The following is a 72089-nucleotide window of genomic DNA, read 5'->3' as shown; positions in this document are numbered from 1 at the left end:
TATTTAATACCTACGTAATTTTTAAAATGCTTCCTTACAAAGTGACTATAAATGGATCTTTAGGCTGCAGAATCCCTGATAAAAACATCTCTCACTACCACCAATAGGGATAGAGGGGGTGGAGTGGGTAGACTTTTAAATTTGCTTTTACAAGTGCAAATCCTCAGGCAAAATAAACAATATTATTTCAGATTAAAAAAAAATACACAGAGAGATGATAAGAAAAAATCTAATGTCTGTAGAAGGCTGTGCTTCAGCAAACTACGTATATGTTGATATGTTTGCTTATTTTTTAAGTTTTCCAGTACCAAAATGCATGTTTAAATGATTGCATTTGACAAAGGAAAGACAAGGAAAAATGGTGCAGCATCTTTAATTTATCAGTTTACATGAGATGCAGGCAATAGCCTGTGGGTACCAGATTGTGATTTTTCTACTCAAGTACATTCTCATGTTTTACTGATGAGCTATATGCCAGACCCTTGTGTTCTGTATAGTAAGAGTTTCATGGAACATCTGCTTCAATTGCTCTATCTCTTGTTTTGTTTTGTCACTAAACTCACTTACGCTACAGAAGCACTGACTATAAAAGAAGCTACTTTAATTCAATAGCGTATCAAGAAGGTAGATTCTCTAATGCTCGTAATACAGATATTTATGTCTAATGCTTTCCATTGCACCAAAAGTGGTATGACAATTGACACAATATTCTGTCACACTTCATAGGATACATAGTTTTCTGACCTACTGATATGTTTTTTCACTAGAAAAGCTGCATATGCATATATGTATGTGTATCTGTGTGCAGCTGTAGACAGAATGCCATATAGGGAGGTACATCTGTATACCTGTATCTACAACTGTATGTACAAGGCACTGATGAGAAAACCCATAATTACCAGAAGAGCAACATTTTCCCCATTCCCAAAGTCATGTATCACAAAAGCAGCCAACAGAAAAAGTAAGTCAATAAAGCAAGAATAGTTTTGGCTTGTTACTAACTGTGTGCTTTTGCATTTATATAGTAAATGGCACTATTTAAACTGGAGCTTTAAAAAAAAAAGACAAATAGGATAAACATACTTCCCACAAACCTTTCTTATATCCTTTCTCGTATTTTTGGTCTGAACAAAGGCTGAAGATTATGGTGTTGTAACTGATCCTTTTTAAGGCTCTAATCGTTTTCTTTGGGGGTTGTTTTGGTTTTTATGTGGGTTTTTTTTGTGTGTGTTTGTTTTTTTGTTTTCTGGTTGTTTTTTTCCCCTTAATTTTAATCTCACCTGTGCTGACATCCACCCTGAAAAATGCTGTTGGGAACAAAGAAGCTATGAGCAGAGGCTGAAACCGTCTTTAGTTTCAGTGTCATTATTACTGAAAGGATGTGTGGCTTAATTTTACTTTTTTTTTTTTTTTTTTTTTTTAGAAATACGGTTTATCATTGTATGTGAATTGCCATTGACAAGGCTGGTAATTAGCCTTATATTATTTTCAGCATAGTTCACATCCACACATCACAGGATAGAAAATGGGAGCCTTAGACAAACAGAATCCTTGTAGAAGATCATTAGGAATCCCACTGTGACATGCCACGTGCAACCTCGTTGATTCAAATTAGTCATCTGCATTGTTCTATATTTTAGACTGCAGGAGGTTTCAACTTATTTTACAAAACCGCAATTGTTATACGTTTATGGTCAGAGTAACAAGTAATGTTCTGCACTCTCAGAAGACACCAAAGACATTTTAATATGTACTCATTATACAGCTCTGCCTGCAACGCTATTTAGAGTTTCATCAGTGTCTAGGTAACAAAGCTCTATTTTCTCACCTTTTTACAACTGAGCTGTAAACATGAACTCTCAGTTAAACACAGCACTGTATAGAAAGTATTATCTAGGACTCAGGGTTTTGATTTTCCATTTTTTTTTTTTTAACTAAAAAGAAATCTTTGGTGATACACACCTTTGAAATGCATGTATCCTATTCCTGATTTTTGTGTGTGTAGATGTAATACAGGCTCAAACACTGCTAAACCCGCTGTGGTTTAGCTGATAAATTATAACAGCAGAAATGCTGTTTGTCACAGTCCCAATTTACTGTAAGGTCAAATATGTACCTTTAAAACAGAGTTTAGAGCAGAGTTATAAAATAGTCCTTTATGATGGCTATTTGACCCCATTCATGTCTTTATGCAAAATCTTTGCTGGTATTGCTGATGGCAATATGTATATTTTTAACAAATATACCTCCCCCAACTAATATGTCTCAACAATTTATGTTCTTTGCTCCTTGCTGATATTTACTGGTGCAAATCCATCTATTTCAGAAGATGATTTACTCCAACAGAGTGTTTAGTCCCACTCAGTATCCTGTCATGAAACCCAGTTATCTTGCAAATACTTGGGTCTGCACTATGTATGCTGCAGATGCAAATAATCCAAACATAAACTTGTCCTTGGTAGGGCCAGGGGCTTTCCGAAAGATCCTAGCCTGAGAAGGGTATATTTGATTTTTATTTTCTAGGAAGTCGTCAGAATTTTAATGTTCTTAAAATAGATGGGTTTTATGTTATATGTTTTTGGATACAAACCCACATACACTGAAAAATTATTCATATGAATTCTCATTCCTTTGTGCACAGAATCAGGAATCTGATATATTACTTCAAGAGTACATAACACAGCATCAGAGAAAAAAATTCAAGGGTAGTGAGCAGCTCAGGGGACCAGTAATAGAATATGAAGCCTAGGTTGTTGGGTCAAATCTAATCCAGGTTGGAAGTAACAGCAATTATTGCCATCTAATGTCTTTTCAGTGATCTGTATGAAATGAGTTTGTGGTCTCAGTGTAGTTCCTAATAGACAGGAGTCTAGATCACAGCTGACACAGTTGGCAGACACAATGTAGGGACCAAAGTCCAAACGGGTCTGCAGATTGAACTGTTCTTTGGTGTCAGGGCAAAACTCAAGCATTTCAGCAGGAGAATGAGTCAGCCACTGAGTTTTTAGAACCTGTTCTATCGATGAAAAGCATGTCAGTCTTCAGGCTCTTCCCCAGGATTCCTCTCAAGATCCAACAACTTTTTACAGTTAAACAATAAAGATGAAATCACTCTCATAACACCCATACTAAAAATTAGCAGCCAGAAGCACAAGGAGACAGACATAAAAGGAGCAGTCACAGTAGTTTCAATTCTCTTGCTGAAACTCATGTGCTTAAATTTATTCAAGTGCTTCACAATAGAATAATTCCTTTAATGGCTTGCAAATCTCTCCTGCATACTGCGCCATGACATGCATATACAACATGGCAAGTTTCGCAAATCACTGACGGTAGTAGCATCATTTATTCCCTTCTACTTGCAAGAGCACTAGGAGAAATCTTTACCAGCGAGGGATACCGCTCAGATGACCCCCTTGATGTGAACGTTCACGCCACTTGTATTACAAAGCCCTCTCCCCTCCCATCCTGTTTGGGTGTGTTAGATCAGAAAGGATGTGCAGAGCAGCTCAGTGGTGACCGTTTGCTAGACATGGCTTTGCTGGTGTCAGGCAACCCAAAGGATCTGCAGAATCCCCCGTACCGCTCTTGCTACTACAGCGAGCTGCTAAATAACGTGTAGGTTGCAGAGCTGCACCCTGGGTCAAATCCTCTCCAGTTCAAATTCACGTGCAAAATCCTGTGGATAAACACTGTGGTCTAAACAGAAAAAGTGCCACAAAGACTGGTAGAAAACATCCATTTTTATGTATCATCCAGTCAGAAAAACGAGAGTTCTGAAAAATCATGTTATTTATGGACCTTCCCAAGGGTAACCATGCTATAAAGGGACTGGGACTTTAATATAATAAACACAAATCAGTGTGCTTAAGGCAACTAACTGGCAATTATGTACAGTTTCGATTATGGGAATTTACATTTCCACAAAGGAATATAATTACAAGGAAAGTAACTTTATTTTTAATGCTAGCCTTGTACTTTTTGACCTGGGTTTCAATTTAGCAGAGATCCAGGAAATTTTGATCAACGTAGATACATATATAAATGTTTGTATAGTAAGTATCTGGCAGCCAACAACACTTCTGCTGAGGATTATCTGGATCTGGATTCCACATGACACTAATTACTAGGTAGTAAAGCCAGTAGAGAAGAAAGAAGTCCAAAGAGAAAAGCTACCATATTTTTCCTACTACAGGTGATAGATATTATTTGCTCTATTATTATCTCATATTATTTATGGATCGTTCTAAGAGTGGCATATGTGAATTTAATATATTCATGTAAGATATTATATACATGGGGAGAAAGACAGAAAACATTTGGGTCTAATTCTTACATATTTTTATCATGAAAATTGAATCTCAAGAGACTTGAAAAGTAGAAGGAAAATAAAGGAAAGAAGGAAAGGAAAGAACCCAAAAGCAATAATAGAAAAGAGAAAGAGTGATATTGTTAATAAATGAAGGATTAGGAGACTCAAACAAAAGGAGACTTTAATATATGATAGAGAAGAAAGAAATGGAAGGACTTTTAAATTTAATAGACAGTTCATAAATTAGAAAATCTGTCATATAGTATTAAAAATCACACTTAGCATTTCACTGAGTAATATATTATTAATTTATGTTATGATATATGATTCACTGTAGTGCTAATAATTTATATTTTGTGTAGAATTCTAAGTCTAGATTTCCAGCTTTAGTAAGCCTGAGAGTTTTGTCTGGCTTTCCTGCCTCTGGGTTTCACGTTCTGATCAGACATTTCTAAAAGAAGCATGAACCCCGTGTGAGAGAATTACAGCAAACGGGCAGGAGAGTTCCTTGGTTAACACAGCGTTTGAGGTCACAACTATATTGCTGGGTTCACCAAATTATTACCAAGTAGTTATTTGTAGGGACAGGAGAGCCCTGTAAGTTCTCAGAGCTTACATACTCTGAAGCATTTTATCTTTAAATTTCTAAAGCTCTGAGCAGGGTTTTAGCCACAAGAGTGTGGCTAAATTCCCACACAACACTTTGAAAAGGTAGAGACTAAGGTGTGGGGTCTTTTTGTGTTTTATTTAAAAAAAGCCAAAGAGCTTGAAAGTGTCCTGTCCTGCAAGGCCAGCCTAATATTTTTCACTTCCTAAGTCAGTCTCCCCGTTTCTCCTGAGGTCTGCACCAAAAACCTGGCCTTGACTTTTCTTCCAAACTCCTCTTTCCATTTCTGCCTTACTTGCTTCCCTCAACACCTCTCTCCGTTTCAGGCATGTCTGTCACAGATACTGGGCTGATGGTGAGAAGCTACTCTTATCTTCAATCTGAACTGCTGCTGCATCATGTACTGTTCCCCTTTCCCTTTCAGGCGGTGCAAGCCATTACAATCCCCTCTTATTCCACGTCTTCTCCTATAGGTCACTGGTATCCAATAATCCAGGGATCAGTAACCATTAACTTTAAGATAAAACTCTACCCAGCTCCCAACTATTGCGTGGTTACTCAGTCGTAATGGTTACCTGTGTAAGAGAGAGCACAGATCTTTAGTTTGGTATAGTGTATGCATGTGTTTCTAAAGAGAAATTGCATTTACAGCTAGAAACTAGCAAAACAAACCCCACACTGAAACAGTCTGTTAGGGGAGCTGAAAATCCTCTTGTGAGTAGAAGCAACATGGTACATAAGTGGGCAGTGTGTTTGAAGGGCAGACAACAGACCGTTCTAGAAAAATGGGCAATTAAATGGAAATGGTTTTTTTGACTCAGTGTAATGTGATTGAGGAGAGAGACTGATTAGAGGTACACAGTGAGGAATCTCATAATCACAGCAGGACGAGGGAACCCTGTTATCCCCACCACAGCCCAACCTCAGGGTAGCAACAGAGAGTTTCACAGCTGCTAGGGGGGAACCCAGCCAAGAGAGAAACCCTTGAGCTGTCAATAAATCCAGACGTCGCTGCTGCCGCTATTGGAAAGAGATACACCAGAGATTGTCATCTGGGTACTGCAACTGCCAAACTTGACTGCTTTTGGCCACAGCTGTTGACTTTGTTGCTGCAAGACTATTGAGTAGGAAGAAGAGTAAAACCAGTGCCAGCACAGTGGGGAGGCAGCTACCAAGTTAATGCTCAAGTGGTATCCTGGCAGTTCTCAATTTGCTGTGTAATTGTTTTGCTCGGTGGGAAAATAGATGCACCAATAAAAATTTAATTTATAACTGTAACTTTAAGTGCGTGCATGCAGTATGGTAGTTGTGCATTTGTAGATTTATGATGAGTGACAACTGGATGTCTGTGTTAGAGAGTACTCAACACATGGAAAAGCAAATATTATCCCAATAAACTTCTTTTGTCTGCTTTAAGTGGTTAATCAAACTCCATAACCACAGCTCATACTTTTCCTGGATATCATTAAAAGGAGAAATAAGAGAATGACAAAGAAAAGGAATGACATCTTGGCTGGGCAAAGTGCTAGCAAATGTCTGGTTTATGCCTTTTTTTTTTTTAATTTTCTTTTTTTTCTTTTTTTTTTTTTAATATTTACCAGGGTAAGGCATTATTTGAAAGCCAAAATTAGAACATTTTGAAATGTTACCACAACTTTTGGGTATGATGTAAAACACAGGATTTAAGATTGCAAGGGTTCCCATTGCTAAGTGGGACCAGTGCTTTGTTATACTAGTCATTTTGATGGTTTACTTTCATTTGGAGGCACTTTATATGTGTATCTTCTAACACCAACATTTTCCTTCCACTAGTAGGTTTCATTCTAACAAGTCACACTCCTCAAAGCCCAATCTGCTGTACAGAAATTTTGTCAGTATAGATGTTTCTTTTAATACTGTGAAAAAAGGATTGTAACCCCAAGTGAGCATAGTTTATAAAATAGGATCCCTATTCCCCTAATCAGTCCAAATCCTGCCATGTGTAGCTGTTACAATTTAAATTAATCTTTTCTTAACATGGGTTATTACAAACACATATTCCACATGAGAAGACACAATTACTTAGACAATAGTAAGAACGCTTCCTTGTTTTGATTAGAAATATATACTAGCATCTTAAACATCTACTTCTGCTCACTTTCACAAACAGAATCTGGTCTTTACATGGCTTTTCCTGAATTTCTAGGTGTCTTTCTTCATGGCTGCATCACTCCATGGCTTATGAAGTGATGGACCCTCGGACAAAATAATATTGTAAGACTTAGTCCAGACAGAACGCAATGGTACAAATCTCAAGAAAAAGCTAGAAGAAAAATACCTTTCAAAGACCTTTGAATGTCTTTTCTATCCTGAATTCCACTGCTGGGACATAACAGAATCTTCTCCCAAAGCTTCTTATTAAAAGGCAGATACCTGAGGTACTGCCAGCAAGAAATTCATTGTTTATGTTTCACGCTTCCTGGCCAGTCTACCATTATAAGTTCCCTGGTTTGGGTCGTCTCAGGCAGCTATTTTGGATTTTAGCCTTTAAATGTCCCCCAGATATCCTCAGAAGGTACAAAGCAGCTCAGTAAGGGAATACTGACCTTCGATAATAGAGGTAGTAATGCTAATTGTCCAGAATAGACTTTTATGTTTTTCAATACCAGGTATGGAACAATTACTGTAGTGTTCACTATCCGAACAGTGAAAAATAAATAATAATGAAAAATCACTATGGAGCATGACAGTGGTTTTGCAAAATGTGCTTCATTTCTACATTCATTAGAGCACATCACTTATTATTCTAATAACAGTTGCAAAATGACATCAAAAAGAACAATAACAACAGCTTAAAGAACAGACCAATCAGATCTGTTCTAGGTGACCATGAGCATTCAATTTAATTTTTATGTGGATGTAGAGTTCGCGTTTTTATGCAGCCATAGAGTTGTCTATATATAGAGATACAGAGCTCTTTTATGCAGATATAAAGATCTTTTACATATCCTAAGTGAAAATTACTGTGAGGAGAGCTTTTCAGTGGAAATAAACTGTAACTTCAGGAATCATACTGATTTGAACGCTCCTGGTGAAAGACAAGGTTGTTGGAAGTTGAAGGCTGTTAGCAGAAGAGGCAAGGCAGAAAGAAGGAAAAGAAATTCCAAGGAAATGTAAGAAAATTTGAAACGTGCATTTCTCTGTGGTATCCCCTTGATGCTAAATTACTTAACTCAAGGTAGACGTCCTCATTCATTTTGGGGATATAAACGTCTTTCTTGACGGACCAACTGATGGACCAACTTGTCCTCCACTGCTTATTACGCAAATGTAAGGAAGGGGGATAGAACATATAGAACAATAAGTTAATAGTAGTTAATACAGTTAATAGAAGTAGCTAATATAGTTAATAGGAGAAACATGAGAGAAGCAATCTTCAAGACCCGAAAGCTAAAGATGCCAAGGTATGACAGGAGACAGTATGATGAGCACAAATTTTGATTCCAGAATCTGGAGGAGAAATGCAAGAATAGACATGGTCAAAGCACCTGCACTTATTAAAGTTATATAAGGAGAAAAGTGATATTGCCAAAACAGACAAAGAGGCTTTGATGAAAACTAAAGAGGTTAAATTTGTCCATGCTTAACTTTAGTGGTTATTTTAACTTGTGACTCGGCATCCACAGGAAGAGGAAGAAAAAGAGAAAAAAACCAAAGGATCAACTTATTTGAGCTAACACAATGGTAGGCTTTATATTGAAACATAATACAAACTTATCCAAATGTGTGCTTTAGAACAGGTGTACTGGCCTCTAGTAAAATGATATAGTATATAGTCACGCAGAAAAGTGACTACAATAAAAACTTAACTTCATTTAAAATAGACTGATGGTCTTTTAAAAATTGTTTTAAAGTGCCAATTCATACCTACAATATATAGGGAAGTGTGCATAATATGTACAGAGCAATTTTAAATTTTTGCAGAATTTTTCCCTTTTACTTTGGGTGGGAAAGAGGAAAGATATGTGACTGAGATTTCTTACTTTCAGAAATCTTAACGACTACATGTTGGAATTTTGAGTATCCTCAGTGCTGTATCAGTCGTGAGCTTGAATGCTTTGAAATATTAGAGTGGAGTGTATCTTTTTGTGCTTACGTTGGAAATCTGAAACCCTCATTATTTCTGCATTTGTTAAAATACAACTCTCTGTTCAACATACAGACAAAGCAAAAGGCTTTGATAAAACCTGATCTACATTCAGAGATCTGCTATGATCTCAGCTTTTCTAAAGTGGCACATTGCAAAAGGCACAGTACTAGTAGAAAGTACTAAAAGAGGCTAGTTTTAACAGCTTCTCTTTACTTTTTCTTCCCAGCAGTGTTTTCATTTACATACCTGAATCATGTCATTATTGTTGCCTTTGCTCTGTCTCTTTCTGGCACTTCAGTGGCTTATCACCTTTTCTTTTTTTTTTTTTTTTTTAATAAACAGTGTGCTCTGTACATCTCTTGTGTTGATTTCCTGAATTAATATTCATGATTCTCCTTTTTCAAGCCACAAGATCCTCTGTTGATGTTTGCTTTACAATACTTCTATCAAACATACTTTTACAAAATAAAAGGTCTTTTTCCTCTCAGAGGCTTAGGTTGGAAAGCAGACAGTTATCTTCCACATGGCATGTAATATGATCCTGGTTTTATTATCTAGATGGATACAGTTTTCTTGCTCTCCTAAGTTTTGCTATCTATATTTTTAAAGAAACACTGCATCATCCTTATCTAAAGTGATCCACAAAGCCAGCTCACTGTTCAAAAATACATGTATGTGCTGGGTTTTTTTAGTATGTTTTTCTACATTGCAGTTTATTATTTTAGCTGAATTTTTCTGTTTTGAATAAATAATGCCACAAATGGAGTGCTAAATTTTAAGTGCAGTGAACAGTGGACATTTCTTTTTTTAAAGGGTTCTCATCTACACATTTCCAACAGAAATGAAACAAAAAGCGAAGCTCCTTTTTAAGATATATCCAGAAGAGATGACTATTTCCTTCTTCTCCATCTCCATCTCAAAAAGAAAAAGAAATCTACAGTATATATCTCATTCTCGGAATGCTCCACTTCACCTTTGTTTTTCTATATTATGTCTATCTTTGTTTTGTGTTACTTCCTACACAGGACTTTGTTGCCCTTCTCTAAAATGGTAATAGCAATAATTAAACAACAATCACTGTACATCTGCATCTCACAAATACACTTTCACCTCAATCACGAGAGTCTTTTGACTCGCTGATAATTAACCACTGCATCCATCACAGTTCCTTTTTTCTTTTTTTTCTTTTTTTTCAGTCAGCTGGTCCATCTGTCAACCAGAGCACTAATATGACTGTTTACAGCAGCAGCCGTCTTCCCTTTTTATGCATAAGACTACCACCTTCAGCTCCTTTGAAAGGCATCTACGTGTTTCAAGTTAAGTTGAACATAAAACTCAATTTCTACCAACAGTTACTCAATGTATATTAAAAAAAACCCTACAACAAGAAATCAAAAAAGCGATTTTTATTTTTTTTTTTCCATTTCCCTTAGTCTTCATTTACTTGCTTACTTACACGTAGACCGTGAACTTTTGGTGCCATGAGTTTTCCCTCGACTGTATGGACGTGGTGAACAGCAACACTTACAGAGAAGACGGAGCTTTCTGCTGTATGAATGTGAAAGAAAGGAGGCCTTTATGCACTGGTTATGTTACAGAGATAAAAACAAAATGGGCTTCCTCTTTTTATATTCCCTGCCCTGATCCCCGGCTCCATCACCTCCCCTACATACACCTCCCCATGCCATTAGGCCCTGTCTCCTAGCAACATATGGCCCCTTACCAGAGCTTTATCTGACTGCTGCCTGTATGCAATCAGGCTGTCAGTCATTTAAGAGAGAAAGTGATTGAGCTCTGTCCTGGATGCATATATTTGCGGCATTTAGACTCTCTGCATAGGTATGATGAGAGGATATGTAGCAATGTAGCTTTGCAATATACTCAGAATAAAGCCTCGCCAAATGAACCCTATTCTAAGTAAAACAGAAGCGCTTTTGAATTTGTGTCCATCAGGAATGATCCTTTCTACCTCTTCTTTATCTGTGGCACTGACTTTACAACTGTCTTACTTACAAAAAGGGTAAATTCTGTCTTCCTTTTAAAGGTTCTTTTGAAGCTGCTTAAGCTGAGTTCATTAATTGGTTCCCTGGCATGCTAGCATCCCCATTCACTCTGAATCAGAACAGGAGGGCGCACTGGCAAAATTTGCATCCCTCTTTCATTATGTACAGTGGTAAAGCACAAACATGCACCCTGCACTGAAGTAATGCTTGTTGGATACTTGCATTTGCAATGCAAGGCAGTCATTGTCCTCTCCCAGGCAGTACAGACAGAAATGTATTAAAAAAACCCCTGACAAACAGTGAAGTGTTCTTGTTCTGAAGGTGCTTTTGCTCTTGAAGACAGAGAGGGGCTGTTTGCAAGGGCAGGTAGCGATAGGATGAGGGGCAATGGTTTTAGACTAGAGCAGGGTGGGTTTAGGTTAGACATTGGGAAGAAGTTCTTTACAATGAGGGTGGTGAGACACTGGAACAGGTTGCCCAGAGAGGTGGTGGAGGCCCCATCCCTGGAGACATTCAAGGCCAGGCTTGATGAGGCTCTGAGCAACCTGATCTAGTTGAAGATGTTCCTGCTTACTGCAGGGGGGTTGGACTAGATGACCTTTAAAGGTCCCTTCCAACCCAACACATTCTATGATTCATACCTTGGCTGCCCCTTACAGTCAATGGAGAGAGGTAGGATTTAAGACCTACAGCCTTCTGCAGTAACTATACAGGCAACATAGACTCCTACCTATATTGAGCTATGTAACATTAGGTGACTTCTCAGTCTCACATTGTATTTCCTTCCCTAGGAGACAAGTCTCAGTACAGCAGCTATTTTATGGCATGCTGCAAAGATAAATCTTGATGCTGAGATCCTGTTGTAAGCCCTGTCCAATTAATACACCTTAAACTAGGCAAGGGATAGGTGCATTTTCCAAAGAGGCAAAAGGATGAAGCATGAAAAAGGCCACTGTAGGAAGTCCTAGCTTTGGGCTACCTGCACCTGATCAGGTTTTGCCCAAAGGTCCCCAGTGAAAGACTCAAATTTCAAGGCTGCTGCTTCTTGATACACTGACCACAACCTGTCCTTGGCGCTCTCAGCCCTGGGCCTTCGTCAGGATTCCTTCAGGGAGATTTAGGCATGTGTTTAAGAGGGCAGTGAGAATTTCAGACTGTATAATCTATACCTCATATAACCTGCACCTTAATTATTTGAAATTAAATCCTGAGATACCCTTCACTTTTCTGGAACCTGTACAAAATGAGGGGCAGGGGCACCAGGGAAGCAGAGATTTTGGAATAAACTTTTCCTTCTGCTATCCACACTTGTGCGTTAACCTGCACTGCTGCTTAATCACAGGATTATTTTTAAGTAGATCATTCATAGGTTAACACGTATGAAGAAGTGTTGCCTCTCAGGCACCTGGATGTAGACCTGACTCTCTCCATTGATTCAGCGGAGACAGTTGGGCAGTGCTGGCTAATGAGCACTTGGAATTACTCATCCCTTTGGTATTGTAATACAGCAATTAGTGCCTAAAGCAGTGCCCGTTGAAGTCAACGGAAAGACTCGTACTGACTTCAGCGGGTACTGGATCAGGCCATTTATGGAACAGTTCCATTTTGATATCCATCCAAGTGGATAAAGCCACTCATTCTTTCTGTTAATACAGTGTTTAGTCCTTAGTAATCTGGGCACAGTGATTAAAAAAAAATACAGTTCTCCAGAGGCTGTACTTCTGGAAATTATACATTTATATGTAGCTCCAAGCAATTAAGTGAATACATGGGCATCGGGCAACTGAATTTGCCAGTCGGTCAAGATTCTTGACTTTTCTTCCGTGTCCAAAACTGAAATCTCTAGCTGTTCATGGGAATGCTCAAGTTAGCTAATAAACTAACTGAACACATTTCACTTAACAGCAAGCGAAACAACCATTTCTGATCCGCTGCATTCCAGCGTTTGGTTCCTCAGTCTTTTCATACAGACTTCTGGTAACAATTAATACTACCATAAAAAGAAAATAACAGGGAGAAACATGCACACAAATTGAAAGCAGATAGCTGAATGTTGTTGTCCCACAAATTTAGATCAACCGCATGTCTGCCTGGAAACTTGTAACTAGCATTCATGAGTGATGTTATAATATAAAGTGTGGTGGAGAAATGACAGTGGAGCCTGTTTGTACTTTCTGGAATTAATATATATGTGCAGATAATTAAAAGAACAATAAAAATACACAAGATGAACATACACAAGGGGAAGGTTTAAACATCATCCAAACATGTCATATGGTATGGGCCTTAGGGAAATAAAGGCTTACAGGATACTGGCAGACAGTCCTGCTGCTGGTACCAGAATTTAGCAGTTTCACTGCTTGAAAATAAATCCTTTTAGTTAATCCGGCTCTGTGGGTGGAATTACACACACCACTCACGTTATTGTTAGACAGGAGTGCAGGCTGAATTCCCATGAACTTTGCTGAAAATGTAACTTGCAGTTTTCCCTACGCAAAGCTTTATTTATTAGAAATGCTTTTTAACATGTCATGGTGAAATCTTATCATGGTAACATCAGATGTGGCTTATATTAGGGGTGCACATTTCACCCTTGATGTGTACCTGCAGCTCTTATTAGCATGACAGGGCATTTACTATGCATATCAAGAAGGGAATATGTGAGATTGTGAATTCTTTCACCCAGTGTGTTCCAGAGAGTAAAATTTTAGCGGCCAAATGTTGACACCTGGCACAGTGAAGAGTTTGCCGCAGACGGCCAAGGTTATTGAATGGGAATGTGGCTGCACTGTAAGCCTTCCCTTCACCATCTGGTCCATTCTGGAATATGGAATATATATCACAATTACATGAATAAATGAAAAGATATGCAAGTTAACTGAAATGTATGTGTTTCTCTGCTTTTCTGCACAATGAAACAGCCATCTGGGAATCAGTATGTCTCACATTTCAAGCACAAATCAAAGCAAGCAGCAATTCACTCCGTGACGTGTGCTTCATAGAAAACTGGACTTCATTATCACAGAGTTAATCACTTTGGAGGTTTTTTTCAGGTCCCGTCCCCACCCCCTCCTTCTCTATGGATACAAAACAAACCTATTTGGAAATATACAGAGAGTACTCTTATTAAAATTGCATTTGGAACACAGTGTGGTTAAAAAATAAGAAAAAAAGAAAATGGAAGCACATTTGTTTGCACTCTCGCCTCTCAGATCCAAGCTCAGAGGTGGGTCTCTAGAGCAGGGAGAAAGAATCGCAAAATAGATTTATTTTTTTCCTCCCCTTCTTCACCCCAGTTTGTTTTATATGCATATTTTCCTTTTCCACGTCTATGCAGCTCTATTGACTAATGGAATGGGTGACATGGATCCAAAGCATATGCTGTTGCCCAGCAAAACTTAATGGAAAGTGGATGGAGTGGGGGGACATGCTGAGAGCCAGAGTGTCTGCCAAGAAAACAGCCTTCAACCTTCCACCGTCTTGTGGCATATGTGACATTAGAAGGCAGAACCTCCCCCCACCACCACCACCGGGTTTTCTTTCTCTTCTGTGGAAGGTGGGTGCAAATCCTTGCAATAGAAAGCAGTGGAGATTTGCTGTGGGGAGACTATTCTGGGGCTAATCCGGAGGGAGGGGATGCTAAAACTCACTGGAATCAAAAGGTACAGTTTCTGCAGCTACATTGGGTGTGAATCTGGGTATGTATGTTCACTGCCATTGTATCCAAAGGCAGAGAATGTGTCCAATAGACAAGTCTTGATAGTGCTTTGGTAAAAGCAGTTTTAGAACAATGGATTACTGTAGTTTCATTTTATATATGCCATTTTGTAGCCTTTTTGGAAAGAAGAGCTATCTCTATTAAACAAAAACCCAAAAATATAATTGCTGGAAGACGTTCAGACACATTTGCCCCTTGTCCAAACTTCATTAATCTCCTTGAACACAAGAGCTGACTAATTCTATGGGCTTTTAGCCAAGCTCTTACAAAATAAAAGTTAAGAGTAAATATTGATGATTGTTGCAAGGATCATTCCTATGCTTGTTTCCCTAATAATTCGGTTCAACAACAGAAAAAAAAGTTTTTAATACCATGTGATCTTAAAAAAATACACCTTTTTTTATGCCTGGCAAAAGTGACTAAATATGTGAATTCTTTCTTTACAAGGAAAAGACTGATTTTTTAATGGCGACATACTGTGAAGTGCTTATGTACATTTGCAGCATAATGCAGGAATGAAGGAACAAGCTTCGTTCTGGAAAAGAACAAACCTGCAAATCTGTACGTGCTACATTGTTTAACCTGCTAATGGTCCTGTGGAGTCACACCACGTTGCCATCGATCTGGGACCAAAAAAAGATTCATCTTTCAGTCCTCCAATTTTTGATGTTTTGAGCACCCTCAGGACCCACAGAAAACAATGACAATGTGGCTTTTGATGGTGTGGCACCAGACCCTTGAGGGGAGCTGAGAATCACAGGCCCCTTGTGATTCTAAACTTGTAGCAAGCAGCAGAGATGGAAAAATAGCTAAAACTAGAGCTCACTTGAACCCCTGTTGTCTGAAGTCTCTTCGTGAACGTTGGAAGAAAATCTGCTTTGAATATGTTCTCCCTACTTCAGCTGTCTTAAAAAAAAAAGTCAGGGTCAAAGAAAGGGCACAGTAAATTTTGAATATCTGAAGATGTGGAGCTGATGTATATCCACTAAATGCTAACATAATTAAGACATGACATCATCCTTCAAGCATTATGGGTGCTGTATCTTGTATTGTAAATCCTTATCTAGCTTATAATGGTCTGCTGAGGGCTTAGTTATTTTTTTCTCTCTGCACCTCAGATATGTGTATTAAAAATTATAAAAATCAAATTGACTTCATAATTGATTTTTTATGGACGTTATTTGTTTTGCCATGAATATTTCATAAACAATTTTTTCCTAAAGTATAGCATTATAAGATGTGCAACTGAGAGACAGATAGCAGTGGGTGCATGTGAGTCTATATGAAATCAATGTTATCCTTAAATTTAAATTCTTTGTTAACATATTGCATTTTTCCATTGAATGTTTTATCTTTCTTGTTTTAAAATCAAAGGGGAATTTGCCATTGTCTTCAGTTAGAACAGGAAGAGATACATTATCCCCTTAGCAATTTTCTGTTACCTTTTTGATTCATTTAAAAAAGTGGCAATGAAAGAAATGGTCCAGAATCTGTATCATTTTCTCCCATGTAAAAACCTTTATTCTCATGAATCATTCCACTGGGGTCATTGCATAAAGAGGAGTTCCAAGACAGAGCCTACTTTTCTCAGCTACGTGAATTCTGACTGTATCAAGCTCACGTGTGGTGCAGCGAGGCGATGAAAAAGTGGCTGAGAAGACGAGGAGGGTGGAGACCTTTCAGTTTCCCACAGCACAGGATTTCTAGGGACAGAGACGACAGAAAATGAGTATGAAAAGCCATACATTACTCCACACAGGGCTCTCTCTCCCTGGGGCCTGATTGCTCCGAGACTACTGGCAAGCACGGGGTGCATCAGAAACTCCTTTTGAAGATGTTGCAAGTAGATCCTGTGCAACAGGGGTATTTGTCCATTGCTGAGGTCTCCTCTTTGAAACAAAGCCTGGCTATCTTCGCTCTTCTATGGAGGGGACAGGCGGTATCGGCTTATGGGCTGGGGGTCCCCATGTACATCCAGTGGCTTTTGCCATCTTACTTTGGCCACCAAGACATTAAGCTTTTGTTCTCAATTAGCTGTTTAGCCCCCTTACATAGTCAACAAAGCACCTCCTGAAGCAGTTCATTGCATCCTATTGTAAGCAGAGTTTGGAAGGGCCTCTATCTTCATTGACAGCAGGGCGTCGTGTAGACAGCTGGCTTAGAACTAATACTTTCAAGACTGAATTTAGGTGAGATGAGTGGCACCCAGAGCCAAATCCTCAGCATTAGCATCACCATTAACTAAACACAATCTGTGAGGAACTTGTAACACCGCAGGCTCCCTTCAGAGGGATTTTTCTCCTGACTGGTGCCCTGAGTTACGCCATCACACGCTCAGATAAAGCAGGGCAAGCCCACTGGGTGAGAACGGCATTACCACCCGAGGATTAGCTGTGTAACAGCAGACGGCAGAGAGCTGTTAACCTTTCGCTTTGGTAGGTATTAAGAAAGAGGGTAACAAGAATTTTCCATCACTAAGGACGTATCAGGCAGCATTAGCAATGGATAATTTGAGGGGTTAAGAAGTCTGCCCTGCGGGAATTTTTAAAAAAAAGTTAATCTTTTATAAAGATTGAAAGTTTCACAGGCACAAAGTTTGCCTCAGAGAGATTTAGTTCTTTTAGCCTGTGATCTTGATACTTGCCAAAGGACAAACTAAATGTGAATTTGCATCATGCCTCCACATGTGTTTCACATATTTCACATGTGGCGTCTAAATGGCTCCTGTGACCTTAGTGTGTGGATCACACGTTTTTCACATATGCTTTGTGTGGTTCACATCTGTTTGAAACATTGTTTCTGACAGTAGAAATCATTATTGTTTTACAGCAGGCTCTAATAATTTAATTCAAGCAGCAGAACTTGAGAAGACGCAGAGTGTTTTCAGTTTTGGTTTAGATTTTGTGTTGAGTGCTACCCATTATAATTGCATACCAGAGGAGAGATTCACAGCCCAGGCCAGAGTTTCCAATTAGGGCGATCAAGAATTTTTTGTCAACATGCTTTTTTTTCCCAGAGAATATGCTGACTTGTCAAAGTTGTCGCTTTTGCAGAAAGGTGCCTGATCCAACTGTCATTGTGTTCTGAAATGTTTTCTGGGTCTCTGGTTGAATTTCTGCTCAAAGCTAGAAAGCCAGTGGTCCACGGGCAGGTATTCACATAGGGCTTGGGGAATCTGGGCTTAATTTTTTATTCTGTAAGACTTAGAGCACAGCTTGAACACAGCTCTTCCATTAACCCTTTTGAGTGCCCTAATGTCTCGGGCTGTACAGCTAGTTTTTGTTTGCCTCAGTAAATTATTTCTACAAACTGGAAAATGTCCTGCAGAAGGAACTTGAAAATGGCAGAGGCTCCAACCCAGTCTGTAGCTTGATTGTTAGGCCAAAGATGTAGGAGACATTTGCCAAAGTCCTTGATCCAGTACATTATTAATTATTGATAGAAGCTGAGTTTCTCCAGTGGAAGAGATGGAAAGCAATCCATTCTGCTACTGGACGGACAGGGCTCTTACTAGACCCATCAGATATGTGTGTGCAAGTGCTTAATCTAAATGAGACTGAACAAAAATTTGAAACTTCGTTCCTCATACACCATTTCTGAATAGCTGCAAAGTGAACAGGTATGTCCTGTAGTGACAATCCCAAAATTATCTGCAAAACGGGACCCATCTTGCTGAGTGACTACTTACTGCAAGCCTGCTAACATTGTTAGAGGCACGGCCAGAGTGCTGGCTCAGAGCATGAAGGACTACCTATTCACCTGACGTGTTAATGCGCTGCTCAGCTTGCTTGCACCAGCTAGTCACAGGCAGTACGTCAGGCAGCCACATTCGGGCTAGCCCATACCCAGTTCTTTCATAGCTACTGCACACATCACCAGTCTCAGTTTTACCGAAACTGGACTATGATAAAAACTACACTGAGAACAGAAAACATTTCTAGGACCTAAACTACATGTGGGACGGAATATAATATATTTTTTTTTCATCCAAAAAACCTGTCCTGAAGCATTCACAGATTCAACCTTTCTCCATTTCATTGCTAGAACTTCCAGGTATCTAGAGGACAAAACTCTACTAAAAATAGGCGTGTTGAGGGCACCCAGACACTGTGGAGATTTTGAATTTGTCTGTGATTCTGTCCTCTATCAGTTGAGGAATGCCTGTCAGCTAATGAATTTCTTCCCTCTGCTCCGTCCCATCTATTTCTACATGCGGGTCCTCAAAAAGTTCAGTCAGACACCTGTGTCTTTGCTTATTACAAGTATCTTGCTTTAAGTTGCGAGATATTTTCAACCTCACGTAATTCTTATTATGGCTGATAATATTTTTTCTTTGTTTGTTTCATGTTTAATTGGCAAAAGATGACTCTTCCACTACAGGTTCACAGGAAAAAATGCACTCCAGCCTGTATTGCTGTGCTACAGTTGCAGAACTACAGGAGGAGGAAGTTCTCCCTCCATGTTTCCAAAGAAATAGGAGCAGTTGAGATTACTGCGCTTGCAAAAAGGAGGCTTGATATGGATACAGAAGTGGTCATACTGTACTTGCCTGTTGCATGGCAGAATACATGTTTCGAGTCTGAGCAGGGTTTGAATGACCCTTTGGACAGAGACCTAGTCAGTATTTGGAAGTCAAAAGTTGAGCTTTCTCTTTATTAGCACTTCCAGTGCTCTGACATCCTCTGCTAATGATAATAGAAAGCGTTTTTATTCTGATTTTCAGTGAGGACAAAAGGAACATATGAAAGGTAAAGTGGTGTGGTCAAGATGGTAGAAGGTGAGTTTATTCTCAGCAGGACAGAATTCAGTATGTGGGCTCTATTCCTAACTGTTCTTTGCAAGTCATGCTATGAAAAGAATCTCACTACTGTAGGTATCACACCCTGGTGTTATATATTTTCACCTAACAGTTTATTAGATAGCCTCCGAGTCAATCCCTCTTATTTATGCATTGGTTTTTGCTTTTTCCTTCTGAAACAATCATACCCTTCCCTGTGAGGGCAGAGGGTTCTAAATACAATGGTTCAGCTAGTTGGGGAGGGAGGTGTCATGTAAAGGAAAGGTCATAAAGGGGGATCCCTGCTGCTCATTCACCCTCTTTGATGGCATATGTCTTCACAGCAGATTTATAGGGGTTGCAAGAAAGGGCTGAGTTTGACAAAGGGACAGGGTCAAGGAAAAAATTATTAGATACCCCCTCCCCAGGAGGGAACTGCTGCTGTATCACATAAGTCGCAGTGACACATTTGAGTCTGGGGGGGAGGAGTGTTTTCCATCTCTGAGTCCATCACATATCCCCTGCACATGGCCTGTTTACTCAAGCTTTTCACAGGCACGCAGGATTTGGCTCAAAAAGAATGAATTTAAGCCATAGAGGACCCCTGAAAACATAACATTAAGCATAAGAAGCAATGATTTTCTTTTCCTCTCCTTGATGTATACATGCAAAGCTCATTAATGCTAATGATAGTCTAGGAACAAATGAGCCATGTTGTACTGCGGCTACTTTATCCCATAGGCAGAGCAGGAATGTGGCACCACTCACCCAACAAGTTACCTAACACAGAGTTGGCCTCATGTTGAAAGAGATTTGAAGCTGTAGGCAGTTAAATACATAGCCTGCCCCTTAGGACTGCCACCGTAAATAAGCATTTTAAAAGAATCTCAGTCTTTAATGAAGAACAGAAGGAATTTTCAATCAGTAATCAGAAACAGCTCTCAAAATCAGGGATAGTGGAGTGGTATGCATATTTATATTTGGTGCACAGAAAATGCATTGTTTCTGAGCTATTCCTATAAGTAGACTCACTGTACTGTTAAAACCTTAGTGGATCCTGCAGCGTTTGTGATTCTCTGAGTATTAAAGGAATTAGAGAAAGCCTTCTAAAGTAGTTAGAGGCACCACAGTGAGAAATGATTACCCACTTTAAAACCAGTCATGTACAATTAAAAAGAAAAAAAAAAAAAAAACTTAAATGAAAGGGAGAATAGATGCACATAAAAAAGACTGAGTCCAAAGAAAGGAAAAATGATTTAAAATATCTATCTGCTATAATCATTCCAGGCACACTGTGAGACTACATGTGCTGTAAAGGAAGATGGAGAAGTAAAAAGACACTTATCTAATCGTCTGCAAATTATAGTAAGAACTACATTAATGAGACCTAAGGATATATCCTTGTTAATGAGTCATCAGGATTCTCTGGAGTAAATGAAATTCCATGATTGTATAGCAAAATGTACTTAGGTCAGACCGGAAAGACATTATTAGTCAGAGAAGATATAAATAAAAAAAAATGGTAATTGTCAAAACTATAACCAGTGAGGCTTGTGTGCTGAAATTCTAAAACAACTGTAAAAAAATTAAATAAAATATCTATGGTCCTACACCATATGATATAAATACAAATATATATAAACCAAAAGAAGCGAGGCCCAAAGCTACAAAAGCCAGGAAGTGAGAAATGCTTTTTGTATTTAAAATAAATACGAGGTAACACAGATGACTGTGACACATAAATACATGTGCTTTGAGATCATATATAATCAGTTTTCTTAGTGTTTCCTCATCTTGTACAATTCATTCCTATATAGCGGTTATTTCTTATTCTAGGACTCAAGGTTTTGTGGAGTTAAGTTACTGTCTACTGGCACAATGCTCTACCTGTTGCAAAGAAATCTGTAGCGGAGGTGTTGCCTCTGTCTTGTCACCATTTCATAACTTTGGTGAAACTTTTGGTAAGACTTGAGATTTTGATTTGGTGGCCAGACTGGAATGAGACAATCCAAAATATGTTTTCCTAACAGATACATAAAACCAGAAATTAACTTCCTGAGCACTACTGAAAAAAGGCAACCGCAGAAGTATTGCCCAATCTCTTGCCCAAGATGTGTAAGTCTGAAATTTAAATTCTAGCTGTGGTTTTGAACACAATTCCTGGCTTACATGCATTCACTGCAGGAGTCAGTCACTGTTCAGGTAGATCGTTCAAGATGGAATAGTATCAACAAATAATATGGAGAATAACCTTCCTTAAAAACACATACGCCCTATTGGAGGAGGCTTCATTGTGAGAAAGCAGCAGACATTGTATTTTCAGATTCCCAGAGGCAGATGAGACATTTGAATCTGGTTATTGTTTAGGTCACTAGAGTACTGCAGTCATAAAGGAAGGGGAGACAAAGCAGAGAAGAAAATCAATGACTGCAAAGCCAAATCTTTCTTTTAGCCATTAAACCTGTTCAGAAATTGTCAGAAAATTCACAGTATTTTATTGTGAACATGTTGTAAACAACCGTTTCAACATTTCTGAAATGTTTTGTCAGTATTGTCTCATGTAAAACTAGTCCTTCAATCTAGAAGGAGTCATAAACTCTAGAATTCATAAACAGTTTTGACTGTTCTGAAGATTAATTTTTAGGCAAACAAATAATTTGCCAAAAAATATGTCTCATCCCCAATTTTAGTTCAATTGTCCTAAGCAATGCCAATATCATTGGGTATGGTTTGACACACATGGCAACCTGTGGGGTCTTTCATTAGATTTTTGACTAGTTATAGGGACAGAATTTATTGTATTACTAAAGAATTTTCCATCAGTCTTTAATTTCTTCTTCTTTCATGAAATCTGTCAAAATTTAAGACATGGAAGGCAATGGAAATGTGCCTGCTCCTAAGAACTCTTGACATGGCCAGGCATGTGTAGTGATGAAGTGTCTTAGAACTCTTCAGTTTCTTCAGCCAAGGGTAATCTCACTAAAAATTACACATACATGAAACGAAAAATATGTCATCAAATCACTTCCTTATAGTGATCAACAACATTGTGAAGTGGAGCCTCTTCCAAAGCATCCACATATCTTTCTTCGCTCCAGTTCAAATTACTTTCTTCTCACTAGCCTCCTGTATCTCATTTCCAGCTGGTTTTGTAGCAGTTTGTTCTGTTTCCCATCATCTCATATATTCATCAGTGTCCTTTGGCCCTGATCCCAAAGCCAAGCCTTTTAACCTTCTTCATCTTTTTCAGAACAATTAATTTTAAGTCAAAGGAAATCAGAGCATAACTGTTACAAAATAGATTTAAAAAAAACTGAGAAAATGAGTCAGTTTATATACCAAATGTTTTTGGGCATATTGCTAATTTGAGTTACTTTTAGAAGGATCTCTTGACAACATAAATCCCATGTGATATGGCAGCTGTTATGTTAACTAGTATGTTTTCATAGAAGTATACAGCGTGGTTGTGTAATCCCAAATGTAAATTCATTTGTTCAAGTTAAGTCTGCCAAGACACCTCATTTCTTCAGCTTTTTAATTGCTCAATAAGTCTGTGCTTTTTGTGCTTGAAAGGATAACACAGCTTTTTTTCTAATCCATTGATTTTGCCCTTATATTGAAGTAGATACCTACCAGCTATAGCTGCACTCTGGTATGCCTCCTGTGGGATATTGCAGAAGCAGAGGTATGCACCTGAGATCTGCCTTTACTAGGCTTGCACATCACAAGTGATTTGATTTGGGCATTATTAGTAGTTTTGTCTAAACTACATAAACAAAAGGCGATGATCAGTAAACGAGAAAAACTCTAACCCCTAATTATTTCAAATAATTGCTTAATGAAAATAAAGGCTAAAAGACTCAATAGGTCTGTGATTTTTCATATTTTTCTCCTAACAATACTAATAATATTTTCAGTGCCGTGAATAATGTTAACTTTTTTGGCTGATTGTTGTTTGCCTCCAGAATTCCCTTGACATGAAAGCATCAAGCCCTTTTAGAAGTGGAGTGCACTAAGTAGTTACTGACTTACCTTGACACAAAACCAGAAAACCCTTTTAGAAGAGGAGTGCATTGAGTTTTAGAGATGCAACTGAAGGGGCTGTGTCAGCGTTAATGTTATCTTCTGAAGAGTATGCAAGGCAATTAATTCAGTGAAAGGTTTGAATGGAAAACATTTGACAAAGGGAATTATTTTACTAGATTTTATTTGCCTATGTACAAAAATTATTATGAGGTTTAGAAAAAAAAAAGAAAAAAAAAAAAAGGTTATACCAAATCCTGGGGATTGTAGATTTAGAAAAAAACACAATAGAACAAGTAGGTCACAAAGTTTATAAGATCATGAATCTGTTGGTCATAAGACCCAGTCCTGACTTCTGTGACCAGAGAAGTCAATGCCACACCGCTTAAAGAACATATCACTCTATGTGAGTCTTTTGCTTCAGTGGATCATCAGAAATACCTGAGCTGATTTCTGTCCCCAACCTAGAAGAATTAGCCTAGGAGACTGTTACACAGGCTACAGGTGTTCTAGGCTTAGTTTGGTCAGAACATTTTTTATCCTGGTATCCTTCAACAGCTTGGAGTACATGAACTTCCCTTTCCACTTGACCTCTTAGAATGAATGATGGAAATTTGTGCTTTAAGGTGAGAATTGTGAAGTCTTCCTTGTCAGTGAGCAAGAGTGAGATGCGGGGTGTTTTTCCATAAAATAAAGCATAGATGTAAGAGTGAATCTTATTCAGCACTTAAGAGCAGTAATGGAATAAAATCTTTTTGTGTGTTAATCTACATTCACAAAAAGATGCCATATGATGTCTTACATGGAGTTTCCAATTTGTAGCTACAACCAAGATAATTGCTGTTGAACAGAACATTAGGGAAATCGATTTCCTGTTTTGTAGAAACATTTGCAAGAATGTTTTGAGGAAGCCTTGTAGTTCATCTAGTGTAACTTTTTGCCTGACAGCAGTCCTAGATGCCTCTGAGGAAAGTGAAAGTAATTTGTCTACAATACAGAGCTTTTTTGAAATCATTGTGTTCAATTTTGTATCTTTTACAGAATTTTTTTTTAAAAAACACATTTACTGTTGTAACCATGGATAATTTGATCATCCATATAAAATAGAGTCTCACTTTAAATTTTGCGATAGTCTCGGGCTCAGCGCCATCTTGCATGCATAGTTTAGAAAAATATTTCCCTCTCTCAATTTTGATTTTGCTGCCTTTCAGTGTCCCTGAATGTCCCCTTTTTCTTGTGCTATGAGGCAGAGATAATAAAAATACACAATATATCTTCTATCTCATTCATTCACTACTTTATTGACCTTTGTTTTGTTCATTCCCATTTGTTTTCTTGCTGAAGTTCCAGTCTTTTCAAATTTTCTTCAGATTAGAGTTTTTAAGAAGCACCAAAATTTTAAAAGCAAACCAGAAAGAGGAAATTAGTGTAGAAAATAAAAACATAGAATACTTCCTGTTTGTATGACATCTATTTGATTAGGAAACACGTGAATCAAAAAAATGCCTTATGTATTATTTATAAATCAGTGATTGAAAATATGCTCATTTTTAAAAAAGAAAAAAGCTTTAAAATGGCTCGATGAATAGTAAACGCAAAGTACAAAGCTGTATTTCACAAAACTCTACAATTTATTTTGTTTCTTCCTAATTGCTTCATATTTGTGTGGCTATAGTTAGAAGATGGTTCTGCAGTGAATAGAAAGCTTTAACAGCTGATAAGTTTTACAGATGTCATAGGAAACTAGAACACATTTTTTCCTTCATTGGATTACTCTTATCCTCTATCATTTTAGTTGCTGTTAATAAAGACAACAAATAACATAAAAAGGAAAGTATCTATGATTTCCTAATTTAACTCTTATCTGTTTTAGCTGTTCTTGGAAAACAGAATTTTATGTTCGCTGTTGTCAATGTAATTTTATCACAAGGAAATTTCATGCTTAGCCAGCCCTGATGTGAACTGCATTCACTGACGTCAATGAAAGGGGAATTCTGGTTTATTCTCTATGGCCCTCTACAAAGAGATAAACCACCATTTATGTATTATAAACAGCTTAACAGCATCTTTCATTTAATCTAAAGCTTTACAGTCACAATGCCAGCTTTTAGCTTTGGTTTGAATTTTCTGCAGTACCCAATGGTACAATGGGCAAAATGCCAGGAAAATGAAGACTAAGATGAAATTCCTTTGAGAAAACTTCCTAAGCGTTTCAATCAGAACACTACGGGCAAGTCATCTAGATACAGTTATTCCATTTCACTCAGTTCACATTGCTGATAGATATTGATACACTGTGAAAGAATAGGAAATATGAACGAACCATTCAGTATAATGTCATTTGCCACTGGTTAACAGAGATGTTAGACACTGGGGTGTCCCATAGAAAAAGCCTTTTAAAACACCTATCGCATTTCTTTAGTGGGTGACTTCAGGTGGTTTTCATGAAAAGACTTAGCTGAAATTGACCAAAATAATTCACATGCATAAATACTGCCTAGCATTTACAGCTGAGCAGATGGGAATGCTTGAGATGTTCTCCAGCTTGTTGTTTTGACTCTGTATATAAGTGCCAAACAAACACAGACAGAATACCTCTGGACAGCATATCGGACAGCATATTTTCTATTGAATGGTCTTGCATGGAAGTAAATATGGGCAACATGGGAGTTTGCTGTTTTATATGAGAGCTTTGTTAAATTTCTGGTTTATGAGAGCAGTGGGCAATGCATAGCCGAACTGGAAATCCCATGTCAGGTGGTTAGTGGGACTGGGGACATGGTAGGGTCCAAAACCAGCAGTCGTTACAGCTGTGTACATAGTGTTGTCACCAGCTAAACTCTGGATAGTAGCCATATACTCTACATAAAATCAAGAGTTGCCCTATGCCATATTTACAAAGCTGTTTTGTAATAATTCAGGCTCTACAATAAGATATATGCATTTAAGAATAAAACCTATAAACTAGGTAACCAAAACCGACTGCACAACTGGCCACCTTGGCCTGTGTGCCAGATTCACCTACAACATAATTTGTGAAAAGGGGGAAGAAAAATATACAACAGGCTGCATTAGACAAATTGGTAGAAAACATACTCTATATTGGCAGTCTTTTTTTCATTATGTAGCACAGGTGAGGCAGGTCGCTGATTAACGCCCACTGAGATGTTTCTTGATTTGTACAGTAACTGCTTATAAACAATTAATAGTGTGTAACTGCATCTGTCTTGGTTTTTGAAAGGCCACTCTTGTCAATATGGGAATGTTTTTTTCTTGAAAAAAGGAACATAGAGCAAAACTTTAAAAAAAGACACACTGAATTGGAGAACACTACATGAGTAGCACTGGATAAATACTGCCAAAAAACTGAGCATAGAATTTTTTTTCTAATTAAATGAAAAGAAGCCCCACCAAATCCTTAGTTTTTGGAACTTGAAAGTGAATACTTTGAAGGAACTCTCATGTAAGCGGCAGGCTTTTAACAGTGGTAACCATAGCATAAGTATTCATACAGCTATCCGGAAAAAAGCGCAGCTACAAGAGACCTTTACTCCAGATTTCGTTGCAACGTTTCATCAACGCAGGGCAGAAGAAAACTTTTGTGGCCTGCACAAAAAGTGGCTGAGTGTTTGACACAACTACATGTACGTACACAGAGCTGCACTGATGTAAACATTTATTGCATAATATTCCTCCCATCACCACGAGGTCTTATTTGCACTGCGTATGCTCTGCAGTTTAGTGGTGTTAACTAGCCACTAACCGTAAGTCAATCCGTTTTCTTGTTTGTGGATTTGTTTTTCTGTTATTTGTCTGCAAGATCCAATAGCTTAGCCCTAATATATTTATTATCATTTATTTATATTTAATGTTCTCTTTGTCCGCCATGTAATTTAGGGTGGGTCCAGTTACATATGCTCGTCTGGAAATCATCTGCACAAGACTTATAGCTAAGAAGGGATTTAGGGAAATTATGTTAGGTGTTGTTCTTGCTGTCTTGCCGACATTTGATTATTCCAAGATGATCTTTAGGAATGTTGCCACTATAACTACCAACATCATTGTAAGGTTGTCTAGGAAACCTTTTCTGTCTGGAGATCTGTTGATTAAAGGATTTCTGCATTATTTTTGCTGTTGATTCATGGAGTGGATAATTGGGTTTTGGTTTCTTTAGTGGAAGCTTTTTGCAATTGTTATTGGACAGTACAACGCTAAGGGCCTTGCATTAAAGGCAGTCGAAGTAAGAGGCCACCTCTCCAAATGAGAAACATGTAGTGAGCAAAAAGCACGCTTGCAAACCTGAAGTTATTGCCTTGTAATCACCGTTTTTTGTTTTAAGTCATGGGAAAAAAAAAGAAGAAAAAAAATGTCTGATCCTCTTAGCATTTCATTAGGGAACTAGGAAGACAAAGATGGCCAGCAAAAACCACTATTTTAGATTATGTTCCAACTGGTGTGGAAGATAGTGGTGGTTGTTACCTGAGGTTTCTGTGCTTGTTGGTGCAAAGGAACAGCCTGGAGTGATTAGTTAAAGTATAATCAATTCAGATTTATCAAGAGCAAATCATGCAGAATAACCTGTTCACCTTCTAGAACAAAATAACATCTTCCGTTGACATGGGGAAAGCAGTGGATGTTATTTGTCTCATCTTCAGCAAAGCGTTCAACACTGGTTCCCACAGCGTTCTCCTGGACAAAGTGGCATGATACACACTGGAGGGGTGGTCTGCAAGATGGCTAGAAAATTAGATAACAGGTTGCACTCGGAGGGTGGTAATGAATGTTTTTCAATCAGGCTGGCAGCCTGTCACAACTGGGATGCCCCAGGGATTGATACCGGTCACCAAGATGTTCAACATCTTCATAAATTGCATGGATGATGGGATTGAAAGCACCCTCACCAAGTTTGCTGATGACCCCAGACTCGGTGATGAGGTGAACACATCAGAAGGGAGAGCCATCTTAGAGAGAGACCTGGACAGGCTGGAAGAGTGGGCAAGCAAGATCAGTATGAAGTTTAACAAAGACAAGTGCAAAGTCCTGCACGTGGGACAGAATAACCTAAGGGCCCAGTACAGGCTAGGATCTGTGTGGCTGGGGAGCAGCCTTACTGGAAGGGACCTGGGAGTCCTAGTGGGCAACAACAAGCTGAATATGAATCAGCAGCGCACCGCTGCAGCAACAAAGGCAAATGGGATCCTGGGCTGCATCTGCAGGGGCATTACTAGCAGAGACAGAGACATGATCATCCCACTCTACTCGCTGCTTATCAGGCCATACCTGGAGTACTGTGTCCAGTTGTGGTGCCCACAATTCAAGAAAGATGCAGACAAGGAAAGGGTCCAAAGGAGGGCCACAAAGATGATCAAAGGTCTGGAAAACCTGCCCTGTGAGGAAAGACTGAAGGCTTTAGGTATTTGCACCCTGGAGGAGAGAAGACACAGGGGGACCTTGTCACAGTATACCAGTTCTTAAAGGGCAGCTACAAAGACGAAAGAGGGTCTCTCTTCACAAGAAGCCACATGGAGAAAATAAGGGGCAATGAATACAAATTGCACCGGGAGATGTTTTATCTTGACATAAGAAAGAAATTTTTCAGTGAGAAGAATTTTTCACTGGAATAACCTTCCCAGGGATGCAGTAAAGTCCCTGTCACTGGAGGTTTTCAAGACACAACTGGTCAGAGTGCCAGATAATCTCATCTAAGCTTTTTTTCCCAGGAAAGCTTGGACCAGATGATCTTTCAAGGTCCCTTCCAACCTGGGCTGGTCTATGATTCTATGGTTCTATGAGTCACCTTTTCTGCTCCAGTAATGCAAACTCAGGTGGAGCCTCACAGTTGGGAGCAAGAAATTGCCTGCTTGTCCATGGCTCAAGTTCTGAACAGCACTAATCTGAAATCACAAAAGAGGATTTTCTCGTCTATATGGAGGACATGACTTTGGATGCTGTTCTTTCAGTATTCATATTGCAGAGGTGGGTACATGGTACTGACCAGCATTTTTTTTTTTAACTGAGACAGATCAACGTGCCTGATTTCCAGGAAGCAGCAAGTTTATTCACCAGCTGTGCTGTCTGTCTGGTGAGGGAAGAAGTGGTAACAGAAGGTGGCGTCTGTTTTTATTTAGAATGAATGCCATGATAATGGATTTATGTCTTCTCTTCTGAACAACTGCACCTCCCTTTTTCTGATAGCACTCATTATAGAAGAAAATGGCACTACTGGGGAATGCTGGCCTTTTACAGTCCATCTTCCCATGTCACCAGCCTAGCATTTAGCTTGATAAAGGCACGCAATGACACAACTTTATGTAATCAGATTTCACCGATGTTTAGGCGAGAAAAATTAACCAAGCTGACCAAATAATTTTGTGCCTCAACTGACACAAACCACATGGAAAGAAAGCACAACTGCCTTTCTCGTCTTGAATTACAAAATTCCAGTGTTGTTGTAAGACTCATCAGTCAAAGAGTATTCAGCCTCCAGGAGTTTTGTATTTTTCCAGCATGAATGAATTTCCCAGCTGGTGTCTTTGTTAATTTTTTTAAGAAAAAAAAAATGCTATGAATTTCTTGCCCTGTGGCCCAGTAAGAGCTATATTATCTTTTCCAGTAATGGACCGCAGACCTTGTACTCTACCGCAGACCTTAGTACTCTACCCTGTACTAACTGTGGAAGACCCTACTCATGGCCTATAAGACTTGTTATCAACTTGTTTTGAGAACATGCTGTGTGAACTGGAGCTTGGTACCAGGTGTCTCCTGATGTTAACGTGTAGAATAACAGTGGAGGCCTTGAAAATATGGGCACAGGTTGAACAGGCGCCCAGAGCTGTAAATACCTCAGTGGTGGTCAGCCACTGGCCATTGGAGAAGCATAGCCTTGAGAGCTAGGAAAAGACTACTTTGAGCGTGGCAGAGAAAAAAAGAAACCACTGAACAAGAAAATAGCAGCTAGGCAACCGGAAAGGGCATATGCCGCAGGAAAGTAACACCCTCCATCATGGTGCAGTACCTAGTTAGGGCTGGCAGCCAAGGGGTAAGGACAGTCTGCAAATTCTAGTACCAAAAAAAGCAGGATCTCAGGTCTGGGAGGGGTCATCGTGCTGGGGATTGCTGTCGCAGAGCCATTGTGGGGTGGGTGTTTCTGCAAGCACAGCCTGTTCCCCCTGCCTGCCCCAGGGAGCCAGCTCCTGCTCCCCACCTCGGCAAGCTCTCCCCTCCACTTCCAAGAGCTCACCGGCTCCCAGCCTGCCCCCCTCCTCCCTGCCGTCCTCCTCCTCAGCACCAGCTCTTGGAAGTCCTTTCCTGCTGACCGCTCATCCACCTCCACAGGCAGTGTGACTAGATGATGCATGTGCATTTGTGTGCATGAGCACAGGCTTTTTTCCCCTCCAGGTTCTGCACTTTTCTCCTCTTCAATGCCCCAACTCCTCAGTGAAGACCTCCTGCACATAAACTCAATTTGGCTAGTCATTATTTTTGGCAAAAGAATATATGAGAAGAAAATAAAAATGAGGTGGCTTATTTGCAATTCTTATAGTGGGAAATTCTTTGCTGAAACTTTAGGAACTGATCCTGTCAGCTATTCAAAGCTTTTTATGATTTTCTGAGGTGCTTCTCACCTGTATTATATTCACTGGATATTGAATCAGGCCCTTTGTTATCAAAGAGTCATATGGAATAGAAATCATCAGATTCAAAACTTCCCTTAGCAGCTGCTGTGGAGATCATTACTGGAACAGAGGAAAAAGGAGGTCCTGGTCAGCTAAAACCCAAATCCTTGCTTTCCATGCAGAGTGGATGCAGTTTGGGACATATTTATTATTGAGGCTCCAGGAACCATATCCAGACCTGGACTTTCCTGTCTTCAAGAGGTAACTTCTGAAGAAATTAATGTAACGCTGGAGTTTCATTTGCTTATAATGCAAAGATAACTTGCAAGAACCCTGTTGATGGGTAGGCCATGCAGAAAAAACACCTTGGTTTACACAGGAACTTGTAGCAGACAGTAAAAATTGCAGGTTTTTTTATGGTCACCAACACAGACGACTAACTTAGAACAAAGAAATGCAGACCTCCAGTTTTATTCGTAACTATTCCACTTCAGTACATTAACTTATAAAGATTTTATTTCAGCTGTGCTCTGAATAGTATTATTGTCACTGGTATGATATAGTCTCTACTATAATTAATGTATACTCACAGTGTAGAATTGTCAATAAAATATGCTGTAATTGCTCAAATATCTGTCAGTGATTGTCCATCATGCCTGTATGATAATATGCAGTGATAATATCAAAACACTGGAATATATTGTCAGATCTAGAGTCAGTCTTATAAACAACCATTACAGTCATGTCAATTACATCAGATAAGATACAGATATTAGGGCGCGTATTTTTGGGGGGGCTGGAAATGAAATTATTCCACCTAATGTTATCTGTGAAAAGACAGCAATATCTCTCATAACAGCTGAAGAATCAGAAGTCCCTGATTGCTAGATGCTGAAATATTCCCCAGTGACAATTCTTTTTGGAATAATAAGAGACAGAAGTGCCACTTCCAATTCTGTGCTGTCAGCCTGTAAGGCCGAAAATCCTGTGGGTACCATAACACTTCCATTTTGCTGAGAATTTCCCTAACTTGTGAGATAAGGCACCATTCACAAGGTGATGGGGTTTTGTCTTTAGCTCCAGAGGGACTGGGATTTCCTCTTTGGTGCACTGCTTTTCAGATTTGCATTTTAAGGAAAAAAAATTAAAAAAAAAAAACCAAGCAAGCATTAAAACAAATTGCAAAGTTACTCTCATGCCATATTTGTGATTTCAGTTCTTTTTGTGTTCTGAAGGATGGAAAGACAATGTGATAATCCCAGGTGACACAATATAGTAATGACTTTTAAACTGCGATATATTGCTGAAGATAATGTGATTGTTTGGTCAACAAAACATACACACGCAAAAAATATTTGTATTACATACTATAATGTATATATACAAATATATATATGTGTGTGTAAATAATAGACTGTGTTGCCTCTATACTGTTAGAAATTACTGAATTAGTTTGATTCCAGTTTCTTGCCTCCTGTCACTCAGATACTCTAATTCCAGGGATCATTTTCTCTCAGAGGGACTTTGTGGGAAGTTGCTTTCCCAGGGATCCCGGCAAATAGGTAACTACACCGTACAGAAAATATATCTCAGCGTTTTTGTAGAAGCTGTATAAGTGGAATTGATTTAGATAAAAATATGCCTGCAAATTGATAAGGGCATCCAGGAAGGCAGAAAAACCCCAAAGCTTTCAAAAGCTTTTTTGACACTGTCTTTCTACATGACCAAATAGAAAGTGGTAAAATTTTTGCACCTATTTTTCCAAAGCCAAATGAAAAAAGGGTTGTATTTATTAAAGACCCCATAAAAATGATACTGAATTATAAAATGCCTAATAATATAGAATTTATAGTGATAGTGTGACTTACATTTGCAATGAAGCATGGAATCCATCTTCAAAGGACTGAATGCTTGGTTTTACTATAAGAAATTATACAAGTAATAAAAAAAATCATTGTTGAGGGATTTGTTAAAACCAGATCATGGGTCTCAGCTCTAAGGGAATTTATTTTGAACCTTCTGAAGCAGACATTGCAAATTTTTACATTCTAATGAGTGAACTAAAAACATATATTTCAAAGAAAACAGCACTCATAAATTACATTTATGACACATGAGGTTGCTGACTGCTGTGCAGGGAGCACAGAGTAATGGTGCTAATATGCACTCTAGCTTGATTTTCTCAGTTCCCAACATGCTCTAATTCTACACTACAAATCTTTAAATGGCAGTTATATTTTAATTAATATGATTATGTGCTGCCATTAGCAAACCCTCCCCCAGCACATTTCTCCTGCCAAACCCATGAATGCCAGTAAACCATTAACATAAAAGGGCTGTTTGCTTATTAAATTCATCTACACAAATAGGCAAGGGTTGCAATTGTTGATTTGCCATTGAAAGAACAGAACATGAGCGAGTTGCACAGTAGCTGGCAGTTGCAATTATCTAGTGTAATTAAGTCTAATTTATAAGCCCCCCTCAAATGAGAAAGTAACAATTTTTGTTAATTAACAAGAGCATTTGTAAAGCTCGTTAACTCCATCATTCACCATCTGCCTGGATAGATGGGAACGTGCAGTTATTATTGTGGGACATGTTGCATATGTGTATTTGTGTAGTAATCTGTTTGGAAAGTCTAATGATTGAAATGGGAGATAGGAATGGATGTTATATTACAGTGGAAAGAAGATCTACTGTTTTCATTTATCTTTACAGCAATGCAAGTGCTTTGTCATTATCTTGTGCATACGGTTTCATTATTCTGATACAGCACTCTGTTACATTGCCTCATACCATCATCCCTACAAGCCTGCAGGGTACAAGAGCACTTATCTTTCCTGATGACTGTTGAATCATTTAAAACAAGTTATTAGTGAAACAATTAAAATGATATTGGTTCACAATTGTATTGATAGCTGCCAGGCATAATGAAACATTCTGAATAGCAGTTGGGGGTTCTCAGAATGGATAGAAAATGCTGTTAATCAGAGACAAGAGAAACCTCTAAAGAAAAACTAAATTGCAAGAACACATTAATTGTATTGGAACATTTCATTTAATTGAGAACAAAGGGAAGGTAAAAATCATATTATCAATGTTTTATGAACATGAAGGAATAAGAAAATTACTATGTCATTTGTCACATATCTTCCGTCGGAAATGAAAATTGAAAAGGCTGTATTTAACGGGAGCAGGCCAAATACATCATGTTGTTACACATTTTGTTTTTCACTGGGATTGCAAAAAACTGAAAGGAATAAGGATTTTTTCCTGGTTAGAAAGTGACTGTGAGTGAGTAAGCAATAAGCAAGTTACAGTCTGCTAGTCAGCCATGTAAGGGAATGGGATATCTGCGCTGTCCTGCCCATTCATGGAAGTCTTGAGAAATTGCCACTATAAAATCAGATATGAACAATGTGCAAATGACACAGCACACGCACTTTTTTTTCTTTTTCATATTTTCTTAGGAAGAAGATCATGATTAATGTTGTGGAATTGTAATGCTCATAAGACGAGGACATTTAATACTTCTGGTTAATAATAGGCATATTTGCCTGATCCAATGCTCCATTGTAGCTACTGGAGAGGCTCAGATCAGATGATTCTCATTTATACAAAAGGCCTTAATGTGGCTGCAAATGTATGCAATTTAAAGCCTCTTACCCTGCACAATGTTATAAAGGGTCTCTGTGTAAATGGGAATTGGGCCCACTGAGTTGATTGAACACTGGATAAATTTATCTTAATCCCACCCTCCATCACCACTGACCTCCTAATACTGGGCAACATGGAGAAAGGTTTGCCATTTATGCCAGGTTACTGGGTGGCTCCGTGATTTTCCCCTAGGTGATAAGAGGGATGAACAAATGGTATAGGAGCTGGATATCATTCTTTTTTTGAAACAGTAATTGGTATGAAATTATATGAAAACCGTTGACAATGAAGAAAAGTCTTCCAACTTAAATACCATTAAGTTAAAGGTTTATTCTTTCCTTTTTTTTTTCCTTTTGAAGATTCCTGGTATGCTGCAGGCAGTAGGGAAAACTGCCATTTCTCCAGCTTCTAGGCTGAACTCAGAAAGATAGTAGGGGAACCAAATTCTGCATATAACATTTTTCTTACTTGGGCCTGAAAGGTTTTAAATTAGACGTAGTTAAAACACAGATCAAGCTATTTTAAAGCAGAGCTGTTATTTTAATCAGTTCACAAATTATTGCATGATACGCATCTTTCTCTTACCTGTTATTGCTGAAGGGATAGTGTTTAAAAATGCGCCCGAGATAGGAGCATTTAATGAACTATTTAGCCAAGAAAATCTTTTAGAAATTCGCTACACAGAACTTTTTTTTTCTTTCTTTCTGTCTAATATGGACATTTAACTTGCAGAATACCTTTCTTCTTTTCTCAGTGGATTATCTAACCTTTACAAGTTAATATCTTGTCTCATCTTGAAACTTACCGCATCAGTTCTGTAACTCCCTGGGTTCCTACTGTGCAGCACCCCTCCTTTCCTCTGCTGTTTTCAAGCTGCTTTGCAAGACACCAAAACAATCAGAAATAGTGGTGGAAACAGTAGTAGAAAATCTGTAAGTGTTATTCATTGCATGTGTCATCCATTTTGGAATTCTTACCTACTCTTCAGCACTGACCAGGTTCAAAGATGGGACACTGGACCAGTTAGCACTGTAAACTCCTAGTATGGCTATCATATATTTTTAAACCCAAAGGAATAAAAAACACTACACATATTATACTGAGTTATAATTCAAATTTATGAGCTTGGAAATACTGCACGTTGCTATAAATTAACAAAAGCAGGAGCTTATTAAAACCCCTTTCTCTCATGGAAAGCTTTAAACTCAACTTTTTACCTTAATGATGATAATCAAATTAGACTTACATAATGATTATTACTTAATAGAGAGGTGATAAATGTAAAATTCATCACAAACAGTTATTTTTCCAGTATTTTTACAGAAAATGAAAGGTTTGTTCTCTCAGTCCCTCAGGAGGAGAAAGAAGAAAGACAGACTCATATTAGAAGAGATTTGAGGCCGAACCCTGGATAACAGAACAGGGTTGCGTTCTGTTATGATGCACCATTTGAAGGGTGCATTGGTATGGTGACAACGACAGGTAGGTGAGGTTAGCTTTGTGAATGCTAAGAAAAAGGCATGCAAATTTTTGTGAGCAATTCTTCAAAAGATCCGCCTCTAAAGAGTGCTGAGCATCTGCAGTTTTTAATGGCTTTAACTGGAATTTTGAGTTTTGAGCACTTGCAGAATCCATTCCTGTAGTTGGGGGTGGTGGTGGTGGGGAGAATCTCACTGTGTATGTGGTCTCCTGATGTTTTATTTTAAAGAAAAAAGGAAAGCTGGAGTTTTGCCTGTCTAGAAAGGAAAGAAGTATATAGGCCAGATTTATTGGCTGCCTAGCAGATTTTTACATTCAATTTTATTTTTACATTCAGTTTTCTGCCATGTGCATATATAGATCAGCTGGGCAAGCACTTTCATCATAAAAAAAATTGTTTGTGTATAAATATGTTGATTCACATGCAAATAGGCTCATTCATACATGAATACGTATGTTTGCTTGGATAAAGTATTCCAGACATTCATGACGAAGAAGTAAAAAGCCCAGCAATAACAGTACAGATGATCACAGCAAAGTGAAGAAAAAAAACCTAATCAAAATCCTGTCATGGACTGAGCAAAAGTATTCATAAAAATATGGTTCCATTAAATTTCTAACGTCTGCTTTTGCTTATTTACTTGTTATGCAAGGAAGGTTGTTCTCATAAAAACAGATTTTAAACATGAAGATTGCATAGTTGTGTGACAAAGAGGTTGTGCAGATGGAGAAAACTTCCTAAGTGAGGTGCAATGATGAAGAGCTACACTTTCACTAATTTTGAAATGAATATATATAAAAATATTTATAGAAAAAAAGGTACATTTTCCAGCAAAAGCCAATCCCTGCTTTGCAGCCAACATTTTAGGATGATAACTAGGCTTTCCAGCCCGTGGTCTTATGGTAAAGGTTTCTATGGCACTAGTTCATCACTTAGACAGTGCTACAGCACTGGTACGGAGACCAAGACAAAAAGAAACCACATTAATTTTACATCTGTTTTTAGCTCAGAAGGCTATCTCAGCTTTTGCTAGCCATATCTTTTGCTCTAGAACATAGGTCCTTTTGTCTTTTCCGGTCTTTGAAGATATTGCTAAAATAAAAATTCTGTATTGTTACTCTCTGGCACAGTCTCGTCTATTCCCCCAGTTGCGGGGAATGATGAGGGGCTAAATAGAAGGAGCCAGCAGATCAATGCCTGGCTTCGAGCTTGGTGCTGCCGGCAGGACTTTGGCTTCTTTGATCATGGCCTGATCTACAAAACGCCTGGCCTGCTGGTAACAGGCAGGAATACCTTGACCTCTAGGGGAAAAAGGGTTCTAGGACAAGAGTTATCGGGGCTCATTGAGAGGGCTTTAAACTAGATTTGAAGGGGGGTGGGGATGGTACTGGGCTTGCTGGTGAGGTGCCAGGGTGTAGTTGCTCAGTGCTCGTGGGCCAGTGTGCCAGTATTTCTGAAAGCCAGAAGGCACACCACATCCCAAGGGTCAAAACTACACACACAACTCCCTCTCTGAAATGCTTATACACCAATGCACGCAGCATGGGGAATAAGCAGGAAGAGCTGGAGGGCTGTGTGCGGTTGCAGGGCCATGATCTCATTGCAATTACTGAGACGTGGTGGGACAACTTGCATGACTGGAATGCTGTCATGGATGGCTATGTCCTTTTCAGGAAAGACAGACCAGCAAGGCGTGGTGGTGGAATTGCGCCCTATGTGAGAGAGCATTTGGAATGCATTGAGCTCTCACTAGGGGCGGATGAAGAGCGGGTCGAGAGCTTATGGGTGAGGATTAAGGGACAGGCAAATATGAGGGACACTGTTGTGATTGTTTATTACAGGCCACCTGATCAGGATGGGGAAACTGATGAGGCTTTCTACAGACAACTGAAGGTAGCCTCGCAATCGCAGGCCCTGGTTCTCATGGGGGACTTCAATCACCCCGATATCTGCTGGGAAGACCACACAGCCAGGCATGCACAGTCCAGGAGGCTCCTCCAGTGCATTGATGACAACTTTTTGACACAGGTGGTACAGGAGCCAACAAGGAGAGGAGCACTTCTAGACCTGGTACTGACAAACACAGAGGGATTGGTGGAGGACATTAAGGTTGGGGGCACCCTAGGTTGTAGTGATCATGAAATGATTGAGTTCAGGATCATGGGTACTATCCACAAAACAACAACAAGAAGTAAAATTACAACCTTGGATTTCAGGAGGGCTAACTTTGACCTCTTCAAGAAACTGCTTGGAGAGATCCCGTGGGCTAGGGCTCTGGAAGGCAAAGGGGCTCAAGAAAGCTGGTTGATATTCAAAGACCACTTCCTCCAAGCTCAGGATCAGTGCATCCCTAAGAGAAAGAAATCGGCCAAGGGACGCAGGAGACCTGCATGGTTGAGCAGGGAGCTTCAGAAAAAGCTCAAGTGGAAGAAGGAAGTCTACAGTAAGTGGAAGAAGGGACTGACCCCTTGGGAGGATTACAAGAATGCCACCAGAGCGTGCAGGGATGAAACAAGGAAAGCCAAGGCCGCCTTGGAATTAGACCTGGCTAGGGACATCAAGCACAACAAAAAGAGCTTCTACAAGTATATTGGAAGCAAAAGGAAGACCAGAGAAGTTGTAGGCCCACTGCTGAATGAGGCAGGAATCATGGTGACGGAGGATGTGGAGAAGGCAGAGTTACTGAATGCCTTCTTTGCTTCGGTCTTTTCTGCTCGGCCCAGCCCTCAGGAGTCCCAGGCATTGAATAAAGTAACAGGGAAAGAAGAAGACTTCCCTTGGGTTAAGGAGGAGCGAGTGAGGGACCAATTAGATCATCTAGATATTCACAAGTCCATGGGCCCTGATGGGATGCACCCGAGAGTGCTGAGGGAGCTGGCAGAAGTCATTGCTGGGCCGCTCTCCATCATCTTTGAAAAGTCCTGGAGAACAGGGGAGGTGCCTGGGGACTGGAGGAAAGCCAGCGTCACTCCAGTCTTCAAGAAAGGCAAAAAGGAAGAGCCGGGGAACTACAGGCCGGTCAGCCTCACCTCCATCCCTGGAAAGATGATGGAACAGCTCGTTCTGGGTGTCATCTCAAGGCACGTGGAGGAAAGGAAAGCTATCAGAAGTACTCAGCATGGATTCACCAAGGGGAAATCATGTCTGACTAATCTGATAGCCTTCTACGATGGCATGACTAGATGGATAGACGAGGGGAGGGCGGTAGATGTGGTCTACCTTGACTTAAGCAAGGCGTTTGACACGGTCTCCCACAGCATCCTCATAGGGAAGCTTAGGAAGTGTGGGTTGGATGAATGGACAGTGGGGTGGATAGAAAACTGGTTGAAAGATAGAGCTCAGAGGGTTGTGATTAGGGGCACAGAGTCTAGTTGGAGACCAGTGACGAGTGGTGTTCCCCAGGGGTCAGTACTGGGTCCAGTCCTGTTCAATATATTCATCAATGACCTGGATGAGGGGATAGAGTGCACCCTCAGCAAGTTCGCTGATGACACCAAGCTGGGTGGGGTGGCTGACACACCGGAAGGCTGTGCCACCATACAGAGAGACCTGGACAGGTTGGAGATCTGGGCAGAGAGAAACCTTATGAAGTTCAACAAGGGCAAGTGTAGGGTTCTGCACCTGGGGAGGAACAACCCCATGCACCAGTACAGGTTGGGTGCTGACCTGCTGGAGAGCAGCTCTGTGGAAAGAGACCTGGGAGTCCTGGTGAACAACAGGATGACCATGAGTCAGCAATGTGCCCTTGTGGCCAAGAAGGCCAATGGCATCCTGGGGTGCATCAAGAAGAGCGTGGCCAGCAGGTCAAGGGAGGTCATCCTCCCCCTCTACTCTGCCTTGGTGAGGCCGCACCTGGAGTACTGTGTCCAGTTCTGGGCTCCCCGGTTCAAGAGGGACAGGGAACTGCTGGAAAGGGTGCAGCAGAGAGCTACAAAGATGATTAGGGGACTGGAACACCTCTCTTATGAGGAAAGGCTGAGGGATTTGGGTCTCTTCAGTCTGGAAAAAAGACGACTGAGGGGTGACCTTATCAACACTTCTAAATACTTAAAGGGTGGGTGTCAGGAGGATGGGGCCAGACTCTTTTCAGTGGTGCCTGGGGACAGGACAAGAGGCAATGGGCACAAAATTGAACATAGGAAGTTCCACCTAAACATGAGGAGGAACTTCTTTACCCTGAGGGTGGCAGAGCACTGGAACAGGCTGCCCAGAGAGGTGGTGGAGTCTCCAACTCTGGAGACATTCAAAACCCACCTGGACGTGTTCCTGTGTAACCTGCTCTAGGTGACCCTGCTCTGGCAGGGGGGTTGGACTAGATGATCTCCAGAGGTCCCTTCCAACCCTATGATTCTATGATTCTATGATTCTATGATTCTATGTTTCTCATTTAGGGTGACACAGAATTAGTCCTCCCTCAGCAGAGAGACTTTCTGAATCAAAGTGTAGCTGCCATGGTGGGAACATTTTCCCATGCAAGACCAGTGAGGTCTTTTATCTTCAAGAGCTCTTCCCTTTCTGTGGTAGTTATTCCTCTTACTGGGTCAGGCATATCACTTCCTGGGTTTCTTGCTTTTAGGTTAGATGGCTGCTCACTGTGAGAGCTTCTCCTCTCTCATGGCCATTCAGTCTGTGCTCCTCTCCTCTCCTCTCCTCTCCTCTCCTCTCCTCTCCTCTCCTCTCCTCTCCTCTCCTCTCCTCTCCTCTCCTCTCCTCTCCTCTCCTCTCCTCTCCTCTCCTCTCCTCTCCTCTCCTCTCCTCTCCTCTCCTCTCCTCTCCTCTCCTCTCCTCTCCTCTCCTCTCCTCTCCTCTCCTCTCCTCTCCTCTCCTCTCCTCTCCCCTCCCCTCCCCTCCCCTCCCCTCCCCTCCCCTCCCCTCCCCTCCCCTCCCCTCCTCTCCCCTCCCCTCCCCTCCCCTCCCCTTCTTCATTTTTTTCCTAGTAATCCTCAGTTTGCTAAATGGCTGAGATTTTCATAGGGCAGGAACTTTAGAATTCCAGACTTGGGATTATTTCTTTCCATAATTATTGTGTGTTTCATCCCTTAGTTTTACTTCTGCCTTAATTACAGAGAAATTTATTTCTTTGTCTTTCCCATTATCCACATGTCTTTTGCAGTTATGTCAACATCAACTCATTACTGAACAATAAGATGAAGTATTTAGTTATTTTTCCCTTTGATTTTACTGTGGACTTTTGGAAATACTTTCTCTTTAATGTCCCCCATGGATATCACGCTTTCTTTTTTTCTTCTTCAAATTCATAGTGAAGAAGAACAGTTTGTTCTTTGTTTTAACATTCTTTATCTGCATGAGTTTAGCTTGGCTCTTAGAAACTTTTTCATGTCTCTAGATAAAAACATGAAGACTTTTTACCATTCCCTGTAGGCTTCCTGTTTTTCCTGTATACTGTTTCCTGGTGTGGTTATTCCTTCAAACATGTCAGGAGCTCCTTTCTAGAATTGTTTTTCCCTTGCTTTGGATACAGAGTCCAATTTCTTAGATTTGAAGAGTTTCCAGACTTCCTAAATATTTACGTATCACTGCTCCTAGGTGTAGCTGATCTCTCTAACTACTTCCCTTAATTTATTAAAACTCGCCCTGTTCCTGTAGGAACCGAGAATCTTAGCAGCCTACTATTTTTTCTTTTCTTTCTTCTCACAGTTCTTCTACTGAAATGAAACCAGATCTGTCCTTGAGTACTCACCATCATCACAAAATTGTGAACCAGCTATCTTACCACCTGACAATGCACAGTTTTGACTCCACACCTTTCTCTGCAACAGAACTGAACATTAGCTGGCAACTATTTCCAATTCCACCATTTTTTTCAATACACAATTCAGATTCGCTCCTGAGCCCTCTTCTTTTAAAAGCTGGATGTTGAGTCATCAGGTCAGGCAAACCTTGGGTACAAATATTTGCTGTTGTACTGGGATAGAGTTAACTTTCTTCATAGCAGCCTGTATGGTGCCGTGTTTTTGGATTTGTGACCAAATCAATGTTGATAACAGACCAGTGTTTCGGTTGTTGCTGACCAGTGCTTGCACGGCATCAAGGCCTTCTCTGTTTCTCTTTTGAGGTGTTGGAGCGTGTCCAGAGAAGGGCTACAAAGCTGGTGAGGGGTCTGGAGGACAAACCTTATGAAGAACGACTGAGGGAGCTGGGGTTGTTTAGCCTGGAGAAGAGGAGGCTGAGGGGAGACCTTATCACCCTCTACAACTACCTGAAAGGAGGTTGTAGAGAGATGGGGGCTGACCTCTTCTCCCTGGTGACAAGTGATAGGACGAGGGGAAACGGGTTCAAGTTACGTCAGGGGAGGTTTAGATTAGATATTAGGAGACATTTTTTCACTGAAAGGGTTATTAAACATTGGAATAGGCTGCCCAGGGAGGTGGTGGATTCACCATCCCTGGAGGTGTTTAAAAAAAGGGTAGATGGGGCACTTAGGGACATGGTTTAGAAGTGGCTCTTGTCAGGGTAGGCTAAAGGTTGGACTCGATGATCTTAAAGGTCCCTTCCAACCTCAACAATTCTATGATTCTATGATTCTCATTCTGTCCCCCCAGCAAGTAGGCTGGGGATGGCCAAGACAATGGGAGGGAACACAGCTGAGACAGCTGAGTTGGGCCAGCTAAAGGCACAACCCATACCACATATACCACATACTGTCATGCTCAGCGTTACGCTCAGAGACTGCCTGGGCATTGGTCTGCTTGGGAATGGTGGTGAGTGATTGATTTTACAACACTTATGGTGTTTTCTTTTTTTTTGTTTGTTTTTCCCCTCCCCTTTTCCCTTCACTTACTAAACCGTTTTTATCTCAACCCACAAGTTTTCTCACTTTTGCTCTTCCTATTCCTTCCCCCATCCCACTGGGGGTGGTGAGCAAGTGGCTGTGTGGATGCTCAGCTGCTGGCCAGGGTCAACCCACTGCAGCTGTTTACTTAGAAGTGAGAGCCCAACATTTACAAGAAACTTTCTATGTCTCATGAGTTCAGAAGTATGCCGGTACTGTGAACAACATACTGCTACAATGAGTTTCAAGAGTTTTATTTTAAACAGATATATTAAAAGCACCACTGATGGGATTATACTGCGATTGTCCTTTACCACAGTATTGTATTACTATAGCACCTACTTGGAATATTTCTGGGACAGATATATAAAATGAAACTGCCTCTATATCCTTACATTGTAACAGAATAGCTTGAGACATTTTTAAACGTATCGGATGTTGAAGTTTGACTAGGAGGAAGAAGCCTCCTGTGTTCCAAAACCCCTGTGGGTGTCTTATATTACCCCCTGTTAGAACAGCGTACCACAATAATTCGGTGCAACTGGAAAGACATCTTGAACTTAACCACTTTTTGGCAGTGTTAAGAAGGTGTAGCCAAGCCGAATTACCTCCCAGGCCCAAGCAGTGTGAGGTGCTCCCTAAATCGCCCCTGGGCCAGTCTAACGTTTCTACTGAAGTGGCTGGGTTGATGGGAACGTGAATCCTAGCATGCTGTGGCTGGACTCTGTGCAGCTGGAGAAAGCTAGCATGTAACAACTGCTGGGAACAGCTTTTGCTTACATGGGATGTGCTCCCAGCCACTGCTTTAACTCCAGTGACCTATTCTCCCACATTGAAAACTAGCAAAGAACTTGGCAAGTCAGGAAAAAAAAACAGGTTTCTGAATTTTGGTTGGCAAGCGTGGGAGCTCAGTAGCTACTGAGAGTATAAGAACCTCAGTGCAGGAGACCAGTTGTGACAGCTGAAGCACATTGTGCTTTTCTGCAAATATCATAGTGTCTATGACAAGTGTCCTCTGCAGAGAAATTTGTCCTGATGATACCTACACCTGCTCACAAACACTTCCTTTTGTTTCTCTGTCTGACATAGGACCACCAGGCGATGAGTATTTAGTGGTGCTTGTGCTTCAATTAGAAGTGCTGGTCTCAGAACTTAACAAAGCCGTTCGTAACATCCTCGCTGAATCAAACCTTTTCTCTTGCAACTCCCATCCACTGTCAGGTAAGTTCAGCAGATGAGAAAAGCGTGCCTGTTTTCAGCCGAGAGAGCATTTCTTCAAAGCACTTCTTTCTGCATGTTGATCTATTACACGTATGCCCAGCTAACCCTGTTTTAAAAGAACATTCTTAACCTTTGACTGGGATTTTGAGGACAACAGCAGCCTCTGCTGTTTTGACAGACTGTCTTTGTTCAAGTGGCTTTTTGGAACTTGCGTTTGGTATATTAACCATAGACGTGCTCGCTCTCATTTGTTTAATTCATACTGTGCTTAAGTCAGCCTGGCTAGCACATTATGCATCCCTTTGTACACTACAGGGCACTGTATTAGCATGATGGTTAGTAGCTCAGCCAAGATTTATCAAATAATAATTTGAAGTTGCAACATCTGGGTTATGGAGCAACGTGCTCTCTACCCAAGTACTGATGTAACTCACACATATCAGAAATGAACCAGAAGAATAACGTATTTTCATTCTCTGGGACCATCAAACTGCAGTAGGTTTCCCCCTTTCCAGCCAGTATTAACCATATGAGGCTTTCACACACAACCACCCTGTTTATGTTATAATTTCTACTCACATCGGGCAGAAATAGCATTCCTAAACCACAATATAGCAATAAACACTGGTTAAAAAACGTAAAAAATGACTGACCAGGCATGCAATATGCTTCTTGCCTCCGTATAAATCCTATGTGGATGTGGATGATTTGATCTACTTTCCATATCAAAAGCAATATCTTTCCTAAGGCAATATTAGAATAGTTTTTAATGATAACAGACTGTGTAGTGATGACTTTTTTATATAAATTTAATGATTTTTACCGTAGGCCCTCCTGTCTGAAAACCTATATGAAATCAAATGGATGTTAGCTAAATAGCATCCTCCGCATCCCAACCATAGGTGAGTGTGATTTTGAAAAGATACTGTCTTAATTGGACTGATTGCATTTGCTGAATATAGTGGTGACGAGTTTAAGAAAGAATAACAGTTAAGGATTATTGCCTTAAATTAACAATCCACAACTTTGTAGGCTCAATTGCAGTTTATCTTGTTAAAGATAGTCAAAGTTAGTATTCAGATATCCTTCTTACATTTTCCAGGGTCTCTTGGCCTTATTAATTCAAATCTTACTTTCAATGTATGCATGTAGCCAAGATAATTATTAGAAGGAGAGATCAAAGCAAGCATATTATAGTCCTATTCCATTTTCTGCTGATGTGAGTGATCTGCCTCTTCTTTGATGTTGTATGCTTCTACAGTGAAAGTACAGAGGATAAAAATACTACACCATGTAATCTGGCATTTATCCCATGAGAGCAGAATTCCAAATTGTGACACATGTCAAGAAGTTAAAAAAAAATAACTTAAAAGAGCCCTATGCTTTATACAGTGACATACTCTGCATTTAAACACCATCAAACATCATTTTCCATTACAAATTTAGTCCCCTATATAAAATTCAAAGAATTTCTGTAACTTTAGTCAAAGAAAATGACAGCAGTACTTATAAAATAGCTACTATATTTACTAGTAGTTACACTAAGACTGCAACTTAGCTTTATTCAAACCAATTTCTTCTCTTTTTTTTTTTTTTTTATTCTTAAAAAGGCAGAAGGAAGACAAAATTAACATCTTTGTGCAAGCACAGATGTATCTTCAGTACAATTTGGTTTCATCTCCAGCGGTCTGTTTATTCAAACTGGGTTTTGTCACTCTTTGGAAAACGTCTGTGATTCCAGGCGCTGAATCCAGTACTGATGCAGACTCAGGATTCTTTCTCAGAGTGAGGAAGCAGAATTTGTCCTTTATTATTGTATATTTAAGAGGTAATTGCCCCACATTTCTTGTCAGAATTCTGTCATATTGACACATATATTGGAAGCTGAACTCATCATATTTCTGCCTTTGTAGCATAACACTTGATTATTTCAGATTGTAAAGAGCAGAAAGAATGTCAGTTACAACAGTATAACATTTGGCCTTCTTGGATTTGCTGAAAAATGTCAGAAGTCTTTGGACAGTTTGAGAATTTTTCCTTCACTATTGAAATCAGTGAGAATTTTGTTATTATCTCCAGTGACTATATAGACTTAAGACAGTAATGCCTTTTTCATTATGTCTAGAGGGTGAAGTAGGCCAAAAAAGACCTTCCCATCTTCCCTTTTCTTCATGCTCAGCATTGTAATTAATTCCAGATTCTTTATGAAGTTTGAAGAATGTCCTTAATTTTATTTTCACTATTTACCCACGTTTTCTCACGTCTGAGTTCTACGGGGAGCAGAAACAACTCTCAAAACACAAGAAAAAAAGAAAAAGCTGTTCACAAAAGATAACTGGAATCAGGGATATCTAGAAATATCACCAAATCCCCTAGTTCCTATTTAACCTTTGCGGTTATGAGAGGTTTGTGTACTTTAGACAAACTAGAGAAGCTAGTATATGGAAACTCAACTCCAGATTACTCCTCTTGCAGTTGTTGCTAAGAGTGTCCCAATGCCTTCATTTTGTCATTCAGGAAAGGTATTTCATTTCTGTTGTTTTCTAGTAATATTTCTGGGGTTTGGTGGACTTTTCCCCCTAGAAAGTGAGGAAATAGTCTTGCATGTTACTTTTTGCAACGTAGAGCTTTTGCTATAGACTGAGGCCCAAAATCGCAGCCCTGTAAAGATGACCTATATTGGCAGTTTGGGATTTCCCTAAACAAGACATTCAAAGGCAAATATTACTAGATTTATGGTCTGGGATCCTCTTAAACTCGAAGTCACACCTAGGTAGACATGAGTGCAAGAAACATTCCCTTTCATCTATGTCTGCCTTGAAGATTACCCCAGATTCTATCAGACTGTCATCTGGCACAGGGATACATGCTCCTGCCACATCCAGGTTCGATTACTGCAAATCATAGGACTCAGGAATGAAGCTTGCTGAAAAAAAAAAAAAAAAGCTCAAGGTGGTTTAGAGTGCATCTGCTTGTCTGTTCAGCAATATGGGTCATATTGTTCTCTCTGCACAGTTCTCCCCCTGAATTCAGAATCCAGATGGACTTCTGAAGAGTTTGTTGTGATTTTCTATTAGAATGATTGTCAGGTGGAAAGTACACTTTCTTCAAAATCAAAACTCTCCCTGCAATAGCTTCAATGCTCCAGCAAATTTCAGTTTTCTTTCAGAAATTCATTTCCAGATCCTCCATGTGTTATTAAGGTGCCAGTCTCACTATTCCAGCTGTGGCTCATAGGTTCTGTGCTCCTTAGAAGTCTGATGCATAGAAAGCTACTAAGACACAAGTCGCAAGTCGTTGTTCCATGGAGTACTTAGTCACTTGCTTGGAGGGAAGAGGACAGAGTGCTGTAGACATCACAAGAGTATTCAGAAACATTTAGAAAGATTTTTGGAAAATCTAACAGTGAAAAATTCCTGGAAATACATTCCAGAATTTTCCCTTCTAGAGAAGTTTAAAACCACTAAGTTATAGTCTGATTCATAAGTATTTTTTCCTGAAAATTTAAAGGTTCCCATGCAATAGGTATTCCAGTTTCTCACTGGTTCTGTCTATGATTTTGCAAATTTCTTGTGGATTCAGACATGACTGTCTCAGGAATTTGCAGAGTGAAGGTTCCCAGGACACGCACAGGCAGCACTTGTGTTTAGCTGCTCTGAAAGGCTCAGCAGGGCTCTTTGCTCCCTCCCTGTCTTGAGTGTGGAGAAACCAGCCAAGAGAAAGTCAGAAGTTCTTGGCTGTAATTCCCAGACTATTTTCAAAAGGGTGATGTATACTGTATTTTTCCTTTCATCTACAGAGAATGTCTTGCATTCATGCGTGCGGCTGTTCCAGCAATCTACCTTGTACAAAATCATGCCCTGCTGCACGAGGAGAGGTCTTCTCTAAAGAGTGAACAGAGTCAAAGAGAAGAAGTGACAAAAATGCATTTATTTGTCCCTCTTCAAAATTCCCGTTGGACAGAGAGGTGAATTTTTGCTATCAGTGCCTTTTTCTTTTTACTGACTTTATACTCAGAGACAAAGCACAACAGTGCTCTCACAATGTGGCATTCTGGCAGCAAGTGAAATGTAGTTGTAAATGTTGGAGATCTCCATGTGAGCACCTTGCTTTCCTATGAGAACTGGATTAATGAGAAATAAACATGTTAAAGGTGATAGATAGTTTTTTGGGAAACACTTCGTCTCAAGAATCCTGAGAGGAAGGAAGTGTAATGAAAGTGATGGACTGAGTGGCATTTCAACAATTAGTTGCCTAGTTAAGTTGTTCAGTTAAGGAGAAACACCTCCAAAATCCCTGTTTTATTGGAGAGTATTTGTACAGATTATAACTTCACCTTGAGTGACCCCTGACCTCTGGCAAGCACCCAAATTCCATTGTCCTGCCAAGGCACGTAGCTCGTGATGAGCCGATGGTGTTATGTATCTCCCTCTGAATGGCCAAAATGAAGCCACAGTACTCATGTGCCGGGTGTTGCACTTCCAAGATGTAACTGGATAATCACTACTGATTTTTAAATCTAAAATTCTGAACTGTCCAGATATTTAGAGGACCCTTGATGTTATTCCCATTTCTGTTACTGAGAGCTATGGCCAGGTAGCAGGATGCGGGGTGTGCACAGGAATAAACTTTGCTAAAAAAAGCTGTATTCCTTACTTTTTCTGAGTAAACGCCACAGATACCTACATAAATGGTGCATAAAGCTTTCATGAATCAGGCCTCAGGCTAGACATTTAAGTGGTCCCTACTGTATTCACATACAAACAGTTGCACAGTATATTAAGAATTGCAATAATAGAAAAATAGCTATAAAATATTAGCATGACTTTACTTTCATTTTTATAGCTCCTTATCTTGCCTGACTTAATATTTTGGAAATAATGAGAATGTCAGTAAAATATTACAAGCATGGATATACTGGAGGGGTACTGGGACAAAATTGGGAGGCATTTTAGACTTTCCATATTCATTGATTATACTGGAAGAAGGCTTAAAAGAGAAAAATGTCTGGGTCCAGGTTATACTGAATACATTTCACATACAGTCCTCCTAGTTATCAATTAATTCAACTTACTTCCTCATCAATTTTTTCCCCCCTTAGTCCTGATGGTTTTATGACCTAGACCCAGGCGATACCCGTAGGCAGTCCATCTGATAATTGACACATTTTCTAACACAGCATAGTGATGCCCAAGTCAGTGCTTTCAGGCCGTGACTTCAGCTTATTGGAGACTGCAGCAGGGACTCCTTTTATCCCTCATACATCAGAATACACTGACAGCTCTCCCAAGCAGGGACGAGGCAGATCTCTCCCTCAGGAAAATGTATGCAAACACCTCCGGAACATTGTACTGGTTGCTAGGCATCACACTGGTGACATCTTTATGATAAACATGGTATGCAGAAGAAGGCCTAATAAAAGAATAACAAATTATTACATCCAGAGGGCAATTTTACAAGATTAACTGGTGTAATAAATTACTGCTGTAGTCAGAATACTGTGTTACCTTTTAAGGTATTTCACAGCAGAGTCTAAATGAACCAGCCTATAAAAACAGAGAATGTCTCACAGAAAATAATAAACCCATTCTTATATTTTTTTAATACTCGTCATGATACCTATGCATGGTATTTGGCTTGCTGCATGGTAGCTTCAGCAAGTGCTTGCTGTAAAATAAGGCTATACATGCAATTCATACCAAGATGTCTCTGTTCATCATTATTTTTTCCCTGCTGCTGGACATTCAGTACCACTGCAATCTACATAATATCAATTTGAACAAAAGCCTGTAGCATTTTATTTATAAACCTATTTTCATACATAAAACATTACAAAGAAAATGCCACTAGCCAAATACCTTTCATACTAATTATCAAATATTTTTATTTTTTTCTTTCTGCATGCTTTTTTGATACAAAAAAATCACCTCTCACATTCTCCCCCTCTCTCTTCTTCCCTTTCTCTCTCCCATTCTGATTTGCTTTTTCTCTTTTCTTCTTTAATTGTATGAATATTTCAACTTTGTCCATTATTAATTTTGTCTTTTCAATTTTAAGGGTTCATATTTTACAGTTAGACTATTATAACCCTTTTGTTTTAAAAACAGTTTCATGGGGATAAAGGATCCCTCGTTTGAACCCTAATTGACAGAAGATGCTGTATATTGTCATCTATTACTTTTACACTAATACAGAAGTGAATTTGCATTTGCATATCATTTGTAAATGAATGAGACATATGTTTTCCTGTGGTTATTTCAGTCAAAATCCCAAGATTTCCCACAACCCATAAAAGGCAGAGCCTACATCTGAAGTTCAAAGGTCGCGGGTGTACTGCAATTTGTCATAAACTCTCCTACGTTGCTCTAACGTACTACATTAACAGGATAACACAGCTTCATGTTTGTAAGCTGCAGCCCGTTTGCAGCTGGTTATGAAGTCATATTCTTGCAGTTCCACCAATTTGATATAAAATACTTCCATAACTTTTATAAGCAATCTCTTCATGCTCTAGATGGGGTATGCACCCTGGTTTTAGTCAGAGGTGCTTCTGAGTGTTGGTCTGCTCTAACCCTCTTCCAGGTTTGGGTGTGTGCATTGCCCTTCCCTCTCCTCTGCTAAGGGTATGGTGTACGGGACTGTGGTCTGACATAAACCAGCATCTCCCAAAAGCCCTTTCACAGAGCTGGTCAAAATTGCATTTTCACTCCCTGTAGGGAAGGAAAATTTCCAATAGCAACTCAGTGCCATGAGCTTCCTTGGTAGCTTAATCTAAAAGATGGCTTTACATGTATGCGGAGTAATGTTTTACTGGGACAGCCAAAAAGGTTGCAGCATTGTAAATGGCAAACACAGAGGATTTGCAAAACTGCCAAAAGTGTAGTTCTAACTCAAGCAGTTACGTGGATCCCTAGTCTGCATGCGAATTAGCAACTCACTTTCAAGATTCCCTCTTATCCATCTGCTTAAGTGAAACAGAAATACATGTGTTTTTATTGGTGGGTTACTTAAGTTCACACAAACAAATAAGCTGTGGCAGTTCTCCATGCTGAACACAGATCTCCTGAAATTCCAGCAAAGACTGTGAAGCGATGTCACAGTGAAGGGAATAATGGGTGGTGCAAGACGAAAAAAAACCCAACCCAACAGAGAGAGGGGTTGAGAGTGGTACACATCTTTCAAGGCACTGCTAAGAGGTGACACTCAGACATCATCATCGACGGGGATCAAGTGGAAGGTTCAAAGCAAGCTCTTTTCCTTTCGCAAACAAAACGATGCTCCCAATGGGTGGAGGCCACGGAGGAAGGCCAGGAGATAGTGTGCTGGAGAGAATGAGTTGACACATAAGGGCTGAAATGAGAGACTGAGCTGTGGGAAGAGACCAGTCAGGGCAGTGCTGGGGGAGGGAGAGAGGGGGGAGCACGAGGGGCAGAAGGCACGTGATCCAGAAAAGACCTTGAAATGTAGGGATTAATTTGAACCCATGAACTTCATCAGACAATATTCTTCAGTTTACAGATGGTTGAATGTATATAACTGTTCAATCTGGTTGGAAGATTATCAGTTGAATATGTGCTATTTTTAGAAAAATGCCAAGAAAATGCTTATCTCTGGTAGGTAGATGTTAGACTCAACACAGTTTAAAAAGCAGAAAATAAAAGCATTTCTGAATGGTAGCAGCTTCTGTTTTAACAAAACATAAGCAGTGATGTGGTCTCTCTGCATCAAAACAACATTTCATTAAAATAATGAAATACAATTACAAAGCAAATGAACTATACAAATCCAAATGAAATATATGGTTTTTTTCAGGATTATCTAATGCTGCTTCCTACTTCTTTGCAGATTTATAGTATTCAAGATTTTGATTTCATGTTTCAGTTCAGGACCAGACAATTTTTGAAAACTAAAGAACACTTGAAATACGAGAAGGATCATCAGTACTCTTTTTTTTTTATTATTATTATTATTTGAGTGCAAGACTCAATGCCTTTCTGTATTAAAAATTAGTGGTACTTTCAGCAAACAAATTTCACAAGATATTTTCACAGAGTGTTCTAATGGGTGCCACAAAAAGTTTACTCCCGCTCAGTTAGATGTAATAACAACTTATACCTAGAGGAGTGTTCAGTGTCCAAATGCAGAAATACTTGCACTCAGAATTCAATACTGCTAAGCTCATTTGTTAAAGTAGCCAAATAAGTAAAACTCTAACAAATTTCTCTATAAGGAACATTAAATAATTTATCATTCTTTAAACATTGCCCTCACTCTCCAAATCCAAGCTATAATTTAAGAAGCAATAGTTCTTTGGCTACAATTATTTCAGGGTATTCAGCATGAATACCTAATACTTAATTGAGCAACAAAACAGTGCTAGATGTTTTTTCATAGGTTTTATTGGATTTACTTATTTAAAAAGGGAGCATTGAATAAGCCACTGTCAGAAAGAGAAAAGCAGCTAGATGGAGCAGTGAAATGTGTTGTGCATGGGGATGTGGTAAATGCAACTTTTTTGCTAAATACACGGTACTTGGAACCTAGTTCTAAAGAGTTATTTGCACAAAACCTTTATCTGAATGACATGAGGGGGAGGATATTCTTCATAATCAACAACCATTCAAGGGAAAATTGCTCTTGGGAAGAAAAGGTAGCTCATCAGCTGCTCACTTATCAACTCCACAGGCAGATCTTTGCATGCAGAAGCTTCTGTATCAATGAACCTAGACAAGAAGTTTGGGAAGAATCCAGTCCCTAACCCAGAGTTAGGGGTTCCACCCCCAGCCTGTGGTGGAAAAACATAACCTATTCAATCAAATGCCCTGTGCAATTAAACACCATGCAAATAAAAAAGATGGTAGAAAACAACTTCCAATGAGGTAAGTGGAAGCATTGGATTAACATCATTTCAGGGTTTTCATCTTCTGTTGTTTATACATTTATTATTTTATATTTAAGAAAAAGAAATAGCCAGTAACTTCTGACTGCAATGTTCAATTGGAAACAAGTCATATCTGCTGTTTAGAATTTTCTTGCTGGGCATTATAAAAAGAAGAAGAGAAGATCCGTCCAAGAGTCACTACAGCAGAAACCTCAAAGCCAAGCAAGAATTATTTGTGAGCAATGGTACCAAGAGATGCACAGAGGTCATATAGATACATTATAAATTGATCAAGCTAGACTGTCACAATGGCTCCTAGTGTCCGTATAATATATAAATTTTAGACACCTTACCTTGATTTTATGTTTGGAGAAGTCAACTGAATGTTAGCAACCATACATTATCAGGTTCCTATAACAAAAAATGGTGAGGTAAATAAAAGTTCTCAGAGCATGAATAGATAACATCAAAATCTTCATATCGTACGTAACCATGAAGCAGATGGAGTTACATATCACCACTTATTAATATAAGACACTGGCTTTCTGAAAGAACATTTAATCACAAATTACTTGAGCCTGCTTTCCTGAGGGGGAGGTTAACACTCCTCAATATTGTACAAACAGATCCATTTTGCGGATGCTACGTCAAAGTATCTGAAGTTCCCAAAAATTTACACAGAAACTGGTTAAAAAAAAGAAAGGAGTATGCAAATCTGCCACTTAGAAAATCTTTCTACTCCCATTAAGCCTACTCACATCTGATCACTCTCATCTGAGATACAAGTCAGTGTTTTGAAGTTTAGAATTGTATGACACCATAGATTGTTTGAGTAAATCCAAGTTAATAGGACTATTTGTAACTTTTGACCACTGCTATATTTTTAAGATTTTTAAAATGCTGAAATCAGAAAGAAGAATTTGCTGCTACCCACATGCCAGCTACCTCACCTATCACTTAATTTCTTCAGAATCTTGTGTATCTATCTGCTGTGGGAGGAAAAGGGCCTGAGTACAGATGTCATTTTGTCAGAGGCAGAAAAAAAATCCAGTTACAATGTGCTCCTGGAGCACTGTTGGGAAAAATAATTGCGGGCCCCTTTCTCCAGGGTAGTCTAGAACCCCTCTACCGGTATTCAGCCCTTCAGGGAAAATCAAAATCACTTTCCTACTAATCTGACAACAGTTAGGAAAGTCAGTGAGCTGAGCGTGAATAGAGAGTATTTAAACAATTGCTATTTCTTGCCTGAAATACAAAGTGGCTGTGGGTTGTTTTTTTTTCCAGAACTGAATCAGAAATGAGATTGGAATCCCTTGACTGGGAAGTTTGTAGAAGACCAGTCCGAAACAAATTCAAGCCATCAGGATAGCCTTTCCCAGGTCACTTAGTTTTATTTGAAAAGAACTGTTACAACCCCCCTCTACCAGGTGTAAGAAAGCTACTCACCTTGCCTCCAGAAGGAAAATTTGTACTGGCCAACAGAGTTAATGAGGAGACCTTTTTTCCTCAGGGGCTGCTGTGGTACCAGCCTGTCCATAGAGGTTAGTGGAGATGCACCTTGTTACCTTGTGCCTCTCCTGGCCACCCTCAGGTCATCCAGGGTTCTGATTTTTTTAAAATTTGCAGATTTTTCAGGAGGAGTGTTTAGAAATGAAAGGAAAAAAATCTCAGCAGATCTAGTATTTAGGTTAACTCTGTTTCGTTCACTTTTTTACAGTTCAGTGGACATGCAGGCAGGTACTTCAAAACAAGGTCTTGCTATTAACACACTCTGTTTTTACAGGAACTGTTCTGGTAGGAACGTGCAAACCTAGGAGGTCACTACAAATTAGTCTTTGAAGGTCACTCAGATTCAAACATTCACCCTCAATTAATATTCACTAACCTGAAGAAAAACATTTCTTCCCACTTATCTGTTATTTGTTATTTATCACTTTGATGACGATAATGTACACTGGGCATGTCCCGAAAAATTGTCATATGCACATGGAGATATTTGTCGTCAGAGTCAGACCTAAACTGTAGAAACCTAGATGTGGTGTCTACCTGAGAGTTATGCATCTGAGTTCCCCATAGAAACAATGGAGATCTAGTCAATACAGTTAAAGAAATCTAGAGAATCATTCAGATGTATAATTGCAAATGCCTATTTTATTTCTGAATAGTTCTCCAAATCCTGTTGGCTAGATGGACCTTTTTTGACTTTAATGAGAGCTTATAAATCTAGGACATATACAGGTAACAACCTTTAGTCACTTGTGAGTTCAATTTCTTTAGTTAAGTACAGGCATATACTGCTATCCCTGCTGTGTCGTGATGTTGTAGGCAGTATCTAGGTGCTGTTCCAGAATGGCACAAGCATGCTGAAAGTGGGATTCACCATCTGATTGTAGATATCTCAATTTATGGTCTCCAGCTACTTGCCTAAACACAGGTCTCCGGTGCCATTTAATATATTCAGGAGTATTTGAGATATTTGCGTGAGACTTATACAGCACTATGTTGGATATTCAAATTTACATTTTTGGCTGAGTTCTTAAAATAAGCCACTCTTCCTTTGTGGGCCACAACACTCATTCCCACTCGGAACCCAGAGAGACACATGTTCCCCAACACATGTGTATTATATTCCATGCTCACAGCTTAATGATAATGTTTTACACAATAACATAACATACCTGGTATTAATGAATGTCTGCTAGAACTGGCTTTCAGCTGCGATGGTCTATGACCGTGACCGCTCACTCTGTTTCAGGGCTCTGGAGACATCCACTAGCCCTACCTGTCCCTGCCCAGGCTCCCTGGAGCCTCCCCCATCCCTGTCCATGGCCCACAACCTCATTTCAGCCCAGCCTAGGGCCCTCAGTCCTGTCCCCAGCTCATCCTGAACGCCCTCCTGGACTTCTCTGATTGACCCTGGACCTGGCTCATGCCTCTGGCCAGCCGGTCAGCAGCCCCACGATGTTCTGCACTGATGAGGAATCTGAAAAGGCTGATTTTGCCACCCACCTCTACCATTTGAGACATAGTCACTTCCCAGCTGTCTCATACAAATGAGAACCCGCTCTGAAACTGAGATCAGCATCCGACTGGCTGAATCATTCAGCCTGGTGTAAGGGACAAGTAAGGGGTGAGATACTTAGGTTAGATGAGGACTGTGATTCGCTAGCTCCTTACCACCAAAAAGTACATAATTTAAGTGTCTAATAAGTATCAAAGGCCTCTTCTACTGTAACCCGTATTTTCAAAATTACCATTTTGTCTGTTTCTTTTATTCTGTTTTAGCAATCAAGGAAGATAAGCCCTGTACAAAAAATTAAAATAATTCTGAGGTGCTATTTATTATATCTTATCATTCTCACATGTACCTTTGTCCTGGATGTTTTATATCTTTTTATCATAATCAGGCTTTGCACACCATCAGTGTGCAGTGTTATCTCTATGTCACTGCTGTATTTTGGGAGACAGCTCAACATGTCATTTATACCTGGTAGTTGTGTGAGACAGATGAAGTAAAAGATTTCTAGGGTTTGGTTTGTTTTCCTTTTGGGTTAGACATCTACAAACAGTTTTTCAAAGCCTGATTAAAATGTTCCATTTTCCAATTGGCCTGAGGGTAATGCGTGGATGAGTGTGTGTGTGCTTAATGCTTCTTCCTCTACAAATTCTGCAGATTCCCACGGCTATGAAATGAAGTCTATTGTCAGAGACTAGTTTTCAGATTTCCATTGTGAGTAAAAAATTTTAACAAGAACTAGATTACAGTTGTGGAAGCAACACAGCAAATAAAGTTTGCTTCAGGCTATTTGTTAATTAGCTACTGTGAGAATGTAAGGGCAGGTTACTAGAGCCATTTTGAAAGGGTCAAGGATGTCTGTTTGGAAAGAAGGATCAGGCACCTGAGTTTAATGCAAATAAATTACACAGTTATACTTATTTTGAGAAATGGTTAGAAAGTACTACAGAATTTTATAGACTTCTCAGTTTGTGGCTGTGTTATGGTGGTGGCATTAGAATTCAAAACCTTGTATGATTTTGACAGTATCAGTTTGTTCAGGTTCATCAAAACAGGGAAATGGTAAAGTGGATTGGAGAGGATTCAGAGGAATATTTTTAAGTGGTTCACTTAAAACATTCTGCAAGAAGTAGGTTGATTTGAAAGTTAGGTGGCTCATTTTCCCTCCATGCAGTTGGCTGGCTGGCTGGCTGGTGGGCATGTCTTACCTCCAGGAGCTGAGCTCTTCAGAAGGCCTGTTGGTGGCAGCCGATCCTAGAGGTGCCTGTTTTCTCAGGGTCAGCACAGGTCATTTCCCAGGCACCCGTCTCCTTTACCAACCTCTAGACTGTTTTATAGAACTAAAAGCCTGATACTGTCGGACCACTGCCTGCCATGGTCCCACCTCCATTACTCCTCCTGTTCCCAGGGTTTCCAGGCCCACATGTGGCTACCAGGCATGCAGCAAACTCTGTGCTTCAAAAGCAAATTAGTGAAAGAAAAAGTTGCCCTGAACTAGAAGAAAAGATCTCTGAGAATTTAGAATATTTACATGGACTGGCAATTCAACATCCTCACCAACTTTGATACAAAGTACTGAGGGTTCCAATTCATCAGTAAAAAGATTGTGTTCATCCTCAATCAACTTATTTGATAAAGAAAACAAAACATTGGCATTATGGATTATTTTATGGATTGTAGAACTAGACATATCTTCAGTTATGTTAGACAAATTTTATGGAAGGAACTTTCTCACATAGTTCTTACCACAATTTTGATATTTATCATCAAATGCATACATAAGTTTTAGCTATTGGCAATTAATTGTCTGGCAACAAGCACAGGTATTGTTAGTCTGAGACTAATAGGTCACAAGTAAAAATGTCACACAGCACTTCCATAGTTGCTGAAAGTTTGGAATAAACTTGAGAGGAAAAGATTTGATTGTAAAAGATCACAGGCGGGACCACAGAAGCCACAGCTACTTGTTTGGATGCTAGTATGTGGCCTAGGAATGGAGTTTATACTTGTTTGAGATCAGGCATCTTAAAATCATTTCATCCTGTTAAATTGCCATATGGAAAAGAAAGAAATCAGTTTCCAACCAACTTCATGTGTACAATACAATGCAGAAATTCTCTTCAGAGTCTGCTCCTGTATTCTTAAGCACAATAAAACTATGCAGTAACAACACCCCCAAAAATAGCTTTGCAAAATCAGCAGCATCCTTCTCTAGGCACCATTAAATAAAAGCATAAATCCAGAGCGTTGGTGTGAAAGTGCCTCTATCTTCCTGTTAGTGAATTTTATAAAGTATGTAATTGAAACAATGTGCCCAGGATGTTCTGCAAAATTTGTCCCATTCAAATGACATTATTAAAGGTCTTAACAAGTAACTTGACATAGAATAAGCTAACCTCTGACAAAAAGGAAAGCTGAAAAAATGTTTTCTCTGTAAGCCATTCTCCCTAGCCTTTTTAGGTTGTGCTTCTAGAATGCCCCTCGGAGACATCTACTACTGGCCATGTTGGGGGAATCAGGAATGGAATAAAAGTACCACTGGTCTAATTCAGGATGATAACACCTGTGCTACATGGAAACCCTTTGATAAAAAAAGATTTTACGTGTCACTGGCATTTAATGTCGTCCTGTCTGTGGGAGTGTGTGATTGTCCCTCAAAATCATTTTATTCAGCTTGCATAAGTGCACATGCATAAAACTATCTCTTTTTTCCTTCTTGGCAAGAATTTGAAACTCCTACTCTGGGAGCTAGTGTATTCTATGAAGCCATTCTTTTCCTGCTTTTGTAGCTCCCAGGACAGCTTTTTTCCCCAGACAAAGTCAAACATCTAAGTTTCTGTTGTATGGGAATCACTTCTTTTCTGATGCACCAGTGCCAGAGCACAGCCCAGTGTCGGACTCAGCACAGCCTGTCGCAATGGAGACAGAGGTTAAACAAGGAGGTTTATTCAGTTCTGTTGGGGAAGAAACACATCCATTAACAACTTAGAGGTTTAAAGCAGTCAAAAGGCCCATTTCAAGAATAAGAGTGTCAGTTTTCACAATATTGAACTCGGCAGGTACACAAAGAGTGTCATGTGTCACCAGTGCAATACGATAGCCAAGTGCAGGGGTTGCTTCCTTCAAGTCTCCTAAAGTAGTTCAGGCTTCAGACCCTTTGAAAATATTGCAGATGCGGGCAGAATCGACACAACTGAACCAGTGTCTGGCGAACTGCGAGTAGTTCAGTAAAGTGAGGCTGTCCTCCAGGGAACAAGTGTCCCAGGGTGCAAGTGCCATTGTAGAAACTTGTTTCAGGAACAAAACAAGCTGAACTGCATTTATCTACACTCAATTCTAAGGCTGGGAGTGGAGGACTAGGAGTCAATCACAACCTTCCCAGTGAATCAAAAGCTGTATTTCAATCTGCCAGGCTCTTAAAAACATTTCTGCCAAATGAATCCTAGGCCAATGGCCAGCATTTGCTTCAAGTTTAAATGAAATTCCTTTTAGAGCAGATGCAAAAGCAAAATAGTAACCACCTTAGCAAACCTCATCTGCGAAGCCTGAATGATGGGAGAAACAGAGCAGATGAAAGGAAAATTAGGAGGAGATTGGAGAAAAGGGAAAGGAGAAACAGAGCGTTAGAATAAAGGTTACAGGGAGGGAAAAGGGTGGAAGAGAAGGAGAGAGGATAGAAAAGGTCGATTTAGGACTAGGAGGATCCTCAGCAATGCTTTGTATGCTTCACATTAAATTTGTAGTTACCCATTTTGACAGGCTATGGTGATAGTCATACTAACTGCTGAATATTCTCTTTACTGATCAAGAAATATCAAGAAATATCAGGCAGAATGTTAGTTTATTTGTAGCCAGTAAATTTTTTTCCATATTTAAAAAAAAATAAATCTGCATTTTGAAGCACATTTCACATTTGCACTGGTCAATCGGGAATTTGCTGCAAAGAATCTCAGTTTAAGCAGTAATCAGCACCTCTTCAAAAATCCTGAATGTCAAGAAATTTTTCAGTAAGTTACATAACTATTCAAATTTGATTGTGCAGCACCATCGTTTTTTGGTGGGTTTTTTTTCGGCCAGAGTTTCCCTAGCCAGCTCTCACTTCCCCTCCCTATCTGTGCTCCCTGTAGCCTCTTTGATCTGTATTTTGAAATATCAAAGTGCGTAAAGCCTACCCCAAAGTATCCACTTGTCCTTCTCTTTCTCAGGCTTACTCACCTCCATATGTGTTACTGTTCCACCCCACCTCCTGGTGCCCTCACATCGTATAAGAAATATTTCCTTTTTTCTTGATAAATCCACCAACTGCATGGGTTCACACTCCACATGATCCTGTTAGGGGTGTGCACTGACAGAGACACCCCATCAGACTTAACTGATATGATTGCTGTGTGGTCCAAGCTCATTTCCTTGATGAATCAGGGCCAAGATAACCATGCTCCCATGAACTAGGGGGTGGTCATTTGTTAATAACAGAACAAATAACTGAGGCTGCTTTATTTGTATATCTATTTTATGAGAGCTCTGTAAATTAGTATGTAAATTATCTCAGGTTAGACTTTGAAAGGTGATTCCCGCAACTAGGGTCAAAGTTTCAGAAGAACTCTCTATCTTTTAAAATATTTGAACAAAATTGTTAGTGATGTTGATGCCTTCTAAAAACGCAGCCATTGTCATTAGGCAGTTAAACTGGAACTCTTTGGTGCTGAGCTCTTTTGGAAATCTATTCCAAAAATAAGTCTGTATTTTCACTGTTGCCCTTCCTTTTTTTATTTTTTATTATGTTGCCAATGAATAGCATCGTTATCACCCTTCTCATACCAGAGCATTTTCGTATTTTCTACATTTTGATTAGAATACATTTGGCCTAATTAGAAATGTGAAATCAGGATGGATAATAGCAACCCTAGAACCACACTTCAAACACCGTTACAGGCATTTCAGGAAGGGGTCAGAGAAATAAACTACAGCTCATTAGCCTGAGGCTATGAGTGATCTACCAACCATACAGAAAATTGGCAGCCCTTCTGTCTTTTGTCCTCAAGGAGCCTGTGTATTAAACTAATTGTTAAATATAGCAAACAGACTAGCAGTCCAGTCAGACTATTTTTTGCACATGTAAAATAATGGGGTTATTTGGATTTCATTGAAATGCTATCCATATATGTTTTACAAATGTGCAAGCACTTACATGCTTCATAGAAAATCTTCAATATTGGCCTGAGATTTTAAAGGAGCCACTGCCTAGTTAGAGAAAAAAAATGTGTATCTTATTTACAAGGGAGAAATAAGTTAAAATGCATCTTGAAAAACTGTTTTGATGGCTAATTCTTAGTAAGTTTGGAGTTGTTTTATTATATGACAACATTCTTAAGGAGCATACTTAAGTGTTTGGAATAGGAGTGAAAAATTTTATTGTGTTCATTATTCTATGCTACACTTTTCTAATTCATGTACATATATGTATAAAGACTGTGACATGCTTCTCACTTCCGAAATTATATTTTTTGAAGTTAAAAGCTTTTGTGATGGTCAAAAATTGCTGAGTGAGATTTGTTCAATATTAACTGATATTATTCCTTACTATTCTCATTAAAAACTGGTGATGCAGCACAATGACTTTGTTGGCGACAATGAAAATGATTTCATTCTGTTTCCTGATTGGAATTTTTAGATTATACCAATCCACTCTCCACATCCTTTTTGAGATATAATATAAAATTACCATAACAAAGAAGAACCCTATATGCACAGAGAACATTACTATAAGAAGAAAATGAAAACAGCATATAAAACAATCTGTGACTGGAGAAGAATGGGAGGTGGGGGGGATGAGGGAAATAGGGGAATTAATTTTATCTAACTTTACTTATAGAAAAGATAGGCCTATAGTATAATTTAGTTGTCTATTATCCTCCATCTCCTAACCAAAAAAGTTGCTTCAGTTTCAAATTTTTCCCTGCTATGTTTTAGTGGATTTTGTTTTAATTATTGAATTTAGTTGTTTGTACCATGTTAGCACCAAAAAAATCCATGTGAAATAGAAAATGCTGATAGCTTCTGTGCATAAATTTAAGAAGAGCTATTCTCTGCAGAAGACTTTTACAAACCCCCAGCAAGAGTTAGTCCCAAATTCTAGAATCAGTAGCTTCTTAGGGATATTTCTTATGTCAAGGAGTATTTTCAATATTGTATAACTTACGATAGGTAACTTGAATTATTTACACTTCTTTCAGACACTTATAACCTTTCAAAAAATCAGATCATAAATTTGAGCACAAATTCTTACTTCCCCCCAATATAAATTAGACTTTTACTAGATTTTATGTAAAAAATAAAAAGAAATATAGTTGGCTTTGAGTTACAATAAATGGAAGAATTACTAATGCTTAAAAAAAAAAAAAAGTTTTAGAAAAACAAATTGAAAACAAACCCCACAGCTTATATGTTTGCAGTGCAGATAAAAAAGGTTGCAGGATTTAACAAGTGTGCATTTATTTGCATCATATTGCTGAGGAAAAGAGTTGATACTAGTAGGATTACTCATGTACTTAAAGTTAAGCGCATGCTTTTGTGGGTCAAGCATGTAATGATCACAGCTAGCAGGACTGAACTTTTGTTACTTACTTTGCCATCCTTCCCCTCCCACCAAGCAAATGAAACTTTAAGACGTCTGTGGTTGTTTCCAGTCTTTGTCAAAGACTTACTTCCATTCCAAAGGAATACTTGCTGCTTCGATATATGCCATATCCAATGATCACACACAAATGGGTGGTGCCACACATTTGATTGTATTCCAAACAGCTAAATCATGGCTGCAACCAAATCAAAGGAAAACTTTCACTGTCCTCAATAACTGAAGAATTTGGATTTAAATAAAATCAGTTGGCAAATAGCAGCAAGGGAGGTTGCTGTCACATTCTCTTCCATCCTTACTTGTGTTAGAAGTTTATCTTTAATGCATTTTCCTTTCTATTTTTAATGGGAAAAACACATCCATATGATGGAGATTACGAGATACAGTTGTGGTAGGAGTTGTGAATAATCTAATTCAAGTTACGAATTATCTTAATTTAAATCTTTCCAAGTTTATGATACAAAGAAAACTGGATTATTGCTTTAAGGTCAGAATTCTTTTTAATTGCTCTTAGAAAAATTCCACTGTAGCTACAACAAAGAGTTCATTATGTTTTGGTTTTTTTTTTCTCAATAACATGTATTCTCAAACTGAAGCTGGCATTAACAAATAGACAAACTATGTAATCATACAATTATGAACTGGTTTCACAAATATTTATCTAGACTTCTTGATTTCTTCTAATTCAGCTTATGCCAAGGTGTTCTGAGAAAACACATAAAGCAGCTGGTGAAAGGAAGCTATCAAATTTAGTGTCTATTATTTTCAAATTCATGATCTTCCTACACAACATTGACAGAGCTAGAGCATGGCTTAATATCTATTACACATTATCTAACTATTATTTGCACTTAGACAGAGAGCGCACACAACAATAAATGAAATAGAAAATGGCATTTTTAAAGAGTAGAAACAGTCTTGCAAGATCAATGTAATTTTTCCCATGAGCTATGATCATATAGGCAAATTCTGCATTCCTTTCCTTAATGCAGACAAGGCTGCTTAGGTCCAAAGTCACCAAAGTATTTAAATTCTCTTGATCAGCTAGGACCATCAAAAGGAAAAGATAACATAGCCAGATTCCTCTGACATGATGTTTTAATCCGAGTCAAGACTTATGGGTGCTTGTAAAGTAATATTGAGCAACCTAAGCTATATCTAGTAAACCCAAAAGCCAAGAAAACAGCCCAGAAATCCTATGTTCAAGAGTACAAAGATCTAAATCTTCCACAGACTATTGAAGTTGCAGACTCATTGTCTTCAATTGACTTTATACCAGCATTAAGACAGAAACACAGTAAAAAGTCATTGAATATCTTCACTATACATACAGATATTTTTCCTTAAATGAAAGTCCTCCAAATTTTTTTTAAAAAAATTGTACTTTACTTGTGTTCCTCCCTTTTCCATTATCATGAAGCAGAACACCTAAAGACTCTACCTTGTGCCCTGTAAAAGCTTTTTGTCTTCTGTGAAGCAGTGCTGGACCTTCTGTGAACACTATAATGCATCAAACAAGATATGTTAATACCAGCTCTCTCTGTAAGGTTAACTCTGCAAATTCAAGGCAAAACAATGTTTTATTTTTTTTTAGCTGAAAGAGGTATACAAAGACTCTGTATATGCAGAAACAAATCAGAGTAAAAGCATGCCATTTTCACAATAATGTAAGTGGAATTAATGTTACAAAAGGTCTTAGCCTGTTACAATGGACTATTTAAATCACAAGACAGTTGTATAAAATGCACACATTAGCGTTATGTTTTCATTTATACCAATTTAAAAGCATAATAACAGCACTGTAGCTTGTTGAATAAATATTGCAACTGAGAGAAGTTTCAAGTGTATCCTCCATACAAAATCTCATAACTAAACCTGTCAAAAATTCTTAAATATTTAATTCTTTCCCTCGTATCAGTTTAGACAGATGAAGAAAAGGTTTAACAAACCCTGATGCTATCAAGTAGTTTGCTTCGCATTTTATCTATTTCCCTCCCTGAGTGCAATAGAAACAATTAACCAGATTTCGATTAACTGCTTGAAAAATCACCAGCTGTTTTTTCTCAGTCACTTAAACCTTTCATTCTTGACCTAGATTTAGCAAGCAACACAGACAATAGCAAGGTTTTTCCCGAGGAAAACTTAACCTGTAATATATTTATGACAATGCAAAAGGGTGTATATGGAAATGTGGATTTAAAGTGATTGCCCATTTCCCCATTCCCTTTTTGTTTTCTTTTACTACATTAAGACCAACTTAATTATCAAGAAAATAGGAAGCTACCAGTGTGGTTTGAATCAGCTGAGAAACATAGAGGCTTCACCACAGACTCTCAACTTTACTTCAAGCAAGTAAACAACTTCATCTCAACTTTACCATCAAGCAAGTCTGTTTTTCCCAGACTGATCATCCTGTCAACAGAACCTTGCAAGAGTTTTAATTTCTGTGACGCTTAGTTGATGTATGTGAGTCAATGTATATGTATATGATGTGAAATTTAGACATTTTCCACATTACAGATCATAATGCTATACACTGGTGGACAGCAGCAGCACATAATGTGTGGGTAGTTGACTGGGAATGGACTTAAATGGCGTCTGAGAAGGGATCGCCAATCTATTTTTCACATTAATATTAAGATTTGCAATGAGGGCCAATACACAACACACTTCACCCCTTCTCTCTTCTTTCCCATGTCCTTGCAATAGATTATTTAAATCACATAAATATTTAATGCAAGCATCCTATCATTTATTGGTTATTACGCTTGAAGACAGGTCCATGGTTGAGATGCAATCAAAGTTCAGAGCCATTGATAGAAGTTTTCCATGAGCCTTTTCCAAGACATCTTAGCAAATCTTGGTCTGAAATAGACTGGTCTCATAAAACCAGGCAGATTTTGCTACACTGAGTCAATGCACAGATGGCTGTCCTTGCACAAAACAGAAGGCACAAAACCCTACAGAGTTCAGAAAAGAAAATCACCCTATATTCTCCTACACCTGTAACTCCAAAAGACAGTCTCTATGCTGAAAAGCTCTTGGACAACATTCAGTGGTGTCTGAATTTTTTTATTTAGAAGGGAACATTTCCCATCGGCAAAAGACAGAGAGAACAGAAAGTTTCTGTGACTGATGGAGCTGATCATTTGGAAAGAGCATATTTGGACAGATGCAATAGGTAATTTGGAGGTGAAGCCAAATAAATGTACTCAGGATGTTTTCTGAAGGAATCAAGCCACTTGGAATAACACCAGGAGGAATATGAGGTGGATGAAACTGATCTTTAAACTCATTCCACCATTTTTTTTGCATCAGATAAATCCATGATTTGGAGTTCTGCCCATAGAAGAAAAAGATTGACGTTCTTTCAGTAGGAGGTATTTTAAAAAAAAAAGTGGAAAGCTTCTTTTCAGGTATACGCTCAAAATGATATGAGAAGTTCACTTTAGGTCACGGTAATTGAGGGGAAATTTTCAGAGCTGGCAATTCACCTCTTCACAGCTCAGTTTTCTGATCTTTAAAATGGGAGTAATGAGTGGTATTTAGCTTGTGACAAACATAAAAATAGAGTTTTACATGTCTTCAATGAGAGCAGACAGGTAAGTATGAATGATTGCCTCATTTTTACAGATGCAGTATCTGAAGCTAAGAAATGTTTCAAGCTGAAAATAGTGAAAATAAAAGTAGTTTTATCTGTTTGTGGTAAATTCTTCTTGTAGTGATCATGGTAGTAAAATATGATGGCTCCCTCTAACATTTCAATTTTTTTAGCTTCCGTAAACAAATGACAAACTGTTTTGCTCCTTCTCTGGCTCTTTCTTCATTAAGGCATCTTCCATGTTCATTGTAGTGGTGTCTAAATTTGTTTTCTCAGGCCATTTATGATGACTTTTGTGTGTTTATGCACAAAGCAGAGGAAAACATCCGTTGATTTCTTTGTAAGTTACACTGAATTTGAAACAGTGAGGACAGCAAAAACATGTTTTTACTAGTAAACTGTGCAAACATGACATGGAAATCATAGAGGGAGCATGAGGAGCGCATGTAATACCAACATATCTTTTTCTTACAAAGTGTATTATATCACCAGAGGGACACTTTAAAATGAAACCTTTCAAAGTTTTCAGATAGTTCAGTGGCACGCACATTTATAGCTAGCAATTAAACACAGAAATTATGGATAGAATGCAATTGGAAGTGAAAATCTAAAAAGTCTGCACTGATCTAAGACGACAGCCCGATGCAAAGCATCATCTCCCAAAGGCCCTTCTGTCTACGTAGTTTTGAAACATACACTAAACCAGCTGCCAAACCTGGCTTTTAAATGGAGGCTACAAAAAAGGTGTTCTGCATTTTCAGTGCATGCCACTTTACAAAGGAAAGCAGCACTGTCTGGCTGCCATATAGTCAGGCAAAAGGGAGCCAGCTTGCAAGTGATTAGAATAATGAAACTGGAAAGGATTAGCCACATTATCCAAACATGAAGCAATAGGCTAGTCAAACTAATCCCTGAGGAATAGTTAAAGGAAACAAATGACATGATAGACATAGGGTTACTTCTCAGTAAGATAGCATTAGAGCATGTGGTACTTGCACTCATGTTCTGCTCGTGTATTTTCTGAAAGCATATGCAAGCAGGGAGAAGGTAAGCCGACGTGTCTGTGTGACAATATTGAGCTAGTTTTATTTCAGATTCTGCATGTCTTATCTGACTTTTAAAAATAATTAAAGTGTTATTAGACTGACTGATATCAATGGAACATCCACATCCTGTGGAGCCCTTAATTGCAGGAAAAGAAGGGTAATGATCCAGGTTTTAATATGACTGTGTCTATTGTGCCCTGTTGGATGGATTCATTATGCAGTGAGTGAACATTTTTTTCCTCGTTATTTAATTATTTTGGAACTGTAAGAAGTCATTCCAGTGCTAATCGCAACATTTATATTTTAGAAGGATAAAATAGCCCCAAATATTTTTTCTTTTATAAAAACTCATCACATATGCAAATGATGCCCAGCTCTACATTCACATATCACTGGTTTTCTATCCATACAGAAATTTGAGTAGTAAATCATCGGTAGACCTATTAACATTAAAAACAGATAAAAACAAGCCATGTAGTGGGGATTTCTAGAAGAACTAATTCAAAGTCCACTGCAGTAAAATAGAGTCGTTCCAAATCCATATATACGCTATAACTGGGAATACAAAATAAAGGTAAGGGCTGAATTCTCATTGAAATTACCATGCACACATGGAAGGACTTCAATGAAGGGCAAAACAGAAACTAAGCTGCTACTAATTATCCTTTTGATGACTTCAGGCTGCACTACAGGTATGGGCTTTTAGCTGGGAGGGAGAAGGGCAGAGTTGTAGACCTCTACTCAACATGAACCTTGCCTGAACCAACTCACATACACTCACTCACCTCATGCAAGTCGAATGTCCACCTTCCTTGAAGCCAAGCGCAATGAATACCCCATTATATGGTTCTTGACTGCAGAGGGAAGTCTTAGGAAATGTAGAATATCAAGTACTGCACTGTACCAGAGATGGCTCAGTCCTTCACAGGGTTTCTGACTGATAGGTTGAACACAATTCAGAGGGAAATCAAAGAAGTCCTTCAATGGATGATTATGAATTAATCTGCCTACGAAGTTTCTTAACCATGATCAATTAGTTACTGGCTTCTGTACTGAAGCTTGAAGGTGCACAATCCTACCACATTTTTCTCTCAGTTTAATGAGGTGCTGAGTATTCTCATTGTTCATATTCAAATCTCACCTTGTTAAAGATCCAATAATCAATTGGCTTCAATAACATCCTTTGACAATGATTTCCCCAGGTTAATTGCATGTGCTATCTAAAAAGTATTTCCTTTCTCTTTTTATCAGCTGCTTGATGAAAGTATTTTTTGTAACCTTTTTAGAAGAGCCGAATTTGGGAAGAGCTTATCAGGTTCTGAAGGAGTGTAATCATCCATTCCTAACCAAGTGATATATTAGATCATTTATTTGTGGCAAGACAGACATTTCAATAGTGCTTATTGTTTCCCATAATGAAAGGTTTAAATCTTCCTTTAGGTTCCTCAGAAATTTAATTTTTGTTGATGGAGACAAGCCAGTTTGTGCAAGATTTTTTTTTGATGTCAGGACTTCAGAAATCCCAAACTATTAATTATATTTTTCCACTCTATAAGTCTATGTTGTGAAAAAAAGGAGGTGGAGGAAATCAAGTACAATAGAAGCTTTCACACACCTCACCTTTAAAAATAAAAAATTCCTTCCCTTTAGCAGGATTATTTATTGGGCTGCTATTTAGTCACCGAAAAGGAATTTTGTCATACACTCTACACCACTCATGAAAACTGCATCCTATTGTATTCCTGTATTTGCATTTGGCAGAAGTGCACAATGCAAGTGACAAATTTATCTCCTTGGCCAAGTTAACCCCAGAAACGCCCTTTCTAGCGGAAAACTAAGGTTCTATGAATAGTGTGTTCCAAGCCTGAGCGACTTGTGTGTGAATTCTCTTCTATCTACATTTAAGCAGGGTTTTTTTTTAGAGTATAACTTACCTTAATTAAGAAGACCACTGTGTTAGCAAAATATTTTTATTGTCAGTACAATATATTTATATTTCTTCCAATTGTCTAATATCATCAGTACATATTAATAAAAGACTTTATCTTGCAGTCTTTGCTTAGCTAACATTCACACTGTCAAACGGCACAGGTTCCATGATTGTAACACCATATTTATTGCCTTCTGTTCAGTTTTCAGTCCAGGAAAATCTGTGCTTTCTCTTGTCATCTGCAATGCATTCTGAGGTCATGGACAAAGGCCTGAACAAAATTTTCTCTGAGAAAATCAATAATGATTTATGATCTCTGACTTCAAAAAATGTTGTTTCATAAAAGTGATAGACAATGAAGCACTAATCTACTAAGACGACTCTGGGTTCCAGACCACCTTTTATTTTATTTTCCAGCAGCCAAAGCACTATATGGCAAAGTGGCTCTTGGTTCTCTGGAGAAGTTGCCTCATTTTTCAAATACACTGAATTCATCAGTAAGCTGGCAATTTCACAATGCGTGTTATAGGTAGGAAATTATTCAAAAAATACTATTGGAATATTCAGAAACTGCTATTCATTCAGCTGCACTAATGGCTCAGATGCTGGAAGGCAAAGTAGATTCACTCCAAAACTTTAAAAAGAAATATAATGATACATAAACTAACCTCATGATTTGGAGGCACAAACCATGATTTTTACACCTTTCAGTCTGGCAGTGCTGCCATTAGTGGTGTATAATGGGCAAGGGAGCAGGTGTTTAAGAAGATTGCGAACAGCAATATTTTTTTTCTTCCACCTGAAAGGAGAGCGTTTTATTCAGAGAAGACTGCCTGGGTAGTTCCTCATAAAATTTCATAAAAGTTTTTATTCCCTAAAGAACTGAGTTTATTCACAATTCAGTACTGGTGTTGAGCCCACAAACTGCAGAGGACCAGGAAATTCATTCACCAGTAACCTCCTCTAAAAAGCTTGTCAGGAGTACTTTGGCCCACAATTATATACATCTGTGTCTGCTTGCCCATAGATGCCCATAGGTTTGCATGCACATGACCCAGCTTGAGTATTTATAGCTGGTTTTCCCAGGATTACATTCCAACCTCTCTGCGCCCTCTCCCATTTACTATTTTCCTTAGTTTTACAATGTGATATATGCAGGGATGAACAAGCTAGCTCTGCACAAACAGATACAAGCTGCATGAAATAGAGGACTAACTAACCTAGGCACAGTATTATTTTGATAGAATTATGTCACCTGCTGGATTCACATCTACTTCTTCACAGTACTATTCCGTGCTACACAGATGCACTCTTGGTAGCTCGGTGTGACAACACACAACACCATTCTTGCCATCCTCTCCCACGTCTGTGCTAGGCATTTATTAAAAGGAAAGATGCTCACAGATTGCAGTAGTTGGTTGTGGAGTTCTGGCACAGCGCCTGACTCCTTGCCCTCCGTCTAAGAAAAGAGGGAAGCTGCATCCTGCTTTCCTGTCAAAAGGAAATGGCATGATTCATTTTCCTGGGTAGCTGACTATAAGGTGGGTGCTTTCCACCAGCTGTGGTGGACCTGCTCAGCTGTTCAGGTGGTATAGTGGGAACGCTGAGCACATTTGGGTCACTCTGCTCTCCTTGTTTTTAGCTGCAGAGTCCACCTGGACTGAAGGGATCTGCTGAACTGGCAGGTTCTGCTAGGGCAAGCAGACTGTCCCTCTGTCCTCTCAAAGGCTGTGCCTTGAAGTGTGGAAGTGTTTCAGTTCTGCCCACAGCTCACTTTGTCAGTTATTAAAGCAAGTACTTTCCCATTTCATGTCAGCTTTTCATGCTAACCAGCGCAATGAATCTGGAACAGTGAGCTTCCTCTGATGTTGACATTAGGCACATAAAACAGGACACCTACTCATAGCAAGGCAGCACTGATCTGCCTTGGGTCCCTAATTCTTGTATTCACATACTCTGCTTAGGTGCCAGATGAAAGCAGGTATAATTCTATGAAAAGTAGATAAGTTGCCAGAGCATTGCAACTCCACCTTCAGAAGCCTCCACAAAATTTTCTATGACTGTACCACGTGATCCCAGCAAAATTCTTTGCAAGAAGAGTATGCAGTGTTCATCGATGTGTGTATAATAAAACAAATCAGCATCATGTCTACCTCCTGTCTCTCACACCTTTTGTTTTAATTTTATACCCTAATTCCTTCCTGAGAGCTAAGAAGAAATAATTTCCTTGCCTTTCCCATCAAATCTGAAGGTCATGTGAGAGTCATGATCTACCTTTAAATAATACATTTATTCACCTCACTCGCTACAACAGGCATCTTACATCTATTTTGTGTATCATGCCTATCTAATATATTAAAACATCCATGAAGACATGCTGTTTCTATGCAGGGAGTAGGACAGGCTTTCTAAAAGGTAAATGCTGGGTGAATTTCTGGGGTTATTGATAATGTTTCCCTGATGTAATGGCATTCAGTTATTTATGCCATAAGCTAGGTTTCTACAAATAGTACAGAAAGTCTCCTGAAAGAGGTCTAAGTTTGTATTCTGATGCTGTCATTTACAAGCTATTTTAGACTAAATTTATATATAAGAGACTGCTTCACAGTTCTTGGAACAGGTGATGCTTTAACATATGAAATCTT

Source organism: Larus michahellis, chromosome 2, assembly GCF_964199755.1.
Source record: "Larus michahellis chromosome 2, bLarMic1.1, whole genome shotgun sequence".
Taxonomy (NCBI): domain Eukaryota; kingdom Metazoa; phylum Chordata; class Aves; order Charadriiformes; family Laridae; genus Larus; species Larus michahellis.
The sequence above is the reverse complement of the archived record's forward strand: the minus strand, read 5'-3'. Positions refer to the sequence as shown.